We start from the raw sequence: 72,089 nt of genomic DNA, 5'->3' as shown, positions 1-72,089 counted from the left end.
GCTTTTGATAAAAGCAGAATAAATTGAAGATAATTAATGGTGGAGTTTTCATTAAAATCTGTTATTAAAGAATAACAGAGTTGTAATTTTGTTTTCTTTCTCTGGTTTTGTTACATCACAGATGAGCAACTCCACTATACATGTACATGTTGTATTTATACATGCAAATAAAAACATAATAATATCATTTTCTCTCAAAATTGAATGTGATTTTTTTACTTGTGCAGTGGATATATTATGAGACATATCATTTCATACCCTCTTCAATAAGATAAATATATGTATTTATATACCATTAAAAATTGAAATTAATGGAATTTATGATATGGGGAAGCAGCATTCTCGCATATAGATCAATAACTTTAACAATTCACAACTCTCTTATTGTTGATGGATTTTCATCAAACATTCACAAATATTTTTCATTATTTCCTCTGCTTTAAAAAAAACTAATTTATGATCAGGTTGAACTTTCCCTTTAGAACTCCTTGAAGATACACAGCCTGTAGCAGGATCTAAATCGACAGGGGGTCGACCACAAAACTTGACCAAAAATATTATAAACTGGATGAGGGCAAAGGATGATAGCTCTATGGATGATGTATATACGATATTGGGAAATTAATGCAGAAGGTTATTGTAAAGTGTGTCATCATGGTTGGTTTTATTTTCCAAATTTGGACAAATTTAATTCTTTCCAATTTTCAAACATAAAGGGATTTATCTCTAGCTTTCTCTTATTTTTGTATGAAAATAAGGGGGAAATATAAAAAGAAAAAGATATTGATTAGGAATATAGAACCTAGTAAGACTTAAACATATTAAAGAAGACTCTTGGAGGAAAGTTTTCTTGAGTGTGGAAGAAGTGCAAACATTTATGTGTCAGGGAAAGCCAGAATCTAATTCACTTATCAATGTGCATCAAGCATTATATAAATACAGAATATGCCAATTGTTAAATATTTTCACCTTTTATAGGGTATCATATTTTTACTTCTCATGAAATACAATAACTGGGGAAGTATTGGAAGCCTTTCATGAATGTCTTGTTCGTAATTTGTAAAGACAAATTTGCTCTGAGCCAATCAGATGCTGGTATTCCAATGGCTTATTGATGGCAAATCTCTTCATAGATCATCGTGTTGGTGCAAGAATGCCCTTAGCAAAACATTTTTGCCCAATGCATCGGTGCAGAAACGCCCTTATACAATGCCCTTATGTGTACCCTAAATGGCATTTTTGTGCGCATGCAATTGCCAAAGCTACGTGTGGCGTTAAGGTCGTTCTTGCACCCAAACAATGAAATGCTCCTCATAATGTAATAGGCCTATACGTGTAGACCAATACACCTCCATTCGTCACAATCAACTTGTGACCTTCGTTCAAACATCCATTTACTCCTAACAATCATCAGACTATGCACTACCTGGAAAGAGTACAATGACCATAAATGCATGAGTTGATCAGCAATAAAATGGTAAATAGCTTTATATATTTAGAACGGAAACAAGTGCTCATTAATGACAACCAATAAAAGAATATGGCCCACTGTTAGGTATTAATGTCTCTCCTGTAAACAAAGTATGTAAAGCAAGCAACGAGAGGGAAGTTAATACAGCATGACCTTTGATCACGACATAAAGATATAGGCAAATAAAAGCTGTATGACGGGCGTCATATACTCATTCCAATGTGCATTTTTGTGATTTTAGGGTGACTTTACTTTATAGGTAGGCATACATGTCACAAAAGACAGGTTAAACAAGTTCATAAGTGTAGGGATGGGGGAGGGGTGGAAAGGCACTCACCTATTCTGCTGTACACAGATTTCTAAAACACACCCCTAAACACATATTTTTCATTGTTAAATAATACCCAAATCACATATTTCTATTTGCTTTCTGGGTACATATTATATCCCCTAAAACTTGTGTAAACCCTATAAATACATCATCTGTTTTCAAGGACTTTCTTGAAGATTGCCAGAAAGTTTTAAATATTTAAGACCATTAAAGTAGGGGAAAGGGTCCTTTTGAATAGCAAACACACTATTAATTTTTTTTTTAATCCCTTTTCTTCTTTTCTGCCAAATTAATGTTAATTTCTTTGATGCAAGCTTCATGTGTGTGCAATTAATTCACACACAACTCGTGGCAGCTCATGACCCATTAGGTATAGTCCAGGATAGAAGAGGCATAACCTTGTTTTTTCATATATACAATATTTTTTCATGGTTTCTTGTCAATTCGAGGGTGCTGATTACGAATATGAATGATGCCACTTGTGTAACCTTGAGCATTTTCCGCAAATTGGCAAAATCCAATATGGCCGCCAAAATATGCAAATTACCCATGAAAATCATAAAATTGCCAACAGACTGGCTACAAAATGTATTTCATTGTGTTGCAGGAGTGAAATAATCTCTGAAAAAACGATTTTTTGAAAAATATTTATTTTCTTCATATTCAAAATGGCCGCCATATACCCTATTATGTACAATGTGAATAGGGAAAAATATTTTTCACAAAAATATTCCCTAAACTGCAAGTAATTGTGATATATGGACGAAGTAATGTATGTAAATCATTAATGTTAACAAGATATATCATTTATCATGTCATGTATGGGAAAATTGTTGTATTTTATATTCAAAATAGCCGCTACTGGCCCAAAAAGTATTATGTACTACAGCAAAGGGGGCAAAAACAAATCACAAGAGTGAGCACTAAAATGCATATTATTAAAGTAAACGAGTGGAATGCTGACTAAAAACATAATTGTTCACAAAATATATTATTTAATATGCCATGTATGTGATAAATGTTGTATTTTGATATTCAAAATGGCCGCCAAAGGCCCGAAAAGTATTATGTACAATGGGAAAGAGGACCAATGAAATCACAAGAGTGAGCACTGAAATGCATTTATTTGTGATAAATAATTGGGATACTGTCTAAAAAAACATAATTTTTAACGAAATATATCATTCAGGTTTTAAGTTTGTGTTATGATACTTTATTTTGACTTTCAAAATGGCCGCCATAGACATATATTGTATTATGTACAATGCGAACTAGGAAATCAATTTTCACAGGAGTGAGCACCATAAATGCACGTAATTCTGATCTATGAGTAAAATATTGTCTGAAAGTACAATTTCTAACAAAATATATCAGTTCTCCTGCCAGGTAGGTGAAAATACTGCATTTTGAAAGTCAAAATGGCCGCTACAGGCCCTAACATTATTATGTACAATGTGAATGGGGACAAATGATTTTAACAGATTTTCGCTTTGCTTGACTAAAAGGTGGTGTACGAGTGAAATATTGTCTAAAAACATGATTACTCACGAAATATATCATATTATATAAAATTTATGTGATTAATGTATATTTCAAAATTGAAAATGGCCGCCATATGCCCTTTTGTGAAAATTCTCTGTCCTCATTCAAATTGTACATTATACAGTAAGGGCCTATGGCGGCCATTTACGATTTCAGAATGCAGCATTTGCCACCTTAATTACACCAGATATGATATATCTCGTTAGTAACCATGGTTTTAGACAATATTTCACTCTTACATCACAATTATATGCAATTCTTATAGTCAAGCAAAGCCAAATTCTGTCGAAATTATATGTACCAAATTACAATGTACATAATACTTTTAGGGCCTATGACAGCCATTTTGAATTTCAAAGTACAGCATTTATTACCTCCATGAGCAACATGGGATGTATTTATTTAGAAATCATATTTAAGACAATATTTTTACTCGTACATCACAGCAACATGCATATTTTATGATTACCACTCAGTGAAAATAAGTTTCCCTAAACGCATGTAGCATAATTTAGTTAAGGCTTGTAGCGGCTATTTCGAATGTCAAAATACAGTATATATCACTTACATGGCAGAAGAAATGCTATATTTCATAAAAATCATGCTTTCAAATAATATTTTACTCATACAAAAGGATTATATGGATTTCATAGTCAAGCAAATCCAAATTCTTACAAAATTACATGTCCCCATTTACATTGTAGATAATGCTGTTAGGGCCTATAGTGGCCATTTTGAATTTAACAATACAGCATTTATCTCATGCATGACTAGAGAAATGATATGTTTAGCTAGAAAACGTGTTTTCAGACTATATTTTACTCGTATATCACAATTACATGCATTTTATGTACTTATTCTCGTGAAAATGAGTTTCTCCATTCGCATTGTACATAATGTATAATGGGCATATGGCGGCCATTTTGAATTTCAAAATACAGCATTCATCACATAAATTGCATCTCAAATATTATATTCCGTTAAAATTGAATTTTTAGCCAATATGCCACTCGCTTATCTTAATAATATGCATTTTAGTACTCACTCTTGTGATTTTCTTTTGTCCCCATTAACATTATACATAATACTGTCAGGGCGTTTGGTGGCTTTTTGAATACTAAAATGCTTCATTTATTACACACATGACATAACAAATGATATATTTCGTTAGCAATCATGTTTTCATCCATTACTTCACAAAAAATCACAATTACTTGCATTTAGTGCTCACTTTTGTGAAAATTATTTTCCCCATTCATATTGTACATAAAGTTGAATACAGCGGTCTATGGCGGCCATTTTAAATATCAAGAAAATACATATTTTTTCAAAAATCGTTTTTTCAGAGAGTATTTCACTCCTGCAACACAATTACATACATTTTATAGCCAATCTACTGGCAATTTTATGATTTTCATGGGTAACTTGCATATTTAGGCGGCCATATTAGATTTTGCCAATTTGCGGAAAATGCTCAAGGTTACACGAGTGGCATCATTCAGATTCGTAATCAGCACCCTCGAATTGACAAGAAACCATGAACAAATATTGTATATATGAAAAAACAAGGTTTGGACAATTTTCTATGGGGCCTATCCTGGACTAGTATACATGAACGCTGTAAGTTAAAGGAGTAAATAACGGTCACCCGTCATTCTCTTGTTGAGTCATGGTCTAAATAATGTTGAACTCCAACAATAACAATACAATGAAAGAACTATTAACTTTAACCTTAGTTGTAACAATTTCAAACTACAATGACAGTGTGTCGTATCGTTGACAGTGACGCATCACACAGTCGAAGGGCAAAGAGTGGGCAGGTAGAACCGTTGGTATGTCATTGGAAAGAGAAGAGTCAATAATCATTTGGTTTGAATAATATTGAACAATGTGTGTCTGCAAATGATTGGATAGGTTTACTGTGATCAGTCTCACTCGAGGTCCACGCTCTGGGGCTGATACACGTCTAGTACTGACTGAAAAGAGACAACATGGGACTGTGGGTCCTATTTGCTGATGACTAAAATAAAGGTCAAAATACCTTTAAAGATATCGTTTCTTATTGGCAGAGGTGATGCTTTGGATATCTAACTATTTTTTTTCCAGCTAGAATGAAAATGACTTCATCTCCTGATGTTATATGAATATAGATAGTAATTTACAATCATGTTTGAACAAAACTGGTTGAGGAATGGCTAAAACATGTAAAATACAATCACTGAGTCCTGTCCGAAAACAGAAATGATGGCTAGCATAAAGTGCAAAAAAGCTAAACTGTCCAGAGGCCAGGACATGGTGTTTTTTTTCCAAACTGTTGGTATTTTGTTACTATCATCTGATTAACAAGCACTGTTACATTCATGAGCTTTATTTTACAATTTAAGGACTACCACAAATAAAACAGAAGTTGCCTTTATAGCCAGTGCTGTTCAATTTCTTTGTAATCATTTCAAGCTAAATTTGAGAAATAAATTGTCGATTATAAGTTTGAATAGAAAAAAAATTCAGGAATGGTAATGAGATGATCTAAAAAATAATAAGAACAGAAAAATCAAACCTGTGAGTGGAAAGTGGATAGGGGAAAAAGTAGCACTTAATTTGACAAATGCTTTTTAAAGGAGAGTGAAATATTTAATATATGATCGATAGTGGGTGACAAAATTCTATTTTTTTTTTGGGGGGGGGGTGCAGTTTGTGCTTTTTATTCATTGTGATAGGTTTGTGAGGTTGAAGATTAGTGTATATTACATTAACTCACTCAAAATAATTGTAGTTTCACTTCAAATAATAATTGTATCGCAGAGCTGCCAAGTTGTATTTTGCATTTTCAGTATTCTTTTCCCCCAAAATCAGTATTTTGACAAAAAAATCAGTATTTTTACCGTGTGAGATAAATATTTTGTACTTTTCCCCAAAAAAGTGTATTTCATAATAAAATGCTTGGCACACTCGCCCATCACGGCGCTCAAGCTGCATGCAAGCTAAAATGCGCACTGCTCTTGCAGATGAAAAAAAAACATTGAAACTTGTGTATATCTCACCCTGGTTTTTACAAAATGATTGAAAAAAAAACAAGGTACCTGAAATTACATTGATCTAATAACCATATTTGTGTACGTTTTATGAAATAGAGACATATAGAGATGATTTTTCTCAATAAATTACGATTTTGTAAAAAAATAAAAAAAAATAAAAACATATTTTTTAAAGAAAAAACGTACTGCCATATTTTGGTTGCAAAAACATACTAAATACGGCTAAAACGTACTGGTTGGCAGGTCTGGTATTGTATAGCCATCTGTTTATTTCTATTGTCTTTTTATACCTCATCTTGTATTATTTTTGCTGTGCTTGCTATTATTCTCTTTTGAAATGTGCATTGCTGTTTATTGGAATGGAATGGAAGTAAATTGAAAAGAAGGTATATATAGGAGGCTTGAAGTTTTTTATGAAAGTGAATGGAATAAAATATGACAGGATATAATTATGGCAGTGATATGAAGGTATGAAGGTGGGGATATAATGTAAATAAAAAGTATGAAAAGCAAATATTTAGCTAAATGAAACACTTACAGCAAAACTGTTACACTTTTTGTGACCATATTTTACTTAGTGCTATTCTTAGCAATGAAGCATTTTTTTTTTTCAAAATAATAATGCGGCCTTTTTAAATATATAAAAACAGATTTTTTTCAACAACATTACCTTCAATATGTCAACAGCATAACTCTGTAATTGAAAATAATGAATTAAAATTGTTATTTCAACTAAACCCACTTGCTCAGAGGTGTGACGGCGTGCACTTACATTTGAGTTCCTGGCTTGTAAATGGTTTTTTTTTTTAGTTGTTTACAAGAGATAGACCTTTTTATTTACCTCAGATCTGCTATCATCCGATGCCTTATCATGTATTAATGCTCATTAAAGTTGGACATATTATGACAACCATAATCTAGAGTTGTCAATGTAGCTGCTTTTGTAGATGAAGGGGTAGGATGCTAGCTAGGTCCATTGTTGCTGTGAGTGTACACTGTAAAAAATAACTAAGATTTATAAATTCACCATGATGTATAACACCAAACAGTGTTAATATTAGCCTACAAACAGAATGTGCTCCCAAAACACCAAAGGGTGTAGAACATACACCACAAAAATTAACTGTGTTTTAATGCTTGGTGTCATCCTCTCACGTAGTTTTGACAACACTGTGTTTTTGCAGTAAATCTGGCTACCCTGTCCAAATTTCATATAAGTTACAAACTTTCCAAATTTGCCATAATACCATGGAAACCCGACTTTGATCGGTTGTTGAACCAAGTTTACCAAGGTAGTTACATGTGTTATAATGGCATAGTTACAATAGTTGTAAATCTTTGTGGAAAGGGCACCAGGACTGGATTCAAAACATTTGATTAGTACACTGGTATATCGATGGGGCCAATGCTACCCTCATCACCCCCCCCCCAACACACACATAATAAAAAGAACTTCACAACTCACAAGCAATTTTTGTTTGCAGCTCATTTCAAAGACATGTAAAATCTTTCTAAAAATAGTTTTAAACTGTACGTATGAATTGGCTACAGTATTTTTTTTTTTTATTTGATATCATTTTTTTCGGGTTGTCAGTATACACATTACATGTAATTGCTCATTCAAAAATTAAAAAACTGAAAAAGTGAATTTACACTAATAGTCATTGGAGCTATTAATGATCTGGCACCTGATTCATAAAACTTGTTATAATAACAAATTTGGAATAACAGTTAAAAGCTACTGAAATACTTCTGTCTGATTGGCTGATGATAAATTTGTTATAGAAATTCTTCGTTTGTTGTACTATAACAAGTCTTTATGAAAAGGCACCCTGACTTGCAATAAAGTCACATTGCTCTACATAAAGAGCTCTGAAAGCACTATTAAAATCTGGTTCCTTTCTCATTGATTACTCCCCATACATACTGATGAAAGGTACCCCTTGATAATAGCAGGTAGTGTCTGTGATTATAGGCAGTATTTCATCAAGGAGTACCGGTAACTCTTTGATTTGAATGGTACAAAAGGGTCCCGGTAGGGTTTGGGTTACATTTCTTTCTTTGAGTGAAAACAAATGTAAGAAAAGAATGTAATTCACATGGCTTCGGTTCTGTCTTCTATACATATGTAGTTGTCATCACAAAGACACAAACCTACCAACCAACCATTTACCTGCATCAAATCAAGAAAAAAATAGTCGATCATGTTCCTCACACAACTCGTTTCAGTTCCTAAGCAACCGAATGTTTAACAAAAACCCCAAAAAGGCATGGTCTATATAATCTATGGTTTGTTTTGTTACAAAAAATGAATAAAAAACCTCAGTAAAAATGGCTGGAATAGGAAAATAATCAACATTTCTTCACACTGGATACTGCACACGTAATTATGCATGTAGCCCATATTAATGAGCAAAGAAAGACTTTTTTTCTTACATATTTATATAAAGTGAAGAATGAAAGCAAAAAATATATTTGCATATCTTTGCTGCATTCATTTTTTACTCTAATAGCTTTGAAAGAAGGATATTCCCCTAAAATATTCAAAAGAAATTGAAGACTGGAGGCTTGAGATGGCTTGAAAGTATTTATTACTTCAAATAGTTTAATTTCAAATATATTCAATATTAATGAATTCTCTACAAAACTATAAGGAAAACTTTAAGGAAACAGTATTGACTAAACCGATTCTGTTTGCAAACAGGTTATATCTGTATTGAAAGTATGGTTTCACTTTAAAGGCCAAGTTCACAAACAGAGAAATATAAAGGAAGCATAAAACTAGAAATTGAATAAAAACTGGCGGTAAGTTTTCTGTGAATTCACAGCAATATGATAGACACTGGTGATATGCAAATTATTTTTTCAAGCATTTATAGTTTCTTCTTATCTTCAACATTGATACAAGACTGAAGGGTGCAAGAAAAATTGTTACATACAGTCTGACCACTCTCTCTATTTCTTTACCGCCTGCCACGAACCATGGTCCATGCACCAACCTTCCTCCCTGCCTCTCTATGTCTCCTGCTCTCCCCCCCCCCGGCCCCCACCCCTGCCCCCAATTAATGCAAAGACTATAAATCTCAAACAAAGTTACAAAGGGACCCCCCCCCACTCCCTCTCTTTCTCTCTACCTCCCGCCCAGGCCTATCCTAGTCCCTGCCAGCCTCTGTGCCCCCCCCCCCCTCCGTCACAAATACCTTAGCACAAGAACGTTCTGCAACACGGATCTGATTCTGGCTAATGATATAAAAACTTTGCTGTCGACAATGAATGCAATGCATGCTTCAATGGCTTTGTGAGTTATTCAAAGCATGGAAGTGTTTATAACGCTGTTTCCAATAACAGCAATCTCAGTCTGTGGGTAAAAATGGATAGTGAGTTGTAAACTTTCTGTAAATGTTCTTTCTGCCTCTCCCTCCCAATTGCAACCAATACTAGGCCTATATATGTCCAATATAACATTTGAAAAGAAAAAATAAGCAACAAACAAAAAATAAACGCTCCAAATTTATGAGGTGCATTTTCTGCTAAGAATGGCCATTTATTTTCAGTGACCTCTAAGATTTTATTGAAGTTGACAATCATATAATTGAATTAACAATTATAATAATTTCCTCATTGAATGATATACATGTACCACAGAAGTTGCACAATGGTTTCATGAAGATCTGCTAAACTTAATTAATGATTCATCATACAGACATTTTCCATACTATGGGCATTTTCTCTGGTCTACATAGTTGGTCTCCTTCGCAGATAATCTAATCCAACATGGTTTGGGCTACTATCACTTTTGAACTGCCCATGCCAGATATTTTTCAGAATGGTTAAATTAAACATTTACAATTTACCCCAATTACAAGCTAACTTTAATTCAAATCAATATTTTCTTGCAAATGAAGAGGCAACAGAGCATGAATAATTTCTTTACAATCTAATTTCAACATCATGAATAACCAGACCAGTAAAAATTGCTGTCGGGCTAGTAACTTTTTTAAAAGCCAGATTTACTGGTCCAACATGACCAGTAAAAAATATATCAAACTGATACAAATGATATTTTCTCCTCTTTTGTAATTATAAATATGGGTCTGGCATCTTAAAAAATGGCTCTCTAAAATTAAAAAATGAATTATGTGATATGTGCACTGTTTGTTTTTCCATGTTTTTTATGGGGGGAGGGACAATAAAAGCAATAAAAGACAGCAAAATAAACTCAAGTCTTTTTTTATGTTTTATGTTTTTTGGTGACCAGTAAATTTTTGGTTCAGACCAGTAAAATATGAAGAAAAAAAACTGGGTATCTACTGGTCCGACATGAACAGGTTGGACCAGTAAAAAAAAGTGTTACTGTGGAGTCCTGCCATAGGATGAATAATAGATTAATACTCCCCATAGGAATATATTTGCAAATTCAATTTGTAGAGCTATTATTTAGAAACACACAGAGTACAAGGAAGAGCTCCACACACTCAGTGAAAACTTGTTTATAATTTCATACCATGCTATTTCCTATTATACAAACTATAAAATAGTTGTTTAACAGTTTAAACAACCATTTATTGATAATTAAGTATTAACAATTAAACTTTGGTGTTTAAGATTTTATACACTTGTGTAAACTGAACAACTGCTAAGGTTCATATAGTGAACAACATTGTACAGTATATAAGTATAACAGCATTTTTAATGTGGATGTCTTGCAAAACAGTACAAAACTATTATAAGCGCAGAAGGAGGGGGAGAAGGAGGTAGAGATAAAGGAGGAAAGGCACAAGAGGGAAAGAGAGAAAGAGAAAACAAAGAGAAAGAGAAAGAGGCTCAAAGAAAGAAAAGAGGAATATAAGGCTGCGTTTATGCGACCTCAAGCCAGAATCATGATTTGAATCATGATTTGAATCATGATTCAAAACACAAACATGAATCACAATACCACAGAATCAGCGTTCAGACGACCTTCATTTTAAAGCTGTTTTTCCTCGGATTCGGACCAATCCAGTGCGCATCACAGTGCGCAGTTTGACAGAGGAAGTTGGGTCAACGTTTTCGCACGTGTTTTGGCTCTCGAAAAATCAATCCTGTACCTTCCGAATTCAGTCTATTATACCACAATTTGTTTACTTATTATTCTTCTTGTCGGTTTATCGAAAATTGTGTTCGGATGTAAATTTTAGCGTAGATCCAATTTCATATTGACACTTGTTAACTCAACAACAATTGATATCATTGTCTGTTCAGTTAGTTCATTTACTAGTTCACTTGAAGTTGAAGACATGACCAAAAAGAAGATGAAAAGAAGTGGACGATGCGATGCCCAACACAGAATGCATGCATATCATATTATGTATAAATACACTGAGCACAGCGCGTCTTAAGCTTGGCAAGAGTCAAACCTAAAGTAGCCCGACACAATGACGTCATAGAATCATGATTGTAATCACGATATCGTTTATTCGAACATTTTCGTACGTGATTCTGCAGAAACGTCTTTCCAAACGCCCCTTTTTTCGTGTTTCATGTTTGTGATTCTAATCATGATTATATTCAATTTCGACTAAACGCAATCGTGATTCTGCAGAATCATGATTTGAATCATGATTCAGATCATGATTCTAGGGTAAAAAAGTGGCGGATAAACGCACCCTAAGTTTTAAACAGCTTTTTAAATCATGTTACACTGTAAAAACGCTGTTTAAGATTTTATACAAAGCAGTTTACTATATATGAACCTTACAGTATTTGTTTAACCGTTTAACAATCATGTTTAATTTATTGAAAATTAGATATTGAAAATCAAACTTTGTTGCTTAAGATTTAAACACTTGTTTAGACTGTTTAAACAATTACTGTAAGGTTCATATAGTAAACAGCGTTGTATAATTTTATTTTTACTGTGTAATGTGCATGTCTTGCAAAACATTACAAAACCATTTTTAAAGCGCAGGATGGGGGAGGAGACACAGATAAAGGAGGAAAAGTACAAGAGGGAAATAGAGAAAGAGAAAACAACAATAGAATTAAAAAGAGGAATATAAGTTTTAAACAGCATTTTTAAAGTGCATGTCTTGTAAAACATTACAAAACTATCACATGTAAGTGCCGAAGGAGGGGGAGAAGGAGACAGGGAAAAAGTTGGAAAAGTACAAGAAGAGGGAAAAGAGAAAGAACATGAGGAATTACCTAACTTTTTCTAAAATAATTACAATTGTCCAATACCTGAAGAATACTCACAAATGACTAATAAGATTCCTTTATTCCTAATTCACTTTAATCCTCACTTAACTACTCTCAAATCTTTGGTAATCACTTCAATCTTATACGCTGTAATAAATCCCGATGATTCACTAAGTAAACCTCTAAATATTCAGACCAGAAAATCTTAAAATGCCAGCTAATCCTATGAAATGATCTTAAGCAGGGTTTTAGTCTGGAAGTTGACAAAATAGGACACAAATTTGTAGTCACTACATTTGAATAGATCTATCTAGCAGGGAATAATTTTGCTTTACAAATTTAAATAGCATTTTTGGTCATAAGAGAAAAGCTCTCAACTAAGTAATGTACAGTCCTATGTAAAAACATGCTAAACAAAAGACTTAACAAAAATGTGGAGCACATTGCAATGCGATAGCAGGAAAATTATTCCGTTTAGTACATTATTTTTTTACAAGAAACATTAACTTTGATGATTCATTTAGAAAGTTTAATTTAAAACAGATAATCTTGGTAGACCAGTTAATCCTGGAAAATGAAGTTGCCAAGATTTCAGTCTAGATACAGGTTTCACAAATATCACATAAATTTGTAGACAATGTGCTTTGTACAAAGAATGTGAATAAGGATGAGGTATTTCCTTGAAGTTGAAGAAAATTATTCGGTTGTCTCACGATGGATCAAATGGATTATTTCTTTATACAGAAATAAATTCATTTTGCCTCCGACGAAGATTCTGCTAGGATCGAAAGCTTAGGCCCCTTTTTGACTTTCTAATTTACTCCATTGGCTCTCTTTTATTATATAAGCAGTTTTCAGCAGCTTCTTTTTGCCAGAAATAAATTCTGATACAAGACATAAAATATCTTTCTTCCTTGAAGGGAACTAGAATAAAAATGTTATATTTTCATATTAGAGTTGTGTTGTTTTTGTAAATGGTGCTATAAATGCCATGTGCAAAACTTGCTGCATAGATCTACATTGTAATCCTTTACAAAACTGAAATGAAAACTTCCCTTTTTCCTCTTAAATATATTTTATATTAATTATTATCTACAATAAATGGAAGGAAAGTAAGTTGTATACAAAAATATGTATGTTCTACATCAGCCCCTCCCAATTCCATCTGTTGACTAAGTATTCTGGCTCGTATTCTGATAGCAGGTTTAACTTAAACTCAGGTTTTAAGTTGTAGTTTAAGTATGGATAGCCAATTAAATACTTAAATCACTAACTGTAGATATATCATATTTCAGCTCCTTTGGCTCTCAAATCATTCATAATTGTCTAGGAAGTATGAAAAGTTATTGTCTTCACCATCGATGAATCAGGAAAGAGCACATTAAACAGAAGAAACATACAACTTAATAAAAAAAATTGATACTTTTGGCTTCCCATACTTAAACCACAACTTTAAACCTGAGTTTAAGTTAAACCTGACTTCAGAATACGGGCCTCTGAATTTAAGAATACTTCTCCTATTTCTATGAATACGTAACATACAACACTACAATCTTTTCTGTAAATTTCGAGATGACTTTTTATAAAAAATAATGTATGTTCAGGCATAATTTCCTGCAGCTTGATTTAAATACTTCCAGTGAAGTTTATATTTTGTTATTTCCTCTTAAAATTCTCTGAATGTGTAAACTATTTTCTTTAAATTAATTTTCTTTGCAAATTTCCTTGATATACACATATCACTCAAGTATGGGATATCACATTTTAATACATAAACAAACTAACTTCTCTAATTCCCATAGCCAAGGATCTGTACAACCCAATTGATAGGCAATGAATAGAGAGTCAATCCTATAGTACTTTGACCAAAGTCAAAATGTGTTTAAGGTAAGTTAAACGGGAGTTAAACCTGATCTCACTTGTTTTCTGGTTAATGTTGGGGCTCCAGATTGAACTTTTTTCAAGATGAGAATATTCTCAATTTTCTGCAGAGGTAGTATATGCATATTTTAGGATTTTCAATGAAGGCTCACTGTAAATCAATAACAGAGAAAGAAACAGGGAGAGGTGGTAATGATCTCATAAAAATTTGCTCTGCTTCTGTCCTCTCCAAGCCCAAGTTTCTGCCACAGTGCAAATAAGCGTCACCTTGACCCGTTAAATACCATCCTAAACCAACACAGACTCCTCTGTGGAAGCAGGGTTCATCCAGGGGGGATCTCACAAATAGTTGTAATTGATCAAATCAACCTTATCTTTGGAAAGCCATCAACATCATACTTCTTCACAAAGAAAATTTACAAAATGTCGGATGTCCCTTTAAATAGAAAGAGGATCAAACTACAGGACCCTGTTTCATAAAGACTTATAATAACAAATGCACAATTTTTTATAACAAATGTACTATCAGCCAATCAGATTGAAGGGTTTCAGTAGCTTTTTACTGTTATTGTAACAAGTTTGTTTGAAACAGGTGACATATCTCCATGGTATGATGCATGGGCAAGAAAAAGCAAGTGAGAGTAAAACCCAGGGAGTGAAACCATAGTTAGAAAACAGACTATAAGCAGAACCAATGTTTGCGTTGCTGGCTTGCCAATAGTTGTGATTAAATGGATCAATCGCAACTCTTTGTCACTCAGGGCACTGATGCTCCATGGATGGCTAAAGAACACAGCAATGAAATGTCATCCCCATCAGATCACGTTCTCACTCTCAGAAGCATTCGCCAATTGGGGGTCAAGAAAGCATGGAGCTTCTTTTAGAGCTCTGTTGTGTGGGTACACATCTAGAGTGCATGCATTTAACCCATTGCATACTGGAACATGAGGGAGTATTTAATCAAATTAGGTTTTCACCGTCTATTGTTATAAGCTACTGCAAACTCTTGCATCTGATTGGCTAAGAGCAAATAAGTCTCTGAAAATCAATGACAAAACTTTTCATGAAATGCTCTCCCTATAGAGGTCCATGTTCAAAGCCTATAAGAATGTCAGAAATCAGGAGTCATAAGTGCACTGTTTAATCAGGGTGATAGGAGAACTCCCTGGTTTAATGAAAGTTGTCAGCGTGAAAAAGTTGTCATTCACTGAGAGTTACCATAGTAACATAATGTGATCAGCACTCCTCAGCCAATTAAAGACAGGGATTTTATCAAAAGTGCTGACTGGGAAAATGTTGATGTTTTCTTATTTTTGTCAAACTGTGTAAATGCATGTCTCTCGTTTGATTGGTCTAAATAAAGTTGAACTGAACTGATGAAACAATCCCCAGATTCATTGCCTACTGGAACCGGGTGTTCCATGCACAAGGCCTATGAGAATATCAGGATTCAGCGGTCAATAAGTTAAGCTGGCAAGATTGAATGAATAATGAATCATTCCTACAGATAAATCATTCCTAGTTTACAACATTACTGTCACTTTTAAATTTTTTGCAAGGCAATTGATGGTCAAGGAGACAAGGAGGCCAAATTGGTAGCTTACAATACAAAGCTTGAATACAATAAAAACAACTTTTACCAACTGTCTGCATGGACCATAATACACACTGGCAAATACGGGGGGGGGGGGCACATCCGGCTCGTGCCCCTCCCCCTTTTGAGAGGCATAATCAAAATTTGTATGTAAATATGCCATTCTATCACAAGAGTGCCCCCCCCCCCTTTGAAAACGAGGGCCTTCTCTTTTTTTCTTTTGCTTGTCAAATTTTCCTCAAGAAAATGTGCCCCCCCCCCTTTGGAAAATCCTGGATCCAGCCCTGATAATACACAATCCTTGAGAATGAAAACAAATATGGTCTGAGTTAGATTCGTGTGGCAGAACCCTAAGAAATCATTAATCAGCTCTTGATTTTTCATATTCAATTTATTTCAAAATAATGCTCTTTAGTCCAATTCCATTTCCTAGAATCAAACACCGCAGAAAACACTATTCCTTGCACTTAACATTTTGCAAATATTTTTTTCTTTATAATTTACAAAGTCATATAGTCTTTACTGGTGTTTTTATCAAATGTAGAAGGAAAAATCAGTTATCAAGTATTTCTACTAGCAATGTTTTATCAGGATACCTCAGAAAATCTTTAGAACTAATTTCCAAGCAATGCTCACACACATAAACTGAATACTTTCATATGTAATAGTCCACCTACTGACAAAAATTGTATGCTCAAAATCAGTTTATAAATGCTCTTTAAAATTTCATGCACTCATATAGCCAATCACTTGAACTACTCTTTAAACTTATAAACAATATATCGTTGTTAAAACTTTCAGAATTTTTAAAAACTTATTTAAAAGTTTAAACAATAACCGTTAGAAGGTGGGCTTAAAGAAAATGCTTATAAATTTAAACAGCATTTTTTCAGTGCATCATTATTATGAATAGAGTTTAATAAGAAGTTTTTGAACATCCAAAATTGCAATGAAAATATTGACTTTGAAGTACTATAAGGATGTTAATGGTGAAATTGAATGATTTATGAACCAAAGATGCCCTTCATATCCTCATTTTGATGATGATTATCTGAATTGGAATATAATTTCTAAAGCCAATGGCTATGCAATTTTACTCATACATGTACATCACATAGTGAAGTAAAAAAGTGTAGGGTGACTAGGGTCAGACAATTTTTTTAAAAGAATTTTCATTCTAGCATTAAATGGGAGTCAGACCCTCGATGGATGTCAAATGACCAATAACAATGGAGAGAGAAGAGATGCACAGAAAAGGGTAAATTGTCAAACCCCCCCCCCTTCTATGGGTGTCAAGTAATCAATAATATAAAAAAATAAAGAAAAAGGGAGATATAGGCCAATACAAAAAAGGTAATTTGCCACCATCCCCTCCGCTTATGGCCTTATGGGTGTCAAATAATCAATAACAAAAAGAGAGAAAAGGGAGATACAAAGGGGTAATTTACCCCCCCCCCCCCCTCCCCATGAAAAAAAATGCAATACCATGCTTAAATAACCAATTAACCCATCAGTCAATAGTCAAAACAAAGAGATACCAGCTGAAGGGTGGGGGGCTCTCCACCCCCCCCCCCCCCCTTCCTTGTTAGTGCTCAGCCTACAGTAGTACAATGCACCTGTTTCTAATGTCCATGGCCCGGCCTTGAAAAAATAGATTCTGACAAGCAATCCCCAAAGTTCAGTGAATTTACTTGGTTAAATTTGGTTCATGTTCCTTAATTATTTGCTAGCACTTTAACTTCTTGATTAATACTTTCAAGCCAGCCTGGGCACAAATGGATGCCTCAAGCCCTCAGTGTGATGACCTTGTGTCTCCAAATTGGATCAACCAGATCGACCAGACCTATAGTTTCAAACTATTGAAATGTTGATGTGGATAAATACTTACATCTAAAACCACGATACCCGTTCCTCTACGTTTCTCCCTCTTCTTCCCGAATCTTCCACCCTTTCCGCCTTTCGCTCCTCCTCCTCCTCCAGCTCCTCCTTTCTTTTCCCTCTTCTTTCTCTCCGGTCTGCCTCCACTCGCTCCGCCAGCAGCCCCTTCCTCGCCTCCTTCCCCCGACCCCGATGCAGCGGCACGCTCCCTTCTCCTCGCCGCTATTCGACTCGCGGCATTCGACTCCATATCGTCAGCCTCACCGTTGTTTGCCATGGTTTTGATCCCTCAAAACAAAATGTGTTATTCCAAAAACTTCCAAAGAGACTAGATCAGGTCGAGCTTACGATGAAATGCGGAAAAAACCGCCGCCTTTCTCCCCGAAATCTGCTTTTTCCTACTTCAGGCCTTTTACGGCCAAATTCCTGACTGGGCGAGATCCCGTGCGTACAAGTTTACGCACTCGCTGCTCGAACAACTCTTCGAGCTTCCCAAACTGAGCTCGAAGATTGGAGCAGTACTGCAGACGACAAAATGTTAACCGGTGCGTCCAAAGTCCGCCGTGCTTTGAACAGAGCTCAACAAAAGCAAAAGTTCCGTATTGTATCCCGTTTGCAGTTACAAAGAGGACATCATAATAACTGGAAGAATCTTTTACGATTTCTCTTCTCTTCTCCTTTTATCTCAAGGAGAAAGGGGAAAATGCTATTCACAACGCGATACAAAAACACCCCATTCTTGAGTAATCATCAACCCAGAACAGCTTTCCTCGTGAATATATCACAAGCTTCTTAAAACCAGGGGCTTTAGACTTTATGTAAACATTAACACAGCGGGATTAGCCTGCCGAATGTAAACTTTGCCAAGTACACCCCAAAGTAACTGTCCTTCAGCTATTGTTAAAAACAAACAGAAAGAAATTGCTGTTTTATTTCCTTGCAACACCCAAACCCTAGATAAATTAGTTGAGTTGTCCGGTGAAACAAAAAACTTTCGATGGTTAGAAAAGTTTGCTTCGAACAATGCAGCTGGCGCCATTCACAGACTCGTTTGATACATGATGAATGGCACCGAAAGACATGCACTGCACTTTTGACCGCGATGACTGAAGGGGATTAGGGCCTACCTGGTAGTACCTGTACATGGCCTTGTATTTCCAGAAGATGAAAATAGTGTCCGATGTATATCCAAACCTGTCTATATAGCAGCCACCGGTCCGTAAAGGCTCCGTTTTGCGTTTCCCTTGAGTGGTCACTATGGTTACACTGTATTATCATTGCAAAATATAGTCGCTGATAAGTTAGGGAGGTGCATGATAGGGCAGGCTACATGTATTGATTTGATTTGATTTGATTTATTGATTTGCGTTTCACAATTGTACATAATTATGACAAATATAACATAACAAGGTCGAAAATACTGCGAGACATAATAAAATATATATAACATAATTTTAGATTTAAGGAACACAATTCTGTATATGTTGAATCGACTTAGCTTTTTCCTCATTGTTTACTGTTATCTCCTCTTTTTTTCACTACTTAAAAATGACAGGGGGTCACCACTCCCCGTACACTTAGGCCGCAGATAGGGGGTGTTTCAGCCCAACTGCCCCCCCCCCCCCCCCGCCCATGAAAATTACAAAAAAGTAAAATGGAAAAACATCTCAGGATTGTGATTTTCCTTTGCAATTAGATTATAAATTAGCCCTTTCAGTCCTGTATGCTGGTCAATATTTGTATGTGTATATATCATACGTCTATGATACCAATAAATAAATGAATGACATTTTGTTGGCATGGTCAGCCCCCATCGTTTCGGAACCGTTCCACAACCCCTAACTAGTAGTAGGTATTTACGGCTCTAATGACGATTATAATGCTGATGACCCACAGCATTTATACATGTATTGCGCCATAATAACAATGGCGCTTGTTTCTTTGACTGTTTGGACATACACACTTCAATAATTATTTCCAATAAAAGATGTTGTACCCAGGGGCGGATCCAGGATTTTCTAAAGGGGGGGGGGGGAACACTTGGGTAAAGACGATATATTTACACTACAAATTTTGATTATGGCACTCAAAGGGGGACACGTGCTGCTGCCAGTGATAGTACCTCATATATCTGATTCCGTGATTTAATTCTTAATAATGCATTAAAAAACAGCGGTGAATTAAAATGCCTTTACATTCCTTCTATTCACACGTTTGTCTTGCGCGAAGCATATTTAGATTTAGATTTAGATTTATTAATTTTCCGTTCACAAAGCACAACAAAATCAAACAATACATAGTCAAATTTGAAGTACAACATCAATCGGAGTAAGGTATAAACAATGAGAACTAATGCGAACTATAGTAACTTTGACTATAATGACTATATAAAACAGAACGGAGGGGCTTGCCAATACAATATACAGGGCCCCTCTTTATAAAGATTTGTTATAACATGCATGGGCCTAGTAGGTCCATGCATGTTTATAATAACAAACGCACAAGTTTTATACCAAATCTACGATCATCCAATTTAAGATTGAAGGATTTCATTTATTGCATTTTTTTATTATGACAATATAAATGCGCCACAGAGCTGGGAATTCGTTTCGCATAACACTAAAATAATTTTTTTTAATGCTTGAAATCTGTCGTTTAAAATGTATATGTCCGACCCAAAAGTAATTTTCAAATTTCAGTTGAATTTAATCGACACAAAGAAATGAGAAAAGGCGTAAAATTGAAATTTTCAACTACATCGGAGTGTATGTATATCTGAGAAAGTAATGACAGTATTTTCCCAATGCAAGTATTCAATTAAAGGGATAGTCCGGACTGAAAATATTCAATCTAAATAAATTGAGTAAAATTCACAAAGCAAAAAGCTTAAAATTTTATCAAAATCGGATAACAAATAACAAAGGTATTAAATTTTAAAGTTTATCAATATCTTTCGAAAACAGTTTTCTGCACATCGTCATGAATATTCATAAGGTGGGCTGATGATGTCACATCTCCACTTTCCTTTTTCTTATGTTATGACATGAAATCATAAATGTTTCATTTTTTCGTACATGTGTAAATGATGTGTCTCCATTATGATGAAATAAGTTGCGGCAATAAATAACTAATGCACTTAATAAGTTGTTAATCCAATTGTTTTAGTTCTTGGTAGAAAAAAATTGAATAAACCTAATTTCATATAATAAAATACGAAAGAACAAGCGAGGATATGACATCATCAGCCCACCTAATGAATATTCATAAAGACGTGCCTAAAACTGTTTCACCGGAATAATGCAAATCTTTAAAATTCAATAACTTTGTTATTTGTTATCCGATTTTGATCAAATTTTCAGCATTTTGCTTTGTGAATTTTACTATATTTATTGGGATATAAATATTTTTAGCCTGGACCATCCCTTTAACAAAATATTTGTACAAACATTTGTAGTTTTCAAATTCATAAAAAGTCCGTCAGTGAAATTTATTTTGACCACGTCCTTTCTAAAATCGTTTAATCCACGTGCTTTTGCTTAATGAATATAATTGAAATCTTATGGTAGAAACTTAAAATATTTGAAAACGTGAAAACCCCCTTTTCCTACAAAATAACTGATCAAGCCATAATTAATCTAGACTAAATAAATGCTTTGGTCTCTGTTCTGCTGAACTCCGTTGGTTCCACTCACCAATTACAGAGAAAAAAGGGGGAAAATTGTGAAAAACTCCAAACAGACGGCAGCCAGATGTCTATAATTAGCCCAACTCACGTCCTATTATCGTAATGATGCACACGGCAGACTTGTTCAAAACTACGGATGCGGATGAGCGCCATCTGCCGACTACTTCGGTTGCTATGGTAACGAGAAGCGATGCTCGATTCGTCGAGTCTAGTCCAAAGTTCGCAAAGTCCACTTTGGAACTCACGAAACAGCACGATGGTTATTACATTGTACATTAATTAAAGGCCAATCAAGATTAATATGTATTTATTAGACTGGAATGGCTTAAAATTATATCACAATAAACCCGCTTCCTAGCTTTTCTTTAGTGTAGGGGTCTAGCAAGGGGTAAACGATTGCACCTCTACTACGGACCACACGGGATCGGGTGGTGGGGCATCGATCCGGGGAAAGTTGCACGACAGGTGCAGCGCTATTCATACTGCACTGCGCCCGCGCCGCCCGCCCGCCAGAGAGCTAGAGCTTGCGTAGTGCGTAAAAGTGACCTGTTCGTGCGGCTATGTGAAGAAGTTTGAGAAGTGTATGTACCCCCCGTACAATTGTTTACATTTCAGTGTTTGTCGAGGTCCTTATAAGTTCACCACAATGATCACTTTGAGAACTGATTAATTACAGATTAATAAGTGATACTTTAATGGTTCATGAAGGTTAAGTACCATGGACATACAAGGACTTCAATTGCGCGATGGAACGTAATATTTCTGGCTCGTGAATAATACTGGCTGCCTTCTGGCTTTCCACTGATCAGGTACGCAAGAATTTAGTAAGATTGTTCTGTTGTGGTCAACGGGTGGTTTTCGCGAATTGTACTCTACTACTCGCTTTGATTTTGCAATTTACTTTCCCTAAATTTTGAGAAACTCATGCGGCGATGATGGTGTTGGTCGTGAGGTTGCATTCATTTGTGGTAGATAGTAAAATGGCGGTGGTTGTGTTGGGGATTATTGATACAGATGAGAATGCATGTTTGATATACTGCCCTAGATCTATTTAAAATACTCCTGATGAAATTGTTGAATTGCAATGATTGATAAAAGTGGTGAGTGATGATCATGGTGGTTGTGATGATGATGTGATGATGGTGATGATGATGATGAATGAATGATGGTGGTGGTGGTGTTGGTATGATGATGATGATGATTGTGATGATGATGAAGATGATGGTGATGAGGGTGATGATGATGATTGTGATGATGATAATGATGGTGATGGTGGTGATGATGGTGATGATGGTGGTGGTGGTGAAGATGGTGGTGATGATGATGATGGTATATGATGGTGATGATGGTGGTGGTGGTGACGATGATGATGGTATATGATGGTGATGATTGTGGTGGTGGTGGTGAATGGTGATTGTGACGATTTACCTTTATTCTCTGATACTTGTTTTCTATTAGAGTTTTAAACTCTGCAAGTACGTGTAGGCTTATATAGTATATAGCTTATGTTTTAATTTACTTTGCAGTTGAATTCATTAACATTGAGTGTCAGTGAGTTACTTTTTCTTGTGTAAGGCAATTTGCTTTCATTATACATGTACATTGATAAGGTTGTCTACCATGTAACCAAATACATACACTCCTGTTTCCCCTCGTTTAAGTGATTTTAAAGACATGAAACAATGTTTAAACCCTCATTTTCATCATTTTACTCTTTTTTTTTCTTTATAGTTGAAGTGATTACAAAGCAATGAAAGGTCATTCCAGCGATGTAATGACCTCTGACCCCAACAAGCAGACTTTCCCACTCATCACAGGGGGAGGGGCAACTCTTCCATCCCTCCCCGACGATGCCCCGTCCTCCCCTTCTAAGGAAATGGAATCTCTCTCATCCAACAGCAAGGCTTCGATAGAGCTGCCGAGACTTCTCCACGCCAGAGAAGAGCTGCCTCCTCCTCCTCCCTCTGGAAGGGGAGATGATAAAGCTTTGAAGCCAAGCCTTCCATTGGTTAGTACATAGCTTTCTGCTTGATTTTTCAAATTTGATTTTCTTCATTTTCATTCTTATTTTCTACTGGTTGATATTAGCAAATTACTAGAGATTAAGATTATGTTTTTTTTTTTCATGCTCCGAATTTAGAGTGTGTACATGATAAGCTATAAAATGGGATTTATTTTTGAATATTTTATATAGGCCTACACATTCAAATTTTTGGTGGTCATTTTATTGGATTCTGTTTGGACTCATTTTGAAATCATTACCATCCATGGCTGGAAATTACAGTTTAAAAAGTGACTACGATTCAGAGATATTCTAGATTAAAAAAAAAAAATTAAATGTAGGCCTATCTGAAATTGAGTTAAAGTTAAAAATTATCAATCTGAATGTTTTGTAAGTATATCAAAGCCAAGAATCTTTAGTGACAAATCCTTGTCATGATATGAATATGATAGGTACTATATTACTTGATCGTCTATTTTGTCTTCACTTGTTTAATTAAAAAAAGTGATGGATATTTGTTTTAAAATGGTGTAAACATCTAGAAGATATTAGAATAATCTAAATATCAAATTGTTTTATTGAAAAGTGTGACAGTTTGTGTAACTGCATGTAAATGAATCCCTGCTTCTGTTTTATTAATGAAAAAAAAACAAAATAAAGTTCTTCTAGGAAGGGGCCGCAGAATGGTTGGGGGCTGACCATGCAGAAAATCATTTGCAAATCAAATGGTACTGTTACTTTCTTGTAAACGGTTTAAAAAAAGGGGGGGGGGGTGCTGTAGTCTCCCAGCCCAGCCCCCCCCCACCTATGACCCTTGCTCCACCTCTGGACAGTTGACATATTTAGTAATATGGTGTATGCTATATGTTTGAGTGCATGTATTCCATTCTGTTTGAAAAAAAATTAAATTGGTGATTTAGATTGAAAAATTCAAGTTTTTGCTCAGTTGTTAACATGGTACTTTTGTCATTTTTTTCTTGGACCTGTAACATGACTTACATAATTTAGTATGGCCCGAATGAGGTTATGTGTCAGTTACACATCGAGCAGGTAAATGTGTCTTTAAAGGGAGAGATCACTCCGACATCAAGGATGAAAATGAGAGAAAATTCTTCTAATGGTTTGGTCTTTGAGGAAAAAAGTATCAGATTATAACAGTGTCTTATATGAATTATTAAAATGAGATATTGTGATGTCACATGCGAGCAGCTGCCCTATGATATGATGCACTGGCGTAATGAGCAAAAATATTGAGGGGGCGAGATATGGCATATTGGACAAAATTTATAAAAAGATTTCACAATTAAAAAAATTTATAATTTTGTCATTGACATAATGTTCAGAAAATAGTATCATATTTCACCCTTCTCTCTTTCCTTTTCTTTCCTTTCTCTTTTTATCTTGGTCATGAAAAATTGAGGGGGCGAAAGGCCTCCAAGCCCCCCCCCTCGTACTTCACTGATATAATGTGTTTGTAAATTCTCATTCTGTAAACGATGGTTCATTACTTAACTGAAAAAGTTTTTGTCAAAGCATGTAGGATAATCATTTTCAGTTTTCTGAGAATATGCTCTTTATTTCACACGACATGTAGGTAGTTGCTCACATGTGACATCACATAATAAACCTGTTGTATATAACGCACAACTTTTGTAATTCTGAGATTCTGAAATTCTTGATTTTTTAAAAACTTTCATAATACATGTACATGTTTCTCTTATTTTTCTTCTAACTTGATGTCGGACATAGTTTTGCTGCTTTGAAATTTCCTGTCTCTCTCAGAAAAAAATGTTTTTTTTTGTTTTTTTATCATTTGAGATAATTGATAATTTGTGCAGTTATCATTCAGTGGCTATCCATTATTTTATTTGTTCACTTCACTTGATTTCGTATGTCGTGGATATTTAGTGAATTGTTTTTTTTTCTTCAGCATTTATTTTGGTGATGTGGTCACTGTCGATTTGAAATATATCTTTTGACTTGGTTAGCCTGGTTTACCAGATATGAGCATTGTAATGTTGTGAAAGTATTAAAAGAATGTAATTTTGTTAAGAAAATCCTATTTATTGGATTTGAATTACGAAAATTACATGACATTTTACAATTTCACTTCTTTTTCATCTTATTTCCACACTAAGAATGCTGATCATTGTTGCTACACCCTCACGCTTTATTTAGTTTTTTTTTGGTTTATTGTTATATTTATGTTCAATTGTACATTATTACAGAATGAAATTGACAACTCAATTTTGAGGCCAATAGGTTATATTATGAAAATGCAGCCTGGAAAATTTTAAAATAAGAGAAAAATCCATTAATATATAAAACTTTCATTAGCAAAATTTCTGCTCATCAAAGCTGTTAGCAGTGCTGTGTTTAGCATGTCTTTTCTAAGTGTTATTGACAGAAACCTATGTTTTTCGCAGATTTTCACTATTTGCAAATTGTGATTTAAAAGCTTTAACAAACTGTACATCACAAAAACATAGATAAGATTTAGAACACTGAAGCAAAAAAGTTGTCATGAAAACAAGGCATTGAAAACTGAGGTGTCTAGTTTAATTCTATTCTTGTGAATAATTCTAAACTTGTAATTCTTTCTTCCAGGTGAGGAAAACTCACTACAAACGTTGTGGAACTCCACCAGATCCAGACCGAGACCAATTGGCTGAAAGGTTTAATGTCAAAGATACTCTACCATATCAGACATCAAAATTCAGGTTAGAATTTTACACATTTGTACCCCTTTAGTTTTGTAGTGTTTCATCAGTGGCATACAGGATTGTGCCAGTTGATTCATAGGTGAACCCACTAATTGCCATGAAACCCACCCAACAACCAACCAGACAGAATCCTCAACCAAAACCAGTTTATGATCATGTCATTAAGAAATTTACACTGAAGGTATAATGCATAGTTGTACTGTAACTGTTTCCCCTTTTATTAATATAACATCACTAGACTGCTTGTATCTATGTCATGCAATAGCATTAAATATTGACTGCTAAGAGTATCCTCTATTTATACTCAATGAGTACAAAGAATTGTTCAACATTGCATCTATTCATTAGTTTGGTTATTATGTAATAACCAATGGTCCAAGACAAATTAGTCATTAGTCTCAGATATCAGGCTTTGATGTGAATATATTGTCCCATTTTCTTGTATCATTCACTGATCATGAAAGAAATAGGATATAAAATCTACAATTATAAAAGTATTTCTATAAATGTAGTTCTGTTTTACAAATTATTTATAAAGATTGTTAAACTAAACTTTGAACCATTTTGTTAGGTTGATCTGGGGCCCGTTTCATAAAGAGTTACAACTGTTGTAACTTGCCATTAGTGCAACTACCATAGTAATAGGGCTCAGCAGCCAATCAAAATCAAGGTTGCCATGGTAGTTGCCATAATGGCAAAGTTACAATAGTTGTAACTCTTTATGAAATGGGGCCCCCTGAGCTTTGTCCATATAAGTACATACAGGCCTATTTCTAGAACTTGTACATTGTATATGGGCCTGCTACTCAACTTACTTTAAATGAATATTGATTGAGAAGTATTCAATTCAAATAAAAATTCATCACAATTACATGTACACATCTTTCACAGTAGAGAACTGAAGTAAAGTATCGAGTCACCTTCTGTGATTGTATTTCCTTTTCAAGAACATATCTGGGTGTTTGCAAGGTCTGAACCACCAGACTAGATAAAGCTATCACTTTTAAGAAAAATCAATACTTTTCTCAGATATATGCCTCACAAGCAAGATCACTTGGAAAGAGCAGAAATTAGCTTGTACATGTATAACAAGTTCTTTGATAAGATTTGCTACATTGTTGCTGATGTTTGTATGTTCTGGTTATTTATTGATTTTTTTGGGGTGAAATAATGAATTTGTGATTGAACCATTCATACCAGTATGGGCCTACATGTAGGAGGTCCATGATACCAGCTAATCACCAAATTATAATTACCAATTCCCATGTTGGTGTACTTGATTGATTGCTTGCTTGCTTGCTTGCTTGCTTGATTGATTGATTGATTGATTGCTTGCTTGCTTGATTGATTGATTGATTGATTGATTGATTGCTTGATTGATTGATTGATTGCTTGCTTGCTTGATTGATTGATTGGGGACATTTCCAATGATCAAACCTTAGGCATTTCAGGAAGGTTTGAAACATTGCACTTCAAAATTTACAGTATTCAAACATTTCCTATTTTGTATGACTTATTACCCGCCTTTTAAAAATTGGTCCCTTTTTTCCCTGGCATTTAGAGAGAGAGAAAGAGGTGGGTAGTTGATTAGGGTGAAGATTTTTTTTTCATTTTTTGCTCGTCAAACATGATTTAGAGAAAAAACTTGAAGTCTCCCTACTTGTCAATCCTGATTCTGCCACTGATGATGATCATTATCATTATTACTATTATTATTATTATTATTATTATTATTATCACAATTATTATCATTGTTATCATTATTATTATTATATTATTTTCAGTATTATTATTATTGTCATTATTATTAAATATTGTCATTATTATGATCAATTATGAATTATGATGATTTGCTCTCATAAAAAGCACTTTATAAACGAATAATGATTTTTAAAAATTATTTTGCTGATTTCTAGGTCTTCAACCATCATGAGGTCTGTATCGATTCAGAAGAAGAAAGATTCATCTCGTCTTGCCATCAAATCAACGCCATTCTCTCTTGAGAAACAGAGAGCTGTCGCTATTCATACGGAACCATTCTTGTGGTCACAAGTAGAACAGAGTGATAGACCAGTAGAGTAAGTAACTGTGAATACCAGGGAGTCTTTGCAGTAGCTATGCAGACACTTTCTGAAAAATAGAGAATCTATTGTCAAAAGCCCTTCATGACGATGGAGTCTTTGCCGAGGGACGATGAATCAAAACATCAGTTGCGTTTGTTAATCTAGACAAATGACATATTTGTAATTTTTTGTCAGCTCTGAACTGTCAGATGAATCTGCTGTTCCAATTCACCGTCCCTCGACAAAGACTTCATTTTGATTTGACTTGCATTTTCAATGCATTTGCTTCGTTGTGAGATTCATTCCGCATCGCTGAGCAAAAACCCGCATAAAAATGAGCACTGTATATTACCTTGAAATTTTACTCAATGTGTTTGATGATTTATTGTTCTAATAATGAATTATTTAGTATTGAAAATTATTCACTATTCATCTTTTTAAATAATAAAATATTTAGTCTTAAATCAACACACAAAAAAATTATTTTTCTTACTCGAAAAACAAGAGCCAATTGAGTTTGGAATATTGCCCATTTAAATAAATTATTTTTCTCTGTGAAATTCTTTTGCCAGAGGACAGAGTTTACCAGAGAAGTTTCTTGCCGAGAAGGAGCGGCTCTTTAAGGTCAGAGGTCAAAAGAGACGATTGGCCAATCCTGTTCACAGACAAAAGTACAGTGACCTTCATATTGGAGGTCACTCTCATAGCTTGTCACAAAAGTAAGTGATCAACAGTTTATTTAAAAATCCAGAATTTCACCTGAACCTCTGGTATTATACTTGCTTTATACATATTTGATACATGTACATCAGTAAGCGATCCAGTAACTCTTTTTGATAAAGAACTAAATTGTATAATGTATGCTGATGATCTTGTTATTGTGTCGAAATCCCCTAAAGGTGTGCAACACTGTTTAGATAAATTCACCGCATACTGTAAATCCTGGATGTTAAACATAAATGTATCTAAGACTAAGATTATGGTGTGCTCAAAATCAGGGAGATGGAACGAAGGGGTTTCATTTGAAATTAATGGAGAAACACTATGCACTGTAAGGGAAATGAAATATCTTGGTATTGTTTTTGCAAATAATGGATCACTTAAAGTGGCCGCAAGGGATTTAGCTGATAAAGCGAGAAGAGCATTGTTCAAATTGTACAAATCTTTTGGTTCCTATACTCCTAGCACTAAAACCTTGTTGCATCTTTTCGATGCAACGATACAACCGATATTACTTTATGGATCTGAAATTTGGGGTACTAATGTAATAGACATGGAAAAAAATCTACAATTAATGGATGGGAAAACAGGGCTATATTTTAAACACGAATCTGAAAAGGTGCACATTCAATTTTGTAAATATATTCTTGGGGTAAACCGCGAATGCAGTAATTTAGCAGCGACAGCTGAAATCGGTAGATATCCAAAAGTCATCCAAATTGCCATAAATATACTTAAAAATTGGATTCGAATACGTAATATGGACGAAGATAGTTTGGTTTACAAAGCTTTTGTAGAAAATGTAAGTCTATTGAATAACGGAAACAATTGCTGGCTTAAGACAATTCAGGATATTTTTAACATACTAGATATTTGTCGGAAAAATGACACCCCCGTACTTGATCCAGAAAATATACCAATTTCCCAAAAAGAATTTATTACAATATGCAAAACATAATTGGAAAGAAGATTTGACGAACAATTTGAATTGGATTTATTTAACGACAGGGACACTAGGGAAGGAAATAAACTAAGAACTTTTAGGCAATTCAAATTCAATATAAGACAAGAAAATTATTTATATTCAATACACAATGTCAATTTGAGAAAAAATATAACCAAGCTCCGACTGAGCGCTCATAATCTACCAATAGAAACAGGGAGGTACAAAAGACCGGAGAAGATACCACCTAACCTGAGATTTTGTGAAGATTGTTTTCAATTCAATTTCAATTTTATTTCAATCATAAAATCATAAAAATATATACAAAGTAACATGCAACAATCGAGATTTAATCTAATGAATGAAATTGGAGACTAATATGAAAGTTTAAAAAACTTGTGAGTCATAGTCCCCAAAAACAGGGAAAAGAAACACATGTTACGATATAATATAAACACACACACACCATCACACACACACACACACCATCACACGCATGATACATAGGTACTTAAAATAGAGTTACAAGGAATAGGAAGAGACGAGCTGTCTCTTCAATAAGACCTTAAAAGATGACAATGTAGTGCATGACATAAAATTATTAGGTAAATTGTTCCAAATACGGGGACCGTTGTGTCTAAGAGAGTTGAGTAAGGACTGAGACGAAACCTTTGGGTAATGGTATTTTATACATGAGCGGGTATTATGGGAATGGATAGATTTATTAAGAGTAAACATTTGACAAATTATTTTAGGTGCAATACTATTATTAACATTAAACATCATTATGGCAATTTGGAATGTATATATATCATAAATCGTAAGTGTTTGTAACCTAAAAAATAAAGGACGAGAGTGAGCTTGAAAATGAGAATTTGTACATATTCTAAGAGCTTTCTTTTGCAGTTTGTATAAAGATTCTAATTTAGTTTTACCCACTGCTGCCCAGGTGATGGTACAATAATATAAGTATGGTAAAATTAAACAGTTATACAACATAAATAATACATTTTGAGGTAGGGATATACGTAATTTACGGAGGATACCAATGTTTTTAGATATTTTGTTTGCAATATATTGACGATGGTCCTGGAAAGATAAAGTATCATCAAGAATTATTCCTAAAAATTTAACTGAAGTACACACATTCAAATTAACATGGTTTATAAGTATTCTAATATCCTTACAATTATATGGGTGGGATTTTCTATTAAAATATAATACACACGTTTTGTCATTGTTTATGATTAATTCATTAGCATCAAACCATTGTATAACATTTTCTAATTCTCTATTTACCTGTAATATTAATCTATTGAAATCTTTATGACATGCAATTAAGTTGGTATCGTCGGCAAACAGTATAAAACGAAAAAAGGATGAAGAAGAGCTCAGATCATTTATATAGATCAAGAAAAGGAGAGGACCCAGTATAGAGCCCTGTGGGACTCCACACTGGATCCTCTTTCTATCGGAAACAAAATTATTATAACATGTGAAATGGAAACGATTACTCAAATAATTCTTAAACCACTGTAAGGCTACACCACGTATACCAAAAAAATGTAATTTACAGAGGAGAATATCATGGTTGATGACATCAAACGCTTTAGATAGATCAAGAAATAAGCCTAATGTATGAACTTTGTTTGTTAATTTATTTTGGGTGTAATCATGAAGGTCAATTAAAGCATGTGCACAGGAGGATTGTTTTCTAAAACCGTACTGAGAGTCATCAAGGAGATTATATTTATTTATATGATTAAAAACCCTATTGTAAATCAATTTTTCTAATATCTTAGAAAAACAAGGGAGCAAAGTTATAGGGCGATAGTTAGAAAATATATGGGGATCCCCTTTCTTAAATATGGGTATAATTTTTCCTACTTTGAAGTTCATAGGAACCTTACCAGATAAAAAGGACAGATTACAAATATGTACAATGGGTTTAACAATAAAATGGATAACATGTTTAATAGTATATTGCGTAAGTCCTTCGAAATCTTGGCTTTTGGAAGAATTTATACATTTAACTATATTTAAAACCTCTGATTCATTGGTTGGGTGAAAAAATATGGAATTATTGCAAGGGATTTTTAAAAAGGAACTAAAATGGCACTTAGGGTTTTTAATATGTTGAGATTTAAGTTTGACAGCAATGCTAGAAAAATATAAATTAAATTCATTTACTATCGATTGAGGATCTGTTAACTTTCTTTCTTCTTTAAAAAAATAACTAGGATATTGACATTTTCTTTTCTTTCCTAATAGATTATTAATAACTTCCCAGGTTTTAGACATCTTGTTTCTATTCTTTTGTAATAAATCACTAAAATAGGTTTTCCTCGCAGACAGTAAAATGGAGTTCAATTTATTTCTATAATGTTTATATTTATTTTCACTGATATTATTTCTTTTTTTGCAAAATATTTTATATAATCTATGCCTTTTATTTATACATTTTAGAAGTGAAGGCGTAACCCAAGGTTTTCGTGGGGTATTCTTTCTCTTTATTTTACGGGGAGCAAAATTATGTTTATACGTAGTTTTAAATAAATTTATAAAGGAGTTATATGCATTATCTACATCACATGCTGAGAATACTTCGTTCCATTCTAAAGTAGCTAAATCTTTCTTAAATGAACTTAAACTTGATGGATCTGTAAGTTTTACATAAAATAAAGACGTTGGTTCTTTGTATAATTTAATAGAAAGGTTGGTTATTTGGAAAATGGGTAAATGATCAGTTATTCCACTATAAAAAACACCAGAATGAATATCTTTGTCGACTACATTTGTGAATATGTTATCAATCAATGTTACAGACCGTTTACAAATTCTTGTTGGTTTGTCAATTAATGGACGAAGAGAATTATTATACATAATGTTTACAAAATCATTAATGTGTTGACAAGTATTATATTTAAGAAGATCTACATTATAATCACCCATTAAAAAAATAGATTTATTTTCTGTGGATATTGTTCCAAGACAACTATTAAAATTTTCATTAAATTCAAGAATGGGTTTATTAGGGTTTCTATATATAATACCAACAATAATATTTTTTGAACTATCCGAAATAATTTCAATAAAAAGAGATTCACAAATGGTTTCTGGTAAAGATATATCCTCCCTTACTTTAACATTAAGTGAATTATTAACCAAAAGTGCAACACCCCCACCTTTCCTACCTTGTCTGTCATTATGATAAAAAGTATAATTATCTCTATTAAATAATAACGGAGTATTTTCATTAATCCAGGTTTCACTAAAACCATATATAGAAAAATTTAACTTAATTTGATTAAGAAATTGATCAATAGCGAAATAATTTTTATTAAGACTTCTGGAATTAAAATGGAGAATACTAAAGTTATGTTTGTCATCAGTGGTAAAATCTGAATTATCATTGAAATCAATAGGGAGCCAGTATTTAACAGGTTTATCAAATGTAAAAAAATTATTATCTGGATCAATATCATCAAGTATTCCACTTTCATCAGAATCAATATATGTCGAGAACATATCAAAATTATCATTATCAACGGTATCATATTGCACTTCAGAAAATATACATTTAAACTCTTCATCATTTACTTCATTGAAAGGAAAAATATGTTGGAGAATATCCATACAGTTGTATTTGCATGTACACATTCACACTTCAATCAACATTCAAAGCATACACAGCAAAAATAAAAATAACAATTAGGAAATCAAATATAACATAAAAAGTAAACATTAATATACAACAAGTAGGCATAGAAATATCAGAGTAACGTACAAATATATAAAGTGAGAAAAATACAAGCAGATGAAACATGTAGGTCAATAACCTTGGATGTATTATATAATGAAAAAAGTTATAGATTTACAAAAATATGACATGATTAAATGGTGACACTATATTCTCAGAAGAATATACATGACTAATCAGGCGACTTCAGAAAGAAAAACTTCTACAACCATTTCAACGGTATGCAAAAAAGTACAAATATGTTCTTCAGCGTTCTTATGTATTCGAAAGATTATATATAATCAATGTCTTTCACAGAGTGTATCACTCTCTTCAGCGATTTGTTGTCTGAAGTTTTGACCGCTACAAGTATGCGTCCATCCATCGACCAAGCCGATTGGATCTTACTTTCAGATTTTCTGCAAGCTCGTTGGGCTTCCCACAGAAGTGATCTGTTAGTAACAGTCAAGTCCTCAAAGATGCTGAAGCCAGTATTGCTTTCTTTTAGTTTCTTCTTATTTTGTAGCAGTAGTCTTCGCAGTCGGTATGAAATGAGTTTAACAATAATTGCACGCGGTTTCCTTGGCAACCCTTCTGGTGGTCCCATACGCCGGCGAACTCGATGACATCTGTCAATATCCTCCTCCTTGAGATTGACTCCAAGATGTTTCCTGGCGATCTCACGTACCATCTCAGTTGTATTTTCCTTTTCTTGTTCAGGGACTCCAAAGATGCGTACACAGTTTCTTCGGGAATACTGTTCCTGATCATTTAATTGGTGCTGTAACTTCACATTTCTTTCCTCACAGGTTTGTCGCTGCTTCTGAAGATGCTTCAAATCATGCTCAAGGTTTTCAATTTTACTTTGAAGATCCATGATGACACCATCCTGTTTATCCAGTCTGAGAATCAAAGATTGGAGTTTAACATCCATTGCTTCACAGATGGTTCTTTTAATAGTTGATAGAACTTCATCATCCATTAGAACCTCCTTTACTTGGCTCTTTAGTATGGCATCAGAGCGTGTTTCAGGCATTGTGTGGAGAGGTGGTTCCAAGTGTTTAATCCGATGCAATACAAAAGATAATCCAGGATGAAAGGGCAATGTCACAAAAGGTCAGTGATGAAGTACAGTGACCCCTCAAATCAATGCTGGATTAGGTCCCAGGTAAGCTTAGGCTTGAAGCAAAGATAAACCCTACTCCAAAAGGTATATGCTGGGACTGGGTTGAAGATAACTCACAGAAGCAGGTAAGAAAATTCAGCAAATAAATGTTACAAAGTCCGCTTATATGTCACCAAAGTACATCCAGGTCATGACTTGGTTGACTAAGATCTTCCTAAAGGTGAGAATGCATCACACTTCCAGATACAAAGTGTAAAAAGGTAGATATTCAGGTAGATATTCTGATGTGATATAGAGCTCTCTAAAAGACGATACAACTTTATCTATAATCCGGGTGTTTGTAATTGTAATTTGAATTTTGCCGGGGATGAGTTCCACATTATAATGAAATGTAACAAATATAAAGATTTGCGTAAAGATTTTTTTGAAAAGATAATTACCTTCAATATTAGGTTTACTGAAATGGAGTGCCAGGAAAATTTCATCTACATCATGAAATTGGAAACTGAAGCCTTGATTAAATTGTTTTGTTCTTTTGTCCAAAACATTATTGCTATTAGGGGTGATTTCTAAGTACTAAAAATATCAACCGGTAAAACACTTTGAAGTAATATATTCGCAATATTTTTACACAATGAGTTTACATGTAATGCTATTCTTCTCATTCTTCCTCTCTTTCCCGCTCTCTCCATTTTCGAACTTCTTTCCTCTTTATTTCCCTTTCCTCTCTCACTTTCTTTATGTTTTCTTTATCTTTTCTAGGATATCAGTCTCTATATTCATTGTCAAAATATCTATCCGAATGATTCCTATGTTTATTGTGTATATTTGTATATAATTTACAAGTTGTTTCTGTTTTTTTTTTTCTTTCTTTTTTTTCTTTTTGACGAAATACTATTTTGTTTTTGTTTATTTGCTTATATTCCTTGCATTGTATATTTGTCTTGTATCATTTTGTACTTCTTGTTATGAACAAAATACTGGCAATTGCCAGTGAAGTTCTAATAACTTCAATTCAATTCAATTCATATCATATGATACAGCAAATACCATTATTCATGTTTCATATCTGAATATCTTGTGTCATCTATCTGTGCATCATAATTATAATGTATATCATATGATGTACCGTAACATACTGTATATCTTACATGAATGTAATTTATCATATATCTTGTGTGGAATACAAAGACGTTGTCAATATTGAGTGATCTGCTGTTAAAAACAGTTTCTATTCTATTTTTTTTTACATGTTCCATTGTAAATGTTTATATATATGTTTTATATTGAAAGGAGAAATATATTGTAAATAAACAAACAATATATATTTGTTTACAGGTTAGATTATCGTGAAGAGTATGATAAAGTAAAGAATGCTGTCCTTCCGAGGGAAGCCCAAGATCTGTTTCTTGGTAGAGGGCTCACTTTTCCAAGGTAAAGTAATCAGTTCTGCAACTCAAGTTTGAGTGGTGATAAATTTCTAAGTGTGTCATCATATGTAAAGGTGGTATCATTGGAAAGCATGAATATTCCTCTTTACAATCATGTGACATTTGTAATGCTAATGGTATCATGGAATGCGCAGACATGATAAATATGCAGCAATGTCAAAAATGAAATGTTGCAAAATTAGTTCTTTCCAACAGTGAATTTCCAGTTGAAAGATGTTGATGCATTGATGCCTAAAAAATCCACACATTGTGTATTCTCATTTGCGCAATGGATTGAATGTGTTTGGAATAATGTTGAGCCTTGTCATTTCAAAAAGTTTTAGGATGTTGAATTTAAAAAAAAGATGAGATGTTAGATTCATTGTTACTGAATTGTTATTCCCCACTGACACTTTTGCAAAACATTCACTGTCACCCGCCTGCATGTTCAAATTTCTATAGAAATGGAGACTCTGTTAGAAAACAATGCAATTTGCAACATTCCACTTGACATTTCCCTATATTCAGGGTAACTGCACATTCCATGATTACATAATCACAGCAGATGTCACATCATTGTAAAGAGGAATAGTTAAGCTTTTCAATGATACCAGTTTCATCTTTTATACCTCAGTAACAAAAAATGTATCCCTCAAAATTGAATTGCAGAATTTTTTGAGGGGTATATTTTGAAATCAAGTTAATCTAAACTTTTTTCTGGTTCAGTGAAACTATGGATAGCCAATTGTGATGCAAATCCCTGATATTGCTTGTTCAGTTTATCAGCTGATTTGACACTCTGGGAATGATAACCAAAATAGATTCTTTACCATTGAATAAGTGGAAAAGGAAAACAGTAAACTCTTTTTGTATAATTACTACCATTTGTTTCTGAAATTTTCATTCTACATGTATAGTTTTGGTTTAGATTTGTCTGGGGTATATTTCTGCAAAATTATTTGGTGTTTTATCTCAATCTCCTTTATTCCAATTTAAATTTATTCAAAAATATTCAACGATAATTCAACAGAAAGCATCCATTTTGTGATTCAGTAGAGTAAGTCTGCAAAACATCGTGGAAAATTTGTGCAGTATGATTGCATTATTACCTTTTCCTCCGCTGTTTTACGGCATAATAGATTTCTGAAAATCTTGATCATCTATCTTTTTTCCTCTTCATAGCTCCCATGGGACAAATGTTCGCAAGGAGAAATGGCAGGAAAGAATCAAGCAAGAGGCTTCCCTCCCAAACTCTGCTCCTCCCTCGATACCCACCCACAAAGAGTCTCCGCCGGCTAAGGAACCTGCACCACGAAAACAAAGTATTACAGCGCCTTCAGGGGCGAGACAAAGAACAGAGCGAAAACAAGATGTCGATCCTCAACACGTACCTCCAACCGTTCATAGAACTTCTTTTAAACCAAAGATGAATCGGCGAGATCTGCGACATGATGATTCCGGTGTGAGCACGGCTGACGGTTCGACTGTTCGTGGGTCAAGAGCAGAATATAGATCATCAGGAGGTCAGAGGTCGCATGGTGGAAGTGGGGGTGCACAGAAACTTGAGAGAGCGACAAAAGAAGGATCTTGCCAACAGAGGAGACGTTTACCAAGTGGAGGACAAATGGAGGATATAGTAACAGAAAGGTCAGAATAATAATCATAATGAAAATAACAACAACACCAATAATAATAGCAATGATAATGATAGTGATAATGATAATACTACTACTACTACTACTAATAATGATGATGATAATAATAATAATAATAACAACAGTAATGATAATAATAATCATTAATAGTAGTAATACTAATATAATGTGAATTATACAGTGCGTATAAAAAAAACGGGACAGATTTGAAAAGTCTATAAAATTTTGGTTTCAAATCATGATCTCTATATCTTGGTGTTAATAGGTGCTCTGAAGTCTTATCTTTCAAATGCCATTAAAAGAATTTAGTTTCATTCATGCTTGAGCAAACACGGAATGTTTTTGTCTGGGGTTAAAAAGGAGGCTTGCGCCAAAATGTCATAAAATGATAGATATGATGATTGGACTTCTTACTAATCAGCAAACTTCCTCTTAACCTTTTCATTATCTTTGCCATAATTTTCAAATTATGCGGTCAAAATTTATTTTCAAATCTTTTGTTTATTTGAATGAATTGTTCTGTTGATGTTTCTTTTTAATATGTTCTCTTTTAGTTTTGAATATTCCTTTAAGCAAAAACAATTTTTTTTCAACCGAAGTATGGGAGAGCGTGTATTTTTTTTTTTTCAAATCCTTTTATTGTGTGCTACAAAGGTTATGGTGCCTTTAGAACAGATGGGCGGGGGCTCGGGGATGCCCCCCCCCCCTCAATTAAAAAAATCATGGGCCAAGAAAAAAGTGGAAAGGAAATAAAAGGAAAGATAAAAAGTAAAATATGATATTATTTTCTGAATATTATGTCAAAATCTATCACAAAATTGGATATTGTAATAAAAAAGTGGGAATTTTTGCTTGCTCGCTCACAACTTTTTAGTACATTTTACCCGATCTGTCATATCTAGCTCCTTCAAAGTTGACTCAATACACCATTGCCATTGAAAGACATGAATCCCTTCCTGTTTGTCCTGTCAAGCATATAATTAAACTTGGTCAAGGAATCAATAACCCCTTGAAAAATGGATTGTCTTTTAAAGGTACCATAACGTAATTTGTTTCACATAATAAAAGGATTTGAATAATTACCACTTTTCCCAATTAATAATGCAAATCTTCTTGCTTGGGTTGACAAAAAGCCTTCTTTTCTTACTTATGAAGGAAAATTCAAAGGTAAAAGAAGTTTAAATTAAAAAAAAATAATTCAAGTAAATAAATAAATGTGTAAATAAAATTTGACAGCATAATTCTAAAATTATGGCACAGATAATGAAAAGGTTAAGAGGAAGTCTGCTGATTAGCAAGAAGTCTGATCATCATATTCTGCCATTCTGGCGCAAGCCTCTTTTTGAACCCCCGACAATAGCGTCCCGTGTTCGCTCAAGCATGAACAAAATTTATTTTCTTAAATTGCATTTCAAAGATAAGATTTCAGAGCATCTATTAACATCAAAATATAGATATCAAAATTTGAAACAAATTTTTTATAGACTTTTCAAAACTGTCCCGTTTTTTTTATACGCACTGTAGTAATAATAGTGATTTATACAGCACCAAATTCCATTTTGACTAAACAATTAAGGCATTTAATTATTACCCTGCCAATTAGATGTTTCATATTTTGGAAACAGAATATAGTATTATGACAATCAATTTTTATAAAGTGCTTTTCAAAAGTTGCAAAGCGCTAGTATAATGGAAATGAAATTCAAATACTTTTTCAAACTGCTTTCTTATTGTGCAAGCAAGTCTGTAGAAAGTACACCCTTGAACCAATTTATATTTATAATCTTGACCAAGACTGAACTTTACATTTCAACAGCATTGAAGGTGAAAATGAAGGCAGGAGTGAGGAGGGAGATGAGGAGAGGATGGAAACGGAAGAGAGAGCTCCTGAAGAATCGGTCAGTGGCCTGGAGGAGATCACATTAGACCAACCTGATGATGCCACCAATGATATTAGGTGCGTGCAACCTATAGAGGAGTCATGGTGTAGTGGTTGAAGCACCTGTCTCTTAATAACAGGGTCGTCAGTTCAAATCATGAAGAGGCTAACATCATCAGAGATAATCGAGAAATCAAAGTTTGTCTAGACATGTCCAGGAGGCGTCAGAACTATTTGAGGGGGAGGGTGTGCTCAACGGAAAGTAAGGGGCTCAACATGCAATTAAAGCAAAAGAAAATCACAATTTGATGATCATTTTCATATTGTTTTACATGTTTATTGAAAAAGTGGGGATATTCATAAAGCCTATCTATTTATACAATTCTTACAATAGGGGCCAATGTTTCACTAGACAAGTGTGACTATAAGTTGTACTTTAACTCATGTCACTGCGTTGTCAGATCATGCTTTCACATACGTTCATCATGCGTTCACATTAAGGATGAAATTAAGTTGTTCACACTTCCCTCTGTTGTGTAACAACCCACACATCATGCAAAGTTATGTTATTAATGATGATTATTATTCATTAGCAATTGAAATAATATAAATGGAGATAATAATGACAATGGTAAAAATATTTTTTTATAAATTATAAGTCTCTTTGTACTCTGGATTAAGAGGGTAGAATGAGAAAGAAATTGATTATTCTTGGGAACTTGATATCATGAAACAAAATCATATACAGGGAACTACCTACATGGAAGGTTTAAAATAACATTTACATTAATTTGTTCATTCTTTTTTGTTATGCCAGCTTGCCACGCCCTGATTCTGAGATGGACATTGATGAGCCTGTGGACGAAAGCTGCGCCCCTGTAGGACCGGTCCTTGAGGAGCCTTACACCCCTAAGCCCCCCTCACCGAATCCCCTGATGTCTGCTGACCTTCATCTTAACATCACTGCGGAGAAACGAGACGAGCTGGCTCTCAAGTTCACCAAGCTAGACTCGGATAAAGATGGGTAAGCCGAAGAGTATTGCATCAAAATCTGTCATCTGACAAGGTGTCAAGGGATGGTTTCATTTCAGGACTTGTTAGGGGCCCGTCTTACAAAGAGTTGTGATTGATCCCGCCAATCGCAACTATGGAAAGCCAGCAAAGTCAACATATAAAATGCATGTTTGTTCAAAATATTTTCCAGGTTTGAGAGTATATCCATAAATTCATTGATTTCTTGACAATTTGGTGTGTTCCCCTTTGTTTAAAAAGGACATTTTGCAAATTTCCTGTAGAAAAAAATTATGGCGCAGATGGATTTCCATAGAGTTACGATTGATTGGATCAATCGTAACTCTTTGTAAGACGGGGCACAGATAATTTATCTTGCAGTTAGGTCCTGCCATAGTAATGTTCAAAGCCCAGTGCTTCACCCTCAGTCCATTGAAAATACACTGAAAAATGTGTAAAATTACATGTACGTTGTACTCTAACAACTATCCTTTGAGGTTTTAGGTTAAAGTTTTAAACATGTGGTGTAAAGTTTTAAATCAAGTTGTTTAAAACACTAAAATCCCATAAAATAAATTTAAATAAAACTTGGAGAAAATTGGTATGCTCTTAACAAGGTCACTAAATGCAATTATTTGGGAGCGGTCATGGTAGATCATATCAGATTATACTGTTATGTATATTTAATTAATTGTAATATATACTTACTTGCAAAGTTCTACTTCTTGCCAATCACTGTCTTTGCTTTCTGAAAAATCTCTCCCAGGTTTAATGCCGATGTGAAGTTGAAGGAACGGTAAACAATCCACATCCTTTAATTGGTGTCATGATTTCTGCTTTGCTAAATGATCCAATTTTTAAGAGTTTGATAATTTTGTTTCGAGTAACGTGCTAAAAGTAACACTGGCTAAACTTGTTGTATAATTCATTTCAGGGGGCGGCGCCACAGGAACAAGAAAAAGAGAAAAGAGAAGAAAAAGATAGAAAACAAAAATAAGAGAAAAGCACAGAAAAGATAGTTTTGGGTTGTTTGAATCTATAATACCCCTATTATTTAATTTAGAAAAATTGACTTCACCATTAAATTGGACTGCCCCTCCCCCCTACATGTATATAAAAATCCTGGCACCGCCCCTGCCACCAATGTGACTCAAAGTAACACTGACTAAACTTCTGTAACAGTTGATTGAAACTTTTCCTGGTAATGTTCTATTAACTGTCAGGATAACTCTATCTGTGATCATTTCATTGACTTTGTTTGATGTCTGAATGACAACTGATCTAACGTGAATGAAATTTGAAGATGGAATTGTTTCTTGATTTTAATTTTGGTGTCCTTTTTTATATTCCATTTCTTTGCCAATTAATCTTTGCTCTTATGAACTCTTGGAAAATAGAGAAGAAATGCATGCTCTAACAACAAATGTTCAAAAGCTTATTTTGTTTACTCTCTTTATTGAATTTATTAAATATTGAAGTTTAATACTCTATTATCTTTACAACTTTTAATCAAAGTCATATTTTTGTCTCACCTGCATAGCAGAGTGAGACTATAGGCGCCGCTTTTCCGACGGCGACGGCGGCGGCGGCGGCGGCGGCGGCGGCGGCGTCAACACCAAATCTTAACCTTAGGTTAAGTTTTTGAAATGACAGTATAACTTAGAAAGTATATGGACCTAGTTCATGAAACTTGGCCATAAGGTTAATCAAGTATTACTGGACATCCTGCCTGAGTTTCATGTCACATGACCAAGGTCAAAGGTCATTTAGGGTCAATGAACTTAGACCATGTTGGGGGAATCAACATCAAAATCTTAACCTAAGGTTAAGTTTTTGAAATGTCATCATAACTTAGAAAATATATGGACCTAGTTCATGAAACTTATACATAAGGTTAATCAAGTATCACTGAACATCCTGCATGAGTTTCACGTCACATGACCAAGGTCAAAGGTCATTTAGGGTCAATGAACTTTGGCCGAATTGGGGGTATCTGTTGAATTACCATCATAACTTTGATAGTTTATGGATCTGATTCATGAAACTTGGACATGATAGTAATCAAGTATTACCGAACATCCTGTGCAAGTTTCAGGTCACACGATCAAGGTCAAAGGTCATTTAGGGTCAATGAACTTTGGCCAAATTGGGGTATTTGTTGAATTACAGCCATAAATTTGAAAGTGTGTTGGTCTAGTTCATAAAACTTGGACATAATAGTAATCAAGTATCACTGAACATCCTGTGCGAGTTTCAGGTCACATGGTCAAGGTCAAAGGTCATGTAAGGTCAAAGAACTTTGGCCACGTTGGGGGTATTTGTTGAATTGCCATCATATCTCTATAAGTGTATTGGTCTAGTTTATAAAACGTGGAAATAAGAGTAACCAAGTATCACTGAACATCTTGTGCGAGTTATAGTAGTTTTCAAAATCATCACTGCTGCTATATTGAATCGCTAATGCAGGTGAGACGGCCAGAGGCATTCCACTTGTTTGTCTCTTCCAAACACTTTTCTAACACTAATTAAAATGGTGTTTTATTGCTTGGTGTTACTATTGTTACTGTCCCTGTAATTCAGATTTGAAAAGGACACATACTATTATTTCCAGTGTTTTCAAACAAAAAGAATAAAAATAAAAGAATCAGATAATTGGCAATTCTGTATTGAATTGCTTTAAGATGATAAAAAATAACCAAGAGAATTCTGCTGACGGAACTGTTTTTAAGAAATGCTTAGAAAGAATAGTATACATCCAATTACTTTACATGCAGGTTACCATCATTGGCGTTATGAGCCAAAAAAAGTTGTAAAAAGATGCAAGCAAGCAAAGTGAGTGAGCAATAATTTAGACCTTTTTAATACAAAAAAAATCTAATGCTTGATAGATTTTGACATATTTGTATATGTTTGTATCTTACATTCTTACTTTTAGGCACATCACCTTCAAAGAGCTAGAGACAACATTTCCAGATAATTTATCCAGAGCTCAACAGAGATATATCAAGGAGGTAAAACAATCAAATCCACTGATTTTATACAATGATCGTAGATTCAAGAGCAATTTCAAATAAGAACACAAATGCACACACCCTTCATTGAATTTCTTCTTCAGAATTTAAAATAAAACTAGAAGAAGTAGTAAAAGCAGATGATAGAAGTAGCAAAAGTAGTAGTACTAGAAAAATTGGAGGTAATAGTAGAAGTAATAGTAGTAGTAGTAGTAGTAGGATTAGGGGTAGTAGTAGTAGTAGTAGTAGTAGTAGTAGTAGTAGTAGTAGAAGTAGAAGTAGAAGTAGTAGTAGCAATAGTAGTAGTAGTAGGGGTAGTGGTAGTGGTAGTGGTAGTGGTAGTGGTGGTGGTGGTGGTGGTGGTGGTGGTGGTGGTGGTGGTGGTGGTGGTGGTGGTGGTAGTAGTAGTAGTAGTAGTAGTAGTAGTAGTAGTAGTAGTAGTAGTAGTAGTAGTAGTAGTAGTAGGAGGAGGAGGAGGAGGAGGAGGAGGAGGAGTAGTAGTAGTAGTAGTAGTAGTAGGAGGAGGAGGAGGAGGAGGAGGAGGAGGAGGAGGAGGAGGAGGAGGAGGAGGAGGAGGAGGAGGAGGAGGAGGAGGAGGAGGAGGAGGAGGAGGAGGAGGAGGAGGAGGAGGAGGAGGAGGAGGAGGAGGAGTAGTAGTAGTAGTAGTAGTAGTAGTAGTAGTAGAAGTAGTAATTGTAGCAGAAGAAGAAGAAGTAGAAGTGATAGTAGTTGTTGTTGTAGTAGTAAGAGTAGTAGTAACAGCAGCTGTAAATGTGTAGTCATTTTGTAGTTGTTACATATAAATGTACAATCAAACTTTGAATCAAAGTTATTACAATTTCAAACCTAAATCTGAAATTTCATATCAATATACTCTGCTCTACACTTTTTTTGTACAGGCTTATGAGCTGGTCAGTGCAAGTACATTCTTTGGTTTAGAAGAGTTTGTTACGATAAGTTGCCTTTGTGAGAGACTAGCCAAGCTGACCGGTCCAGTGAGGGACGCATTTGAGAAGATCAACCAATCCATGCTTCAACAAAACATTACTCAGTTTGTGGTAAGTAGAGGTAGATTGCTACCCCAGTATTATATATAGTAATACTAGGAATAATGATAGCTGGATAGCTTTTTGCCAAATGATATAGAGTGCAACTATTAATACCCTGGCTTTCGCTCTAGCCACAACTTAATTAGCAGTGCTTGGTGTGTTCAAGGTACCCAATCACCTCACCTGGCTCGAGAGCAGCATAATGTGGAATAATTTTTTGCTGAAGGAAATTATGCCATGGCTAGGATTTCGAACCTGTGACCCTCTGTTTCAACATCCAGACACAATCCACTGGGCTGCAATGCTCTACATATTGTAGAGAGAGGGTCACAAAAGGAGAGGGGATACAGGGGGGGGGGGGGTAAGAAGAATCACATGTTTGAAGGAAAGCAGTTTAAGCACTTGTATTGTTAATCTTTAATTGAACAAAAAGAAAACACTCTGGTTCTTTTCCTTCTACCTCCCTCTGAAATTACTCCTCCCCCTATCTATCTCTTTCTCACCCCCTTCTCTCTCCCCTCCCATCTCTCTCACCCCCCCCCCCCCCACCCTCATTGCCCTCTCTCTTGTCTCTCTTAAATTTAAGTTATATCAGGGCCCTATAAGATAAGCTCAGTGATTGATCATGTTTATGATTTTTATGATAGATAATACACAGTAACCAATGCAATTAATCGTAGGGGCCCAGTAATGTGTTTAAACATCCCACCGCTGCCACCAAAAGTAAAGACATAATTACTCGTTGATAAACTGGCATTAATTCTGAAACAGTGCGAATATAACTGATACTACATTTTCATTTGAAGTAAGTTTTCAATCTGGGAAATGTTTCATAAAGAGTTACAACCATCATAACTTTGCCATTATGGCAACTACCATGGGAACAGGCTCTGCAGCCAATCGCAATCGAGGATTCCATGGAAGTTACAATAATGACATATTTACAATGGTTTAAAGTCTTTATGAAACAGGCCCCTGATTGTAAAGTTTTTAGTGGCCTTCATCAGGGACCGAGGCGGGCCGGCTTGAACTCGGCCCAACTCTTGTGTACAAAGTCTTAGGCAGAGGGGTTCCTCCAGTGCCCTTGTGTCTCAGAACAACCAGCCTTAACTCCATCCCTGGCCTTTATTCATGACGTTGAAAGTAAAAAATATCATCCTTTGCATGTTTATATTCACTGGCCAAGTTTCACTTTTACCTTATTAATTTGCAGGTGATGTTTTCTACTGTGGACAGGCAGCAGACTGGTTGCATCAGCCTAGACTCCTTCAAGGAGTTACTAGGAACGTTACTGAATAAGGATCTAACCTTTAACTCCAGGCTTTTCAGTGATATCTTATCAACCATTAACAAGGTAACCTAGAGCTCTAGAATGAGTGTGATGATGATGATGGGGGTGATGGTGATGATGATGGTGATGATGATGAAAATGATGATGAACATGATTGGTGGTGGTGGTGGTGGTGATGATTATGGCATTGGGGATGATAGAGCAAATGAGCTTTGAAGATGTATTCTGGGTAGTATGCCCATTAGTTTGGACATCTTGGAATGTATTGATTTGACAATATTGTTCCCATAGCAATATTGTTTTGGGTGTAGTGTACTATACACCAATGTATCCCATCTGAAAATGAAGGATTGCAACATTAATGATTACAAAGTCATTTATCTATTATAATGTGTGCCTAACTGCCTAAGTATACAATTCTTACCTAAATGTTTTTAAGCATTTGAAAAAATTGTGAAATCTTAAGTGTATATGTAGTTTGTGAAAAATAAATATTTTTATAAAACATTGAAAATACATCACATCTCGTGCAAATTCCCACACCATTGAATACCACATTTTCCACAATCAAACAATAAATCAGCTTATAATTTTTATATGTATATTTAATAATATTTAAGTATTGTAATGTATTTTTTCCATTTGTTCATTTTCCCCTCAGAATGGATCGTTGTCCATTGACAAGGTAGAATACCTGGTCTTTATTCCATACTTCCTCACGTTCAAGTGAACAAAGCATCCCTTCCAAGAACAATGGTATGGTCTTCTCTTGCAGTTTACCTATGATGCTTATGGGTTCTTCCATTATTAAGAAGGTTAGTGCAAGATGTGGTAGTGTCTCCACAGTGAACATAACCAGTCAAAAGGTCCATGTACTTCCTCAGATGCAAGTGGACAAATCATCCCTCCCAAGAACAATGGTATGGTCTTCTTCTGCAGTCTACCTATGATGCTTATGGGTTCTTCCATCATATAAAAGGGTGGTGTAAGATATCATTTTTGTCACCTGAGTGTGCATGTTATGTTTTACCTGTCAAAAGGTCCATGTATTCATTCATACTTTATCACATTCAAGTGATTAAGACACCCCTTCCAGGAACAATGGTAAGGTCTTCCCCAGCTGTTTACCTATGATGCTTGTGGGTTCTTCCATCATATAAACGGGTAGCGCAAGATATAGTGTTGTCATCGAAGTGTACATTTTTGCCCGTATTATGAAGTTGGGTTTAACTCAGGTTTAAAGTTGTGCTTAAAGTATGGACAATTGTTACATAAATCACTAACAGTAGTGATATCATATTTCAGCTCATTTGGCTGTCAAATCATTCATAATTGTCTAGGAAGTATAAATAGATGATCGTATTCACCATTGATGAATCAGGAAAGAGCACAGTAATAAAAGAAAGATACAGATTTTGACACTTTTGGCTTCCCATGATTATAGCACAGAGTTAGACCATGGTCTAAGTTAAACCTGACTTCAGAATATGGGCCAATGTGTTTACCACGTGTCAATTAGGGTGGTAGTGCAGCATAGAGAACAATAGAAACATTGAGCATGGTGGAATGCAACTTCCCTCAGCCAAAAGTTTTATTTGCCACTCTCCACCCAAGTGTATATGAATTCGTACCCATGGGAAGGAATTTCGTAAATGCTCAAGCACCTGATCCGGGTAGCCATTCTAAAGATAGGATAATAGTAAGCTGAACTAGGACACATTATACTCAATCAGTGGGAATAGGACACCGTCTTCTCTGTAGAAGCCTATGTAAAATAAAAGAATCAGTATTCTGCAGGTTAATGGTATTCTATTTTTTGCATCCACCATTATCAGGGTTCTTCCATTTTTTATGCAGGGTTCATCGTCATGAATATTGTGCTTTCTTACAAATCTTTATGCAGGTCTTATTCCTTCCAGAACTTCCCATTTAACCAAGTCAATGCTTATGTACATGTATTACAACATAAATTCTATTGATGTAATATGAGGAAATATCATATCCAATTTTTATTCATGTACTTACAAAAACAACCTGTTCTGCAAATATGATTTCAATTAAAATAGATGATGCTTCAATGAATGATCCCAAGAACATGGGAGAGGCTGAACTATGCGAACCTAGACTGAAGAGTTTATAATCATTTTAGATTGTTCAATCATTTTTATAATACAAGAAGATATGGTATTATAAAAATTGAAGAAATTAGGACCAGTTAAGATGAGAAATAAAGTAATTAAGTTCATGTTTTTTACCAGATGTGTTAAAAAATTTGTTGAATGTTGTATCTAATGCTTATAAATGTTAATAGTGCCATCAATTATTTTCCACTTGCAATATTCATATATGCTTGATGCCTTGATCCGTCCGGAAACTTGAAAGAAATATGAATAGAAAACATTGTATTTAAGTTTTTTTTTAAATGAAAGTTTTTTATTCCTTATAACGAGTAAGAATCAACTGTCTTTATGTATTTGAACAAAATACAAATAATTGTTAAAAATAATTTTGATGACTGTTTATGTGTAAATGTGTAGCAATATCCAGGTTTTGAATTTTTTTCACATTTGTCAATCTTTGCACTCTTAACCATTACCAAATTTTTTGTATATTTTTTGGCATTTTTTGTATATTTGTCAAAATTGAAATCAATATAATAACATTTATTTCTTTCTTTATGTCTAATTACTATGAATTGTCACAACACAAACACTGCATGGGATTTCTTTCATAATTGTCATGACTGATGCATATTGCAAGATTGTGAACGAACAGAACCTGATTTCTTTGAAGAGTATGAGTTATTACTAACACTCTTCATTATAAATGTTAATTATGAGGTCAAGAAGACCTCTTCACATTTGTTGTGATAATGGAATATGAATTAGATGTAGAATATTGGGTAGATTATATTATTTATATTTTTACTGGAATAATGTATAAATACTGGGCTGCATGCTATTTTCTTTCTGGTCTTCATTTTCTTTGTACATGCATTTAAAAAACACTAAATCACCTTGAAAAAAAAATGTTTCTTTAAGAAAGACTTTTTGCACCTTTAAAATATTCTGAAATACATTACATGTACTTTAACTTGACATATTTATATATATATCTTGGGGGACATTTCATGAAGGTTTTTGTAAGTTATGCATGACTTTCGGTACATCTGTTGACCCTTTTTTGTGCTAGATGATATATCCCTATGTAGGTGACTTAGCATCTAAGAACATGTTACAGTCATGCATAAAATTGTGCATAAAGTTGTGAGTAAAGTTGGGCGTTAAGTTGTGCATTACTTTAAAACAGCTTTATGGAACTCCACCCTGCCTTTGTAAATAATTGATGTTCAAAAGTTGATCACTGATCCACATGATGTAGAGTAAGTAATCTGACACAGGGCATTGGGAATACCATGTATATTATTTTCCATTCTCCTAAATGATCATTTGATATAAGTAATTTGGAAGAAATTATGTAAAGAAATTGATGTAAATGTGATGTGTATCACATGTAATATTGTGTGTGAATGTAATGGACAATGATCGAAGCGTTGCATTTTGGGCCTTCCTTTGCATGAAGTGCATTGACAGATATGCTGTACTATTTATGATTTATCGGTGTGATGGCTAAATCTGTGTGAAATACAAAGATTATGATAAAAATGGGTGAAGTAAAATAATGTGTGTTGGTCATGTGTGAATTTTTGCTTTAATAATGGATTGTCTTCTTTCTTTGAATGTCATTTATAAATAGATATTATAAATAAATAAAATATATAAATATATATATATATGTTCTGTAGTTTGTGTTTCTATCAGTTACTTTAACATGTTTATATAAAGAGAGAGGCTGAGGAGAAAGGGGATGAGAGAGAGAGGAGAGGAGAGGGAGAGAGAGGGGGGGGGGGAGAGGGAGAGAGGGGAGGGAGACAAGAGATAACAGATGGAGAGGCAGGAAAGAGCAGAGATGACAGAAAGATAGAGGGAGAAAGAAAGAAACAGGCAGGTAGGCAGATAAACAAGGAAAGGAAGACATGAAAAGGAACAGAAATAAAGGAATGGATGAGAGACAAAGTGGAAGAAAATGAGATATAAAGAAAGGTAGAAAGAAAAAGAAAGTGAAAAATGGAAAATCATGAAGAAATAACATCTTTTTCTTTCCCCCTTTCTCTGTATTTCCCATTTTCTTTCCTCTTTTTCTCTTCCCTTTCCTCTCCTCTTTTTTCTCCTTTTCTCTCCTTCCACTTTTTCTTTCCTCTTCTGCTTTTCCCCTTTTTCTCTCCTCTTTTCCTCTCTCCTGTTTCCCCTCCCCCATTTTTTCTCTTTCTTTGTGATTATCTCTCCACTCTTCCTTTTTACACTACTGAAATAATACCTTTTCCCCTTTTCTCTCCTCATTTCCCCCTTTTTTCATTCGTGTAGCTGCACTGACGCTCCAAGCCATGTCACATATTGCTATCTAACAGAGCCATCTCAGAAACAAGCCTGTATATTTAAAGGACAAGTCCACCCTCACAAAAAGTTGATTGACTCAAAAAGAAAAATCCAGCAAGCATAACACTGAAAGTTTCATCGAAATCGCATGTAAAATAAGTTATGGCTTTTTTCAATTTCGCTTAATTTCACAAAACGGTTATATGCACATGCCGGTCTGTATGCAAATGAGGGAACTGATGACATCACTCACTATTTGTTTTGTATTTTATTGTATGAAATATTCTAATTTTCTCCCCCTTGTCCTGTGAATCAAAGTTTTACTTCTCCCTAAACATGTGAAATTACCAATGTTTTACATTTTATGTTTAAAAAAAGCTGGTCCTTATTGTCAAATCTGTAAAGATTGAAATATTGTATAATTCGAACCATAAAAAACAAAAGAAATGGTGAGTGAGGGACATCATCAATTCTCTCATTTGCATGTGACTAAATTGTGCATATAACTATGTTGTGAAAAATCAGCGAAACTTTGAAATGGCATAACTTTCTTATTTTGCATCCGATTTCGAAGACATTTTCAGCATTATGTTTGTCTGATTTTTCTCTATTGATTCAAATCAACATTTTTTCTGAGGTGGACTTGACCGTTAAGGTGAGGATCCAGCTGGGTTGGATACAACAATACCATTTCATGGGTCATATTGTTTGTGGTGACACAACATTTGCTCCTGCGACAATTATGTTAGGGTTGCAATAGGGTTTCATTTTAGGTTTATGGATAAATACCAGTTGTGATAGCGATCTCCAAATGAGTTCGAACAGAATCCAATAAAATTACCACCAAAGTGTTTGAATGTATAAATAAAAAAATATGTGCCATAAAGCTCTAGAAGAAAATGCATAATTGCTGAGAAATGAGCGAAATAAGCATGGAATTTGATTAATGTCGGGTATTTTTCCAAGCAATATTAATATACTGTCCCCCACATATGCTTTTTTGTGTCAGTAATCATCAATTATCGGTTTTCAGCTAAAATTTCATGATTTCACAAAGAAAAGTTCATTTCAATGTACCAGATCTAGATCTATATGAGAATATTTTGACAATTAACCTTGATTTAAAAGACTTTCTCATGAAATAATTGTTTGCTGCAACTTCTGTATTTTACCTTTAATATTAGGTTTAGGGTAGGATATAGTGTTAAACCCAGGGTAGAAATTGGTCATTCAACTAGTGTGTGGAATTTAGAGCGGAGCAATCGTCGCCTGAGCAAATGACATGGAACCGTTTTTGCACCATAATGTGCCCCATCCAAAGCACTGGATAATCCGCTAGATCTTCCACGGCATTTTAATGGCATTTTGGGGTTCTGTTCTTGCATCTACATGTATAGACGTTTTAACTTTAAATCTTTGGATGTGTTCATCAAATTGAATCTGTGGCCGTCTAACACTAGTATTGTTGGACAACACCGTGTGACAAACCTGTAGTGTATTAGTACATATGAAAAGAATGACAAAAGTGATGCATTTTCAGTTTCACGTTCATTACATAATTTAATTTTCTTAGCAAGAGTAATTACATGTACATGACATTCATAAACTGATAGGTACAACCTTTTATCAAAACTTCAAATCGAATGGTATAATTCCTTTCCATATCTGCATGAATCTACATTCTACAGGTATCGCTACATAAGTTGATAGTTGCCTAAGTTGAAGCAATATTTCAAACCAGATTATGCAAATCAGTGGGGGGGATGGGTCATGCTTAGTGCTGATGCACACAAGATAAGTAAAGCGCAATCTTATCAATATACAGTGGTTGCGTGTCCTCTTAGCATGAGTTGACCAGTGCGGTGAGGCGAATTCTATAACACGCAACTGAAAATTTAAGTGCGACTCTAAGTCATAGTTAATTCTTTTGCGTAACACCCTCAAGATTTCTCAAAAGTGTTAACCAACTTCTGTGGTCCCCAGAGAGTAAACTTGGGCAGATTCACCAGCATATAGTACCTATTCCCCTTGGGCAGTATTCTAAATATAACCCAGGTAGTATATTGTTTTATGTCCTCATGAAAAAAAAAATATTATTTGAAGTAAAACTTTTGAAAAAAATTACATTTTAGCCATTTTATGTATTGGAGTACATGGAAGAGTAGTCCTTGGCTTTCATCACTAAGACATCACATATGCGGACGATTTTAAGTCTCCATGGGTATAGTGTTAACCAATTTTTACAACTTTTTAAAATTTAACTTTCTTATTTATGTCCGATATTGTTCAAACTTTCACCTATCAATTTGTCTGATTTTTCTTTTTCCTCTAAAATAAGTTTTTATTTGGGTTAGATTCCCCTTTAATGTCAATGATTATGTTGATCAGTAGTGAACACCACATCTATGAAGTAGCCATACTTACTATTCCCTTAAATGCCATTCGATCGCCACGCTCAAATACACCGGCAAAAACAAACTTCTATAAAAGGAGAAGAGTCTGCCCCGCACGATAAGGTGGGAAACCCTGCTTACTATAAAAATCTTAATGTGCGCGGCTTACTTCCTCTTTCTGAAGACAAACGAACGTCAGATACAGAAAAGAGGGGAGATGGGAGGGTAGCATATGTAAGTATGGCTACTCGGCCGTCAGGGGCTAGTTGCAGAAAGAGTTGCAATCAATCGCAACTCTAAAAACCATGCGCAACTTGATTTTAAACCAATCAACAGTGCGCATTTGGGACTTGCGATTGATTTCTTGACTTGCGTTTAAACACAACTCTTTCTGCAACATACACCAGATGGTAGAACGGTCGAACTCACAAATGTGACTTTTTGAGGTAAATTCACTTTCCTGGTAATGTGAGGGCGCTCTTTCCAACAGTGCTATCATGAATATCATTGTGTATACATTGTACGTCGTGTCGTAATTCAATTTACTACACGACGTATTTCCGAATTACTGCCCAACGATGTAATGTCATGACGTTAAATGAATTAGTGACGCTACATCAAATGAACAAGGTTGTGTAGTAATTCTAATTACTACACTACCTATAAAAGAATTATGTCATGCAGTAAATAACTACTACATGACGTAATTCCAAATTACTGTTCAACGATTTAACGTCGTGACGTTAAATCAACCAGTGAGATCGTTCGTTATTTGCTATGTCGGCCGCAAACGTGAAACTACATACATTATATGTACCGCGGCCAAAGAGCAGTATATACATGTACAGCTTTATCACCGCCGCATACAAAATCAAATCCAGCTAGCTAGCTGGATGCATGATTATATGCGCCGCGGCATATATGATATACGAATGTTACGTTCGTTCGTGTGCTTAATTGATTCAAGACATAGTAAGCTAGCTAGGCCAGGACGTCAGGACGGACCCCACAAGGACTTGCCAAGACCAAGTCTAACTAGAACACCATGGTACTCCTCAATGGATTCTTATCAAGAATTTCATCATTGGTGAATCAAGTAGCTAGATGCTTAGAAGAGCAACCGTCAACAGAAACTTTACGTGGTTTCCACAATCAGTTGCACAGCAGTCTACAACAATTCTCAAGAATTCGGGGCACCGTTGAGAATGGAGAGTATACACAGTTACGTGATTTTTTCTCCTATGAGGATGAGCTAAATGAGCCCCTTTTGGACATTTTTTCACGTTTCAATGTACGAAGAATGAGCCCCTTTTGGACATTTTTTCATGTTTCAATGTACGAAGAATGAGCCCCTTTTGGACATTTTTTCATGTTTCAATGTACGAAGAATGAGCCCCTTTTGGACATTATTTCACGTTTCAATGTACGAAGAATCAGCCCCTTTTGGACATTTTTTCACGTTTCAATGTACGAAGAATGAGCCCCTTTTGGACATTTTTTCACGTTTCAATGTACAAAGAATGAGCCCCTTTTGGACATTTTTTCACGTTTCAATGTACGAAGAATTGTGAAGCCCAAGAATGTGCGGGATATTGCACGACAGTGTGCACGTGTGATGGTGCTACAAGGACCCCACGTTTGCATTGACAGTATGAGGCTTGCCTCCCTTCGGGATTTCCAAGAATTCCAGTCCCCCCCCAGTCCATCACGACCTTGTATAGGAATCTGAAACCAAATGGCAGGAGTGTAGCCAATGCCCTCAATTTCACAAGTGTCCGTTCAGCCAGCCACCGCACTATCAGCAAATATCTGAAGAGATGTGTTCAATCCTTTGACGAGGAACTTCTCATGAAGTTCCTCCGTTTCACAACAGGGAGTGATTGTATGATTGTGCCCAACATTTCGGTACAATTCAATCATATGAATGGGTTAGAGCGAAGGATCGTGGCCCATACATGCAGTGCAATAATTAATGTGCCACTTACATATATTATTTTATTTAAAGTGTTGTCTACCTCTAGGTTCTACAGTTGAGGCTGTACATGTTTATGTATAAATTAGAGAAATAATTACAATCTCTAGAATACTGCCAGATTTGTATTTGTGTAATTTGATGAAATTGTTGTATTTTTTTATTCTGTCTTTCTTGCCAATGCTCCTTGAAGATTAATGTGAATGTGACTGGACACCCGTCTCTTTTTACTTTTGGTTACATCCACAACCAAGCTGTGGGGCTTATTAAAATCCTTCTTTGTTTGACTCAGCGATATCCACATCTAGGTACTAAAATTATAGAAGAACCAAATTTTGATCCTATTATGCTTGAAAATCTGATTAATATTTACAATATCCTGTATCCATGAAAATGCAGTTGTGGATGTAATTTGGACACCTTTTCGATGTTAATCCACAACCAATTTTGTTCTTTTTTTAAACAAAATATATCACAGAGTTGATTCATGCTTATCTAGTTACAAACTGAAACTTCAGTTGTATTTAAAAAAAAATTATGGCTTGCACGTTTTTTTTTCAAGTGGTATATCGAGTTGTGGATGTAACAGGAAACCGTGTCCAGGCTCTATCTGTTACATCCACAACCAGTTTTTGAGGTATGGCATAACCCTCTAAATACAAGTTAACAATTCAACTATTATATGATCCAAAGAATAGTAGGCTTTGCTTATAGTAGAGCAAAATTAACCTGCTTTGTGTCCAAGGTATAATTTTGGGCAGTGAATTCTTTTATGTGATGGTCAGTGGAATACCTTGTAAACAAACGGGTAGATGTTCAGCAAGTAGCCTGTTTCTCGGATGGCGCAGCTTGCCAATATAAAAGTAAGGGCCCCTTTATCGATGTTGCCATGGCTGAGAAAACTTACAGGGTTCCAACTAGCTTCCACTACTATGGTTCTCGTCACGGGAAAGGGGCGAGTGATGGGGAGTCGGCCGTAGTAAAGCGTTCAGCATCACAGGCCGTCTTGGGTCGTAGTGTTGTGATAAACACAGCCGAGGACTTTGTTCTGCTATGCAAAGAGATTGCCAGAACGGACGATGGGACCGAAGGCTGCCTGCACTTCCAGCGCAGAATATTCTTAAAGGAGAATGAAACCCTTGAAACCAGCTGAATCCATATCAAAGAGAAAAATCAAAGAAACATATTGTTGAAAGTTTGAGGAAGATTGAATGAATAATAAGAAAGTTATGAGCATTTGAATATTGAGATCACTAATGCCATGTAGATCCTCCCATTGGCAATGCAACCAAGATCTGTGATGTCACACACGTACAACTCCCTCATTACTTTAGTACTTATTTCACTTATATTCTCACTTTTATAGAGTCTATCACAAGCTGAGGTGTTCTCTTTATGAGAGGACAAGTACAGAGGTTTCACAACATTATATCATTGATGAATCGTTTGTCATATGATTAGAATGAGCAAAAAGAGATTTTTTGGGGTATATTTTCAGCGTCCAAAAGGGGAGAGTTGTTCATCTGTGACATCATAGATATTGGTCGCATTGCCAATGGGAGGATCTCCATAGCATTAGTGATCTCGACATTCAAATGCTCATAACTCTTCTATTGCTAGTCCTATTTTACTCAAACTTTTGTTGATCTTATTCTTTGATTTTCTGCTTTCACAAAAGCTAACTTGCTCCAAGAGTTTCATTCTCCTTTAATAGAGAAAATTGAGCGGAACAGAGGGCACGAAAATGCTGATATCAAGACACAGAAGGGAACCTGCAGTTTGCATGCCACCCGAGGTAGTCCAGGAGGACGGGTGTGGACTCGAAACTTGTCCTGCTTCTGTGAGCCATATATGGGCATATTTTTTTGTAAATTGAATTGCTAATTAATGGTTTTAATTTTTTAATTGGAATGAAAATCATTTCGGTATTTGCTATGTTAATGATTTGCCATCTGAAATTAAAACTTGCCCCTCAGTACTGACTTCTAAACGTAAATATAAATCATATCTTGCCAATTTTTCATCAGTTTTTTTAATAAAATGGAGTCTTGTGGGTGTTTTTTCTTTGTTTAAAAAAAATGTTTTTCTTTTGTTTATGTCGATGTTTTTTGCACTACATTTAACTGCTTAATGGGCATTAATTTGTTTTCTTTAACCAATGCCCAGAACCAAGGGGAATTGACCTCGATAGGTCTTTGGCCTTTGCTAATCCCCTACTTCCACTGCATGTTGGTTCTACTCTTTCTATTTGTCATTATATTAATCTATCCGAGGGGTTCCTCTACCAGAGTTACTCGATCAGACGACGATTAACGCCAGGGAGCTGTATTGCCTCAAATAAAGGGGCAATGCTACTCCCTTGCACCTGTCTCTGCCTTTTACCTTAATTGTAAGGCTATTTTATATACAAAAGTTGTATTTTATATGTGTTTACTATGCTTTATATGTCATACAGAAAATGGACGCCTATGAGTTACAATTCTTATTATATACTAGTTATGCTTTTTGTTGAAATGGGAAAATCAGATAAGTAACAATATTTTATATATATATGTATGTATTCATTGATTTAAAAATTTGTTTATTTTTACTTAGGTACATAGCAGTGAGCTTATTTAATTTATGTCAAGGCAGAGACAAGGTAAGAATATGTTTTACAATTGGTAATGATGTACAATGTATATATTTATGTATTTGTGTTATATTTATGTTTATGAACAGAGAAGAGTAAGAAAAGAAAAAAAAAAAGGATCAAAGATAAAGAAAAGAAAATGATCACAAAAGAAGAAAATAAAAAGATCACAGAAGAAGATTATAAAAAAAAGGAAAAAAAGATCAAAGATAAAGAAAAGAAAAAGATTACAAAAGAAGAAAATAAATATTACAGAAAAAAAAAGAGATCAAAGAATACGAAAAAAAGATATGAGAAAAAAAAAGAAGAAGAAAAACAAATGTATGTTGATGTATATTTTATGTTTAGGGTCACCTTATGTTAGGTTAGGTTGAGTTATACCTTACGTTAAGAATGTTAAGTATATTAAGTTATGCTAAGTTGTATTGGAAATAGGCCCCCCAATTTTTTTAGGGTGGGGGGAAGTATAGTGTAAGGGGATTATAGTTTAAGCAGACGACATGCACCCATGCGTTTACAAGTCACCTGACCCACCGGCGGGAAGGCTGAGCTGTACCGCAATATACACTGAACTACATACACACGCCATTGCATTCAGAGAAGCATCACTCCATACCCAAACCCCGCAGACGTACTGAGAGTCGTGCTTGATCGAGTGTACAAGATAAAGGTAGGATTTCCTCCCGGTGTATATTGTGTGTAAGTTATAGTGAGTGTATGATTTTTTATGTTATCGGCCCCCCGCATTACTGTTTGTTTATGTATTGATTTTTTGTTGTTGTTCGTATAATATTGTATGTTGTATATTGTTCCTTTTTAATGGATGTGAATAAAGTGTATTGAATTGAATTAATTCAATTTTGGAGTGATCATCCAAAAGTCAAAGAAAAGACGAAGAAGGATTCAAGGATCAAGCAAGAAGGGATGCTCGGCAACAATAACGATGAAGGAAGTTATCAGATTTCCTGAATTTAAGGTAAAATATTCTGCGTAAACATTCATCCAAGTGCAAGCAATTGGCACTTAAATGCAGGGAGAAGCTGGTCTCCTGTGAGACTTCTCCTATCTCTGTCAAGAGGAGGTTCTTGAGACGATGGACGATAAGCTTGGGCTGCTGTCCATGACAGTACAGCTAAAGATGAAGGATGATACTGGCCTGATACCTATTCCAGCAGGAAACCCAAAGGCAATTAGCACTTCAATGCAGGGAGAAGCTGGATCTAATGTCAAACTTCTCCTATCTCTGTCAAGAGGAGGTTCTTGAGACGATGGACGATAAGCTTGGGCTGCTGTCCATGACAGTACAGCTAAAGATGAAGGATGATACTGGCCTGATACCTATTCCAGCAGGAAACCCAAAGGCAATTAGCACTTCAATGCAGGGAGAAGCTGGATCTAATGTCAAACTTCTCCTATCTCTGCCCAGAAGAAATTCTTGCGACGATGGACGATAAGCTAGGGCTGCTGTCCATGACAGTACAGCTAAAGATGAAGGATGATACTGGCCTGATACCTATTCCAGCAGGAAACCCAAAGGCAATTAGCACTTCAATGCAGGGAGAAACTGGATCTCTGGCGAGACTTCTCCTATCTCTGCCCAGAAGAGTTTCTGGAGATGATGGACGATAAGCTAGGGCTGCTGTCCATGACAGTACAGCTAAAGATGAAGGATGATACTGGCCTGATACCTATTCCAGCAGGAAACCCAAAGGCAATTAGCACTTCAATGCAGGGAGAAACTGGATCTCTGGCGAGACTTCTTCCATCTCTGCCCAGAAGAGTTTCTGGAGACAATGGACGATAAGCTAGGGCTGCTGTCCTTGACAGTACAGCTGAGGATGAAAGATGATGATACTGGCCTGATACCTATTCCAGTAGGAAACCCAAAGGAAATTAGCAGTTAAATGCAGGGAGAAGCTGGATCTCCTGCGAGACTTCTTCCATCTCTGCCCAGAAGAGTTTCTGGAGACAATGGACGATAAGCTAGGGCTGCTGTCCATGACAGTACAGCTGAGGATGAAAGATGATGATACTGGCCTGATACCTATTCCAGTAGGAAACCCAAAGGAAATTAGCAGTTAAATGCAGGGAGAAGCTGGATCTCCTGCGAGACTTCTTCCATCTCTGCCCAGAAGAGTTTCTGGAGACAATGGACGATAAGCTAGGGCTGCTGTCCATGACAGTACAGCTGAGGATGAAAGATGATGATACTGGCCTGATACCTATTCCAGTAGGAAACCCAAAGGAAATTAGCAGTTAAATGCAGGGAGAAGCTGGATCTCCTGCGAGACTTCTTCCATCTCTGCCCAGAAGAGTTTCTGGAGACAATGGACGATAAGCTAGGGCTGCTGTCCATGACAGTACAGCTGAGGATGAAAGATGATGATACTGGCCTGATACCTATTCCAGTAGGAAACCCAAAGGCAATTAGCAGTAAAATGCAGGGAGAAGCTGGATCTCCTGCGAGACTTCTTCCATCTCTGCCCAGAAGAGTTTCTGGAGACAATGGACGATAAGCTAGGGCTGCTGTCCATGACAGTACAGCTGAGGATGAAAGATGATGATACTGGCCTGATACCTATTCCAGTAGGAAACCCAAAGGCAATTAGCAGTTAAATGCAGGGAGAAGCTGGATCTCCTGCGAGACTTCTTCCATCTCTGCCCAGAAGAGTTTCTGGAGATGATGGACGATAAGCTAGGGCTGCTGTCCATGACAGTACAGCTGAGGATGAAAGATGATGATACTGGCCTGATACCTATTCCAGTAGGAAACCCAAAGGCAATTAGCAGTTAAATGCAGGGAGAAGCTGGATCTCCTGCGAGACTTCTTCCATCTCTGCCCAGAAGAGTTTCTGGAGATGATGGACGATAAGCTAGGGCTGCTGTCCATGGCAGTACAGCTAAAGATGAAAGATGATGATACTGGCATGATATCTCTTCCGGCAGACAACACAAATACGTCATTGACAAAAATGACAGGAAAATCAGACCCCCCCCCCACCCCTCTGGGAAGCTCCAACAGAGGAATAGGAGATGACAAAGAGATGGAGTGGCAGCAGAAAGACACATCAGAAATGAGCAGGTGATATCCAAAGATATCTCTACAGACGAGAAACCATCACAGGGCAAGTTTCATTTTAGGTTTATTAAGCTTCTTTTTTTATTGCTTGTAATGATTGTATTACAATGTTGCAGTAAATTTGCTTCAAGAACTAGAAATCAGCTGCAGCAATACAAAGTTATGCAGGGATGCAATGTGAGCATGGATAGGCTGTATACGTCTACTAAACTCACAGGATGGCTCTTCAATCATGGCATACTAGGCAACATTTTAGTTTATGAAGAACAGTTACAAAGATGTGGGGAGGCAATGATCCTGTGCTATACTGGTAATCATTAACTGTGCTGGAACCAGAGCCTGGCATGCAAAGGAGGGTTCAACTTTCCATTTTTACCTCTGGAGTTTAGACAGCGGATACCGCTTAATATGAGAGATCAGCAACAAATTTTGGGAACAATACGTCAAAGATTGTCATCTCAAACCCTCAGAAGAACACGGTTTAATTTGTCAACACAACAGACAGAGTCAATGAACTCTGCTTTCAGAGTAACCTACCCAAAACATTCCACTACCTATCACAATGATCGGTACCATGCAAGCAAATCACAAAGGAATTCCACCTGCATTCAAAAGTAGAACTAGAACGTTTAAGATTTCTGTAGAAATAGAAATCATTATTTAAGAATGTCGAGCAGGCATCAAAGTAACATACTGGCCCGTATTCTACTAAACTCACAGAATGGCTCTTCAATCATGGCATACTAGGCAACATTTTAGTTTATGAAGAACAGTTACAAAGATGTGGGGGAGGCAATGATCCTGTGCTATACTGGTAACCATGAACTGTGCTGGAACCACAGCTTAGCATGTAAAGGAGGGTTCAAATTTCCATTTTTACCTCTGGAGTTTAGACAGCGGATAACGCTTAATATGAGAGATCAGCAACAAATTTTGGGTACAATACGTCAAAGATTGTCATCTCAAACCCTCAGAAGAACACGGTTTAATTTGTCAACACAAAATACAGAGTCAACTAACTCTGCTTTCAGAGTAACCTACCCAAAACATTCCACTACCTATTGAAATGAACGGTACCATGCAAGCAAATCACAAAGGAATTCCACCTGCATTCAAAACTAGAACTAGAACGTTTAAGATTTCTGTAGAAATAGAAATCATTATTCGAGAAGAAGGTCGAGCAGGCATCAAAGTAACATACTGGCACGTATTCACATGCAGCTGCAGGGACGCAATGTAAGCATGGATAAGCTGTATACGTCTACTAAACTCACAGAATGGCTCTTGAATCATGGCATATTAGGCAACATTTTAGTTTATGAAGAACAGTTACAAAGATGTGGGGAGGCAATGATCCTGTGCTATACTGGTAATCATGAACTGTGCTGGAACCAGAGCCTGGCATGCAAAGGAGGGTTCAACTTTCCATTTTTACCTCTGGAGTTTAGACAGCGGATACCGCTTAATATGAGAGATCAGCAACAAATTTTGGGAACAATACGTCAAAGATTGTCATCTCAAACCCTCAGAAGAACACGGTTTAATTTGTCAACACAACAGACAGAGTCAATGAACTCTGCTTTCAGAGTAACCTACCCAAAACATTCCACTACCTATCACAATGATCGGTACCATGCAAGCAAATCACAAAGGAATTCCACCTGCATTCAAAAGTAGAACTAGAACGTTTAAGATTTCTGTAGAAATAGAAATCATTATTTAAGAATGTCGAGCAGGCATCAAAGTAACATACTGGCCCGTATTCTACTAAACTCACAGAATGGCTCTTCAATCATGGCATACTAGGCAACATTTTAGTTTATGAAGAACAGTTACAAAGATGTGGGGGAGGCAATGATCCTGTGCTATACTGGTAATCATGAACTGTGCTGGAACCACAGCTTAGCATGTAAAGGAGGGTTCAAATTTCCATTTTTACCTCTGGAGTTTAGACAGCGGATAACGCTTAATATGAGAGATCAGCAACAAATTTTGGGTACAATACGTCAAAGATTGTCATCTCAAACCCTCAGAAGAACACGGTTTAATTTGTCAACACAAAATACAGAGTCAACTAACTCTGCTTTCAGAGTAACCTACCCAAAACATTCCACTACCTATCGCAATGAACGGTACCATGCAAGCAAATCACAAAGGAATTCCACCTGCATTCAAAACTAGAACTAGAACGTTTAAGATTTCTGTAGAAATAGAAATCATTATTCGAGAAGAAGGTCGAGCAGGCATCAAAGTAACATACTGGCACGTATTCACATGCAGCTGCAGGGATGCAATGTAAGCATGGATAAGCTGTATACGTCTACTAAACTCACAGAATGGCTCTTCAATCATGGCATACTAGGCGACATTTTAGTTTATGAAGAACAGTTACAAAGATGTGGGGAGGCAATGATCCTGTGCTATACTGGTAATCATGAACTGTGCTGGAACCAGAACCTAGCATGTAAAGGAGGGTTCAAATTTCCATTTTTACCTCTGGAGTTTAGACAGCGGATAACGCTTAATATGAGAGATCAGCAACAAATTTTGGGTACAATACGTCAAAGATTGTCATCTCAAACCCTCAGGAGAACACGGTTTAATTTGTCAACACAAAAGACAGAGTCAACTAGCTCTGCTTTCAGAGTAACCTACCCAAAACATTCCACTACCTATCGCAATGAACGGTACCATGCAAGCAAATCACAAAGGAATTCCACCTGCATTCAAAACTAGAACTAGAACGTTAAAGGTTTCTGTAGAAATAGAAATCGTTATTCAAGAAGGTCGAGCAGGCATCAAAGTAACATACTGGCCCGTATTCTACTAAACTCACAGAATGGCTCTTCAATCATGGCATACTAGGCGACATTTTAGTTTATGAAGAACAGTTACAAAGATGTGGGGAAGCAATGATCCTGTGCTATACTGGTAATCATGAACTGTGCTGGAACCACAGCCTAGCATGTAACGGAGGGTTCAAATTTCCATTTTTACCTGTGGAGTTTAGACAGCGGATAACGCTTAATATGAGAGATCAGCAACAAATTTTGGAAACAATACGTCAAAGATTGTCATCTCAAACCCTCAGAAGAACACGGTTTAATTTGTCAACACAAAAGACAGAGTCAACTAACTCTGCTTTCAGAGTAACCTACCCAAAACATTCCACTACCTATCGCAATGAACGGTACCATGCAAGCAAATCACAAAGGAATTCCACCTGCATTCAAAACTAGAACTAGAACGTTTAAGATTTCTGTAGAAATAGAAATCATTATTCGAGAAGAAGGTCGAGCAGGCATCAAAGTAACATACTGGCACGTATTCACATGCAGCTGCAGGGATGCAATGTAAGCATGGATAAGCTGTATACGTCTACTAAACTCACAGAATGGCTCTTGAATCATGGCATATTAGGCAACATTTTAGTTTATGAAGAACAGTTACAAAGATGTGGGGAGGCAATGATCCTGTGCTATACTGGTAATCATGAACTGTGCTGGAACCAGAGCCTGGCATGCAAAGGAGGGTTCAACTTTCCATTTTTACCTCTGGAGTTTAGACAGCGGATACCGCTTAATATGAGAGATCAGCAACAAATTTTGGGAACAATACGTCAAAGATTGTCATCTCAAACCCTCAGAAGAACACGGTTTAATTTGTCAACACAACAGACAGAGTCAATGAACTCTGCTTTCAGAGTAACCTACCCAAAACATTCCATTACCTATCACAATGATCGGTACCATGCAAGCAAATCACAAAGGAATTCCACCTGCATTCAAAACTAGAACTAGAACGTTAAAGGTTTCTGTAGAAATAGAAATCGTTATTCAAGAAGGTCGAGCAGGCATCAAAGCAACATACTGGCCCGTATTCTCCTAAACTCACAGAATGGCTCTTCAATCATGGCATACTAGGCGACATTTTAGTTTATGAAGAACAGTTACAAAGATGTGGGGAAGCAATGATCCTGTGCTATACTGGTAATCATGAACTGTGCTGGAACCACAGCCTAGCATGTAACGGAGGGTTCAAATTTCCATTTTTACCTGTGGAGTTTAGACAGCGGATAACGCTTAATATGAGAGATCAGCAACAAATTTTGGAAACAATACGTCAAAGATTGTCATCTCAAACCCTCAGAAGAACACGGTTTAATTTGTCAACACAAAAGACAGAGTCAACTAACTCTGCTTTCAGAGTAACCTACCCAAAACATTCCACTACCTATCGCAATGAACGGTACCATGCAAGCAAATCACAAAGGAATTCCACCTGCATTCAAAACTAGAACTAGAACGTTTAAGATTTCTGTAGAAATAGAAATCATTATTCGAGAAGAAGGTCGAGCAGGCATCAAAGTAACATACTGGCACGTATTCACATGCAGCTGCAGGGATGCAATGTAAGCATGGATAAGCTGTATACGTCTACTAAACTCACAGAATGGCTCTTGAATCATGGCATATTAGGCAACATTTTAGTTTATGAAGAACAGTTACAAAGATGTGGGGAGGCAATGATCCTGTGCTATACTGGTAATCATGAACTGTGCTGGAACCAGAGCCTGGCATGCAAAGGAGGGTTCAACTTTCCATTTTTACCTCTGGAGTTTAGACAGCGGATACCGCTTAATATGAGAGATCAGCAACAGATTTTGGGAACAATACGTCAAAGATTGTCATCTCAAACCCTCAGAAGAACACGGTTTAATTTGTCAACACAACAGACAGAGTCAATGAACTCTGCTTTCAGAGTAACCTACCCAAAACATTCCATTACCTATCACAATGATCGGTACCATGCGAGCAAATCACAAAGGAATTCCACCTGCATTCAAAAGTAGAACTAGAACGTTTAAGATTTCTGTAGAAATAGAAATCATTATTTAAGAATGTCGAGCAGGCATCAAAGTAACATACTGGCCCGTATTCTACTAAACTCACAGAATGGCTCTTCAATCATGGCATACTAGGCAACATTTTAGTTTATGAAGAACAGTTACAAAGATGTGGGGGAGGCAATGATCCTGTGCTATACTGGTAATCATGAACTGTGCTGGAACCACAGCTTAGCATGTAAAGGAGGGTTCAAATTTCCATTTTTACCTCTGGAGTTTAGACAGCGGATAACGCTTAATATGAGAGATCAGCAACAAATTTTGGGTACAATACGCCAAAGATTGTCATCTCAAACCCTCAGAAGAACACGGTTTAATTTGTCAACACAAAATACAGAGTCAACTAACTCTGCTTTCAGAGTAACCTACCCAAAACATTCCACTACCTATCGCAATGAACGGTACCATGCAAGCAAATCACAAAGGAATTCCACCTGCATTCAAAACTAGAACTAGAACGTTTAAGATTTCTGTAGAAATAGAAATCATTATTCGAGAAGAAGGTCGAGCAGGCATCAAAGTAACATACTGACCCGTATTCACATGCAGCTACAGGGACGCAATGTGAGCATGGATAGGCTCTATACGTCTACTAAACTCACAGAATGGCTCTTCAATCATGGCATACTAGGCAACATTTTAGTTTATGAAGAACAGTTACAAAGATGTGGGGAGGCAATGATCCTGTGCTATACTGGTAATCATGAACTGTGCTGGAACCAGAGCCTACATGTAAAGGAGGGTTCAAATTTCCATTTTTACCTCTGGAGTTTAGACAGCGGATAACGCTTAATATGAGAGATCTCCAACAAATTTTGGGAACAATACGTCAAAGATTGTCATCTCAAACCCTCAGAAGAACATGGTTTAATTTGTCAACACAAAAGACAGAGTCAATGAACTCTGCTTGCAGAGTAACCTACCCAAAAATATTCCACTACCTATCACAATGATCGGAACCATTCAAGCAAACCACAAGGGAATTCCACCTGCATTCAAAAGAAGAACTAGAATGTTTAAGATTTCTGTAGAAATAGGAATTGTTATTCAAGAAGAAGGTCGAGCAGACATCAATGTAACATACTGGGCCGTATTCACATGCAGCTAAAGGGACGCAATGTGAGCATGAATAGGCTGTATACGTCTACTAAACTCACAGAATGGCTCTTCAATCATGGCATACTAGGCGACATTTTAGTTTATGAAGAACAGTTACAAAGATGTGAGGAGGCAATGATCCTGTGCTATACTGGTAATCATGAACTGTGCTGGAACCTGAGCCTAGCATGTAAAGGAGGGTTCAAATTTCCATTTTTACCTCTGGAGTTTAGACAGCGGATAACGCTTAATATGAGAGATCAGCAACAAATTTTGGGAACAATACGTCAAAGATTGTCATCTCAAACCCTCAGAAGAACATTTTTACCTCTGGAGTTTAGACAGCGGATAACGCTTAATATGAGAGATCAGCAACAAATTTTGGGAACAATACGTCAAAGATTGTCATCTCAAACCCTCAGAAGAACATTTTTACCTCTGGAGTTTAGACAGTGGATAACGCTTAATATGAGAGATCAACAACAAATTTGGGGAACAATACGTCAAAGATTGTCATCTCAAACCCTCAGAAGAACATTTTTACCTCTGGAGTTTAGACAGCGGATAACGCTTAATATGAGAGATCAGCAACAAATTTTGGGAACAATACGTCAAAGATTGTCATCTCAAACCCTCAGAAGAACACGGTTTAATTTGTCAACACAACAGACAGAGTCAATGAACTCTGCTTTCAGAGTAACCTACCCAAAACATTCCACTACCTATCACAATGATCGGTACCATGCAAGCAAATCACAAGGGAATTCCACCTGCATTCAACAGTAGAACTAAAACGTTTAAGATTTCTGTAGAAATAGAAATCGTTATTCAAGAAGAAGGTCGAGCAGGCATCAAAGTAACATAATGGCCCGTATTCACATGCAGCTACAGGGACGCAATGTGAGCATGGATAGGCTCTATACGTCTACTAAACTCACAGGATGGCTCTTCAATCATGGCATACTAGGCGACATTTTAGTTTATGAAGAACAGTTACAAAGATGTGGGGAGGCAATGATCCTGTGCTGTACTGGTAATCATGAACTGTGCTGGAACCAGAGCCTACCATGCAAAGGAGGGTTCAAATTTCCATTTTTACCTCTGGAGTTTAGACAGCGGATAACGCTTAATATGAGAGATCAGCAACAAATTTTGGGAACAATACGTCAAAGATTGTCATCTCAAACCCTCAGAAGAACAAGGTTTAATTTGTCAACACAAAAGACAGAGTCAATGAACTCTGCTTTCAGAGTAACCTACCCAAAACATTCCACTACCTATCGCAATGAACGGTACCATGCAAGCAAATCACAAAGGAATTCCACCTGCATTCAAAACTAGAACTAGAACGTTAAAGGTTTCTGTAGAAATAGAAATCGTTATTCAAGAAGGTCGAGCAGGCATCAAAGTAACATACTGGCCCGTATTCTACTAAACTCACAGAATGGCTCTTCAATCATGGCATACTAGGCGACATTTTAGTTTATGAAGAACAGTTACAAAGATGTGGGGAAGCAATGATCCTGTGCTATACTGGTAATCATGAACTGTGCTGGAACCACAGCCTAGCATGTAACGGAGGGTTCAAATTTCCATTTTTACCTGTGGAGTTTAGACAGCGGATAACGCTTAATATGAGAGATCAGCAACAAATTTTGGAAACAATACGTCAAAGATTGTCATCTCAAACCCTCAGAAGAACACGGTTTAATTTGTCAACACAAAAGACAGAGTCAACTAACTCTGCTTTCAGAGTAACCTACCCAAAACATTCCACTACCTATCGCAATGAACGGTACCATGCAAGCAAATCACAAAGGAATTCCACCTGCATTCAAAACTAGAACTAGAACGTTTAAGATTTCTGTAGAAATAGAAATCATTATTCGAGAAGAAGGTCGAGCAGGCATCAAAGTAACATACTGGCACGTATTCACATGCAGCTGCAGGGATGCAATGTAAGCATGGATAAGCTGTATACGTCTACTAAACTCACAGAATGGCTCTTGAATCATGGCATATTAGGCAACATTTTAGTTTATGAAGAACAGTTACAAAGATGTGGGGAGGCAATGATCCTGTGCTATACTGGTAATCATGAACTGTGCTGGAACCAGAGCCTGGCATGCAAAGGAGGGTTCAACTTTCCATTTTTACCTCTGGAGTTTAGACAGCGGATACCGCTTAATATGAGAGATCAGCAACAAATTTTGGGAACAATACGTCAAAGATTGTCATCTCAAACCCTCAGAAGAACACGGTTTAATTTGTCAACACAACAGACAGAGTCAATGAACTCTGCTTTCAGAGTAACCTACCCAAAACATTCCATTACCTATCACAATGATCGGTACCATGCAAGCAAATCACAAAGGAATTCCACCTGCATTCAAAACTAGAACTAGAACGTTAAAGGTTTCTGTAGAAATAGAAATCGTTATTCAAGAAGGTCGAGCAGGCATCAAAGCAACATACTGGCCCGTATTCTCCTAAACTCACAGAATGGCTCTTCAATCATGGCATACTAGGCGACATTTTAGTTTATGAAGAACAGTTACAAAGATGTGGGGAAGCAATGATCCTGTGCTATACTGGTAATCATGAACTGTGCTGGAACCACAGCCTAGCATGTAACGGAGGGTTCAAATTTCCATTTTTACCTGTGGAGTTTAGACAGCGGATAACGCTTAATATGAGAGATCAGCAACAAATTTTGGAAACAATACGTCAAAGATTGTCATCTCAAACCCTCAGAAGAACACGGTTTAATTTGTCAACACAAAAGACAGAGTCAACTAACTCTGCTTTCAGAGTAACCTACCCAAAACATTCCACTACCTATCGCAATGAACGGTACCATGCAAGCAAATCACAAAGGAATTCCACCTGCATTCAAAACTAGAACTAGAACGTTTAAGATTTCTGTAGAAATAGAAATCATTATTCGAGAAGAAGGTCGAGCAGGCATCAAAGTAACATACTGGCACGTATTCACATGCAGCTGCAGGGATGCAATGTAAGCATGGATAAGCTGTATACGTCTACTAAACTCACAGAATGGCTCTTGAATCATGGCATATTAGGCAACATTTTAGTTTATGAAGAACAGTTACAAAGACGTGGGGAGGCAATGATCCTGTGCTATACTGGTAATCATGAACTGTGCTGGAACCAGAGCCTGGCATGCAAAGGAGGGTTCAACTTTCCATTTTTACCTCTGGAGTTTAGACAGCGGATACCGCTTAATATGAGAGATCAGCAACAGATTTTGGGAACAATACGTCAAAGATTGTCATCTCAAACCCTCAGAAGAACACGGTTTAATTTGTCAACACAACAGACAGAGTCAATGAACTCTGCTTTCAGAGTAACCTACCCAAAACATTCCATTACCTATCACAATGATCGGTACCATGCGAGCAAATCACAAAGGAATTCCACCTGCATTCAAAAGTAGAACTAGAACGTTTAAGATTTCTGTAGAAATAGAAATCATTATTTAAGAATGTCGAGCAGGCATCAAAGTAACATACTGGCCCGTATTCTACTAAACTCACAGAATGGCTCTTCAATCATGGCATACTAGGCAACATTTTAGTTTATGAAGAACAGTTACAAAGATGTGGGGGAGGCAATGATCCTGTGCTATACTGGTAATCATGAACTGTGCTGGAACCACAGCTTAGCATGTAAAGGAGGGTTCAAATTTCCATTTTTACCTCTGGAGTTTAGACAGCGGATAACGCTTAATATGAGAGATCAGCAACAAATTTTGGGTACAATACGTCAAAGATTGTCATCTCAAACCCTCAGAAGAACACGGTTTAATTTGTCAACACAAAATACAGAGTCAACTAACTCTGCTTTCAGAGTAACCTACCCAAAACATTCCACTACCTATCGCAATGAACGGTACCATGCAAGCAAATCACAAAGGAATTCCACCTGCATTCAAAACTAGAACTAGAACGTTTAAGATTTCTGTAGAAATAGAAATCATTATTCGAGAAGAAGGTCGAGCAGGCATCAAAGTAACATACTGACCCGTATTCACATGCAGCTACAGGGACGCAATGTGAGCATGGATAGGCTCTATACGTCTACTAAACTCACAGAATGGCTCTTCAATCATGGCATACTAGGCAACATTTTAGTTTATGAAGAACAGTTACAAAGATGTGGGGAGGCAATGATCCTGTGCTATACTGGTAATCATGAACTGTGCTGGAACCAGAGCCTACATGTAAAGGAGGGTTCAAATTTCCATTTTTACCTCTGGAGTTTAGACAGCGGATAACGCTTAATATGAGAGATCTCCAACAAATTTTGGGAACAATACGTCAAAGATTGTCATCTCAAACCCTCAGAAGAACATGGTTTAATTTGTCAACACAAAAGACAGAGTCAATGAACTCTGCTTGCAGAGTAACCTACCCAAAAATATTCCACTACCTATCACAATGATCGGAACCATTCAAGCAAACCACAAGGGAATTCCACCTGCATTCAAAAGAAGAACTAGAATGTTTAAGATTTCTGTAGAAATAGGAATTGTTATTCAAGAAGAAGGTCGAGCAGACATCAATGTAACATACTGGGCCGTATTCACATGCAGCTAAAGGGACGCAATGTGAGCATGAATAGGCTGTATACGTCTACTAAACTCACAGAATGGCTCTTCAATCATGGCATACTAGGCGACATTTTAGTTTATGAAGAACAGTTACAAAGATGTGAGGAGGCAATGATCCTGTGCTATACTGGTAATCATGAACTGTGCTGGAACCTGAGCCTAGCATGTAAAGGAGGGTTCAAATTTCCATTTTTACCTCTGGAGTTTAGACAGCGCATAACGCTTAATATGAGAGATCAGCAACAAATTCTGGGAACAATACGTCAAAGATTGTCATCTCAAACCCTCAGAAGAACACGGTTTAATTTGTCAACACAAAAGATAAGAGTCAATGAACTCTGCTTTCAGAGTAACCTATCACAATGATCGGTACCATGCAAGCAAATCACAAGGGAATTCCACCTGCATTCAAAAGAAGAACTAGAACGTTTAAGATTTCTGTAGAAATAGAAATCGTTATTCGAGAAGAAGGTCGGGTAGGCATCAAAGTAACATACTGGCCTGTTTTCTACTGAACTCACAGAATGGCTCTTCAATCATGGCATACTAGGCGACATTCTAGTTTATGAAGAACAGTTACAAAGATGTGGGGAGGCAATGATCCTGTGCTATACTGGTAATCATGAACTGTGCTGGAACAAGAGGCTAGCGTGTAAAGGAGGGTTCCAATTTCCATTTTTACCTCTGGAGTTTAGACAGCGGAT

General features: G+C 35.9%; 1 protein-coding gene across 3 annotated transcripts; it reads left to right on the top strand.

Moving 5' to 3' along the window:
• The first annotated feature begins 22,116 nt into the window (after positions 1-22,116).
• Positions 22,117-49,937, top strand: LOC129282924 (uncharacterized). 3 transcript variants are annotated; one of them, XR_010296782.1, is made up of 14 exons: positions 22,117-22,403; positions 23,326-23,602; positions 26,204-26,316; positions 28,236-28,397; positions 28,955-29,101; positions 36,249-36,344; positions 37,523-37,987; positions 39,812-39,952; positions 40,692-40,898; positions 43,821-43,896; positions 44,796-44,954; positions 46,159-46,299; positions 46,898-47,445; positions 47,721-49,937. XR_010296782.1 is itself a non-coding variant. In XM_064114926.1 (14 exons), exons 2-14 carry the CDS (start codon positions 23,345-23,347, stop codon positions 46,964-46,966), a joined length of 2,076 nt encoding a protein of 691 aa, XP_063970996.1. In that variant the 5' UTR covers positions 22,159-22,403; positions 23,326-23,344; the 3' UTR covers positions 46,967-49,256. The 3 variants fall into 3 exon arrangements, 2 of the variants coding, with proteins under 2 accessions (XP_063970997.1, XP_063970996.1); XM_064114926.1 differs by adding an exon at positions 24,605-24,646 and having other exon boundaries at positions 22,159-22,403; positions 46,898-49,256; XM_064114927.1 differs by having other exon boundaries at positions 22,125-22,403; positions 46,898-49,256.
• The last annotated feature ends 22,152 nt before the right edge of the window (positions 49,938-72,089 follow it).

The sequence above is a fragment of the Lytechinus pictus genome, unplaced genomic scaffold, assembly GCF_037042905.1.
Source record: "Lytechinus pictus isolate F3 Inbred unplaced genomic scaffold, Lp3.0 scaffold_20, whole genome shotgun sequence".
NCBI lineage: Eukaryota > Metazoa > Echinodermata > Echinoidea > Temnopleuroida > Toxopneustidae > Lytechinus > Lytechinus pictus.
The sequence above is the reverse complement of the archived record's forward strand: the minus strand, read 5'-3'. Positions and strand labels throughout refer to the sequence as shown.

Coding starts and splice junctions, on each gene's coding strand:
- LOC129282924 (XM_064114926.1), top strand. CDS start 23,345: ATGAAAGGTCATTCCAGCGATGTAATGACCTCTGACCCCAACAAGCAG. Junction 23,603..24,604: donor TGAAGCCAAGCCTTCCATTG/GTTAGTACATAG, acceptor TACATAATTTAG/TATGGCCCGAATGAGGTTAT. Junction 28,398..28,954: donor CAGAGTGATAGACCAGTAGA/GTAAGTAACTGT, acceptor TTCTTTTGCCAG/AGGACAGAGTTTACCAGAGA.